Source organism: Cricetulus griseus, chromosome 7, assembly GCF_003668045.3.
Source record: "Cricetulus griseus strain 17A/GY chromosome 7, alternate assembly CriGri-PICRH-1.0, whole genome shotgun sequence".
Classification (NCBI taxonomy): Eukaryota; Metazoa; Chordata; class Mammalia; order Rodentia; family Cricetidae; genus Cricetulus; species Cricetulus griseus.
Window position 1 is genome coordinate 18,270,430 of NC_048600.1, and position 72,089 is coordinate 18,342,518.

The window sequence follows — 72,089 nt, forward strand, 5'->3', positions numbered from 1 at the left end:
CTGAGTAGTACTCCATTGTGTAACTGTACTGCATTTTCTTTATCCATTTTTCAGTTGAGGGGCATCTAGGTTGCTTCCAGGTTCTGGCTATTATAAACATATGTCCTTATTGTATGAATGTACATTCTTTGGGTATATGCCCAAGAAAAGAATTGCTGGATCTTGTGGTAGACTGATTCCCATTTTCCTGAGAAACCTCCATATTGATTTCCAAAGTGGTTTTATGTAACAATAAATCTTCCCGCCAAGCCTCCCAAGCCCCTCTGCCACGTGGGTGCCTGAAATAACACAGAGTCTTATATTATGTACAATGCTGCTGGCCAATGACTAAGATTTCTTATTTGCTAGTTCTGTCTTAAGTATAACCCATAACTATTAATCTATATATTTTACAAAGACTTATCAGACGACAGCAAAAGGTGTCTTCTGTTGCCGGGATCACATGGTGGCTCCAGAGAAGAGAGCAGGAGGAAGAGGAAGAGAGCAATTTCCTGCTTGTCCCTCCTTATATCTGAGTCTGCCTGCCATGTCACTTCCTGCCAGGATAACAAGATTTCTTTTTACCACCTGTGTTCTGCTGTCATGTTAGGGACCCAAAATAACACACAGAGTCTTATATAAGGTACAATGCTGCTGGCCAATGACTAGGATTTCTTATCTGCTAGCTCAGTCTTAATTATCAACCATAATCATTAATCTATATATTTTATAAGACTTACCTTATTGAGGACACTGGCCATATGCATCCACTCTTGCCAGTGATCACATGGCAGCTCTGTCCCTTTCCTACATTTCCCAGAATCCTCCTTCTCTTCTAGTCCCACTAACTTGCTCCCCTATGGCTAACAGTGATTTATTTATCAACCAATAAGACAAACATATATGCAGAAGGACATCCCCCATCAGTTGTACAAGTTTGCACTCCATCTAGAAATGGAGGAGTGTTCCTTTTTCTCCAGCATAGACCATCATTGGTGTTTTTTATTTTAGCCATTCTGATTGGAGTAAGATGGTATCTCAGAGTGGTTTTGAGTTGCATTTCCCTGATGGCTAAGGATGTCGAGCACTTTCTTAAGTGTCTTTCAGCCATTTTAGATTCCTCTGTTGAGAATTCTCTATTTAGTTCTGCATCCCACATTTTAATCTCATTGTTTGGTGTTTTGGTAGCTAGTTTCTTGAGTTCATTTATATTTTGGATATCAGTCCTCTGTCAGATGTGCAATTGGTGAAGAATTTTTCCCATTCTGTGGAATGTCATTTTGTCTTGCTGACTGTGTCCTTTGCCTTACAGAAGCTTCTCAGTTTCAGGAAGTCTCATTTATTAATTATCAATCTCAGTATCTGTGCTACTGGTATTATTTTCAGGAAGTGGTCTCCTGTACCAATTCATTCAAAGGTATCTCCCACTTTCTCTTCTAAGAGGTTTAGTGTGGATGGATTTAAGTTGAGGTCTTTGATCCATTTGGACTTAAGTTTTGTGCATGGGGATAGATACGGATCTATCTGCAGTCTTCTATATGCCAGCATCCAGTTATGCCAGCACCATTTGTTGAAGATGCTTTCTTTTTTTCCATTGTATAATTTTAGCTTCTTTGTCAAAAATCAAGTGTTCATAGGTGTGTAGGTTAATATGAGGGTTTTCAATTTGATTCCATTGGTCTGCCTGTCTACTTTTGTGCTAATACCAAGCTGTTTTCTACTTTTGTGCTAATACCAAGATCTGTAATAGATCTTGAAGTCAGGGATAGTGATGCCTCCAAAAGTTCCTTTATTGTACAGGGATGTTTTGGCTATACTGGATTTTTTGTTTTTCCATATAAACTTGAGTATTGTTCTTTCAAGGTCTGTGGATTTTGATGAAGAGGGCATTAAATCTGTAGATTTGTTTTGGCAAGATTGCCATTTTTGCTATGTTAATCCTACCTATCCAAGAGCATGAGAGATCTTTTCATTTTCTGGTATCTTCTTTAATTTATTTGTCTTAAGACTCAAGGTTCTTACTGTACAGGTCTTTCACTTGTTAGGTTAGCATTATCCCAAGATATTTTATGTTGTTAGTTCCTATTGTAAAGGGTAATATTTCTCTGATTTCTTTCTGATTGCATTTATCATCTGTATAAGTTGGACTACTGATTTTTTTGAGTTGATTTTGTATCCTGCCACTTTGCTGAAGGTGTTTATCAGCTGTAGGAGTTCTCTGGTAGAGTTTTTCGGGTCACTTATGTAGACTATCATATCATCTGCAAATAGTGAAAGTTTGACTTCTTCCTTTCCAATTTGTATTCCCTTGATCTCCTTTTGTTGTCTTATTGCTCTAGCTAGAACTTCAAGTACAATATTGAAGAGATATGGAGAGAGTGGGCAGCCTTGTCTTGTTCCTGTTTTTAGAGGAATTTCATTGAGTTTCTCTCCATTTAGCTTGATGTTGGCTGTTGGTTTTCTGTATATTGTTTTTTATCATGTTTAGGTATGTTCCTTTTATTCCTGTTCTCTCCAAGATATTTATCATGAAGGGATGTTAGATTTTGTCAAGGGCTTTTTCAGAATCTACTGAGATGAACATATGGTTTTCCTTTTTCAGTTTTTTATATGGTGGATTACATTGATGAATTTTCCTATGTTGAACCATCCTTGCATCCCTGGGATGAAGTCTACTTGATCATGGTGGATGATTTTTCTGATGTATTCTTGGATTTGATTTGTCAGTATTTTGTTGAGTATTTTTGCATCAACGTTCATGATGGATATTGGTCTGTAGTTCTCTTTTTTTAGTTGTGTCTTTGTGTGGTTTGTGTATCAAGGTAATTGTAGCCTCATAAATAGAGTCTGGCAATGTCCCTTCTGCTTCTATTGTATGGAACAATTTCAGGAGTACTGGTATTAGATCTTGTGTGTATTCCTGGTAATATTCTGCACTGAAGCCATCTGGTCCTGGGCTTTTTTTGGTTGGGAGACTTTTGAGGACTGCTTCTATCTCATTAAGGGCTATAAGTCTAATTAAATTGCATATCTGTTCTTGATTTGATTTTGGTAAGTGGTATTTATCCAGAAAATGGTTATATCCCCTGTTTAATTTCTTATTTTGTTAATTAGCATGCTGTGTCTCTGCCTTTTGGTTAGTTTGGATAGAGGTTTTTCTATCTTGTTGATTTTTTTTCAAAGAACCAACTCTTTGTTTCATTGATTCTTTGTAATGTTTTCCTAGTTTCTACTTTATTGATTTCAGCCCTCAATTTGATTATTTCCTGGCAGATTATATCCTCTGGGGTGTGTTTCCTTCTTTTTGTTCTAGAGCTTTCAGTTGTGCTGTCAATTCTCTAGTGTGATTATTCTCCAGTTCCTTTATGTGGGCACTCAGTGCTATGGACTTTCCTCTCAAAACTTCAGCAGTGCATTTTGATAGATGCATTGGTAGATAGGTAGGTATACAGTTACATAGAGAATATAGCGGAGAATGATGTAGACTTTAGAACCTTAAAATGACCAAATGTGATTAAAATGTCTTTAAAAGGGAAATGACTCAACAACCCCCTACAATTTTAGCCTTTAAAGAAGGTGATATCCACTTGTCAGGAATTTCAAAGAATTTGTACAAAACATTCCAAAACTGGGACCAGAGGTCAGGAAAGGTCAATTCTAAACTGTTCTTTGCGAAAGGAAACCTCAACTTGGAAGTTTTTGGAAATGGTTCACTACACAGACCACCCACTAGTTATTCCCAAAATCCAGGTGGCAGTGATTGCCCATGGGGGTGAACTGTGGGGTGGATGTGGTGGTGGCTTCTTTAGCAGCAGCTTCAGCACAGCAGGCCTTACCACTTGCCCTGGCCTATCCTCAGGGGAACCCAAACTGAGGGAAGGGAGGTTCTTAGGGTGAAGAACTCAAAAAGGTGCCATGCCACAGCTTGCTGCAGCCTGTTGTAATACACTCTGCCTCTCAGGACTTTGAGGATGTCTCTAATCAAGAGGCTGCTGGCTGCCCTTCAGTGATGGAGAGATAGCACATCAATATAGGGCTTGCCACCCAAACATGAGGACTCAAATTCAAACCCCAGACCCACATCTTATAATTTTAAAAAAGCCAGGCTTTCAGGAACATGATCCTAATCCCAGCGCTGGGCAGGCAGACACTTGGGGATCTCTGGGTAGTCTGCCTACCTTAATAGACAAGTCATAGGCCAAAGAGAGACAGTGTCTCAAAATCAAGCCGAATAGGCCCTGAGGAGTGATGCCTAAGGTTGATTTCTCCTCTACCTGAATATGAACTCACCTTCACACACATCTGAACATAAGCACATGCTTGTACATGTGCCCTAACACACACATACATACACACACACACACACACACACACACACACACACACACACACACACACACACACACACACACACCTCCTTAATTAAAGTAAATAAGAAGATTGTGATTCAAATTGTTTTTTCTTATGAGAAGTTTTGTATAAATTCCAATAATGACTCATGTGCAATTTTTGCAACCCAGAATCTATGCATCAGTAAGAGAATGAACAATTTTTAAAAGCAGTCCATATGAAAAAATTTTGTAGTTTGAAAGTAAATGACCACTCTAAAGGAATTAAAACAAATACATTTTTATGAGGCATATTTGCAGCAAAAGGGCATCATTAAATCTTAATTTAGTGTTCTCATGCATCTAGAAGTAAGAAATTAATGGAAGCAGACATTAAAATATGCCATAAATTTATAACAATCGAAAGTTATGGTATGAGAACCAAATAAAATAGATATGGGAAATGAATGTAAGAAATATCCCAGATTCTCTCCATGTATATTAAGAAAAGCTGAACTTGGTTATAATATATTAAAAACCCATAAACAAGATCTTTAAAAATCCACTGTTTTTTTAAATTGTTAAAATGTAAACAAAGATAAATACCAAAAGGAAAACCAAGAAAACAAATTTCACCTGGGAAAAAAAGAGTAAATATTCTTACATGAAAAGATGGCTCATCAATCTCATGTTTGTAGGTGAGGTCTGTCATAGTGGGGAAGTCACAGGTGCACAAGTGGCTCTTGGCTATGGTGACAGGAGAATGAGGAAGCTAGCTGGTCACACTATGTGTCTAGTCAGGAAGGAGGGAGAGGGGGTAAATGCTGCCCAGCTTTCTTCTTTTGATTTAATCCAGGACTGCAGCCTAAAGGATGTTCCCACTCACACTTGGCACAGATCTTCCCTCTTTGGTTAAACTTCTCTGGAAATTCCCTCGAAGGCAAGCTCAGACGAATGTCTCCCAGGTGATTCTAAAGCCTGTCAAGTTGACAAGGGAGGCTAACCATTGCAGCTGGGTACCCTCTGTGGATTTTCATCTGTGTGAGTTAGAGCTCACTCCACTCTGAAAATCCAAAGTCTCTGGCTTGTCTTGTCTTTGCCATTTACAGAGATCAGGGATGGTTTCTAGGGAGAAATAACTTCCAGGGTGAAGCCTGACAAAGAGTAAATAGATTCTCTCTCTCTCTTCCTCCTTTTCTCTCCCTCCTTCTCTCTCCCTCCTTCTGTCTCTGTCTCTGTCTCTGTCTCTGTCTCTGTCTCTGTCTCTCTCTCTGAAGGAGACAAGATGGGGAAAAGCAAATGGGTTCAGATAACTTAAGAACATTCCAAACAAAAAAGATTCTCTAGAGTCATGCTGGGGGCAGGGGGAGGGGAGGAACTGGCACAATGTCTTGAACAGGGCACTTGAAGAGATGGCAATGTGGTTAAATAAGTTAGCAAATGAAAAGAGAATCGGAGTAAAATTAAAATTCATGGAGGAAATGTGGTCCTCTAATTCTAGAAATGTTAGAGCTGGAGGCTTAGAACAAATGCCCCAGAACCAAAGCCTAGAACCGTGAGGACAGAGGGTGAAACCTATTGAACCTGCAAGCACAAGAATGACAGAAGAACTGGTGAAAGAACACTGAGAAGAAAATATTTAGAGCCAAATCTAAGAGAAAGCTGAAATGTAAATGATAAAAAAGCAAAGAAAGTAAAGAGTATACTTAAGAGGGCACTTAAAATTGCAATATGAGAGAATACAAATAGGGAACAAGAAAACAAAGTGGTGCTGAAAACTAAAATCAAAACTCCATGAATATATATAAAAGCAGATAACTTAAATCAATATACCAAAGGCTCATTATATAGAATAAGGTATAAAACAAAAATCTATACAGCTACAAATATATTCTCAACAAATGTACATTTTAATTTTGGGCAAGCTAAGACTTGTATAACATACTAATTTACTTCATTGATTCTTAATACACAATAAATTATTCCTAATTTTAAACATGGTTAGCTACATACTAATGTGCATTGCCATATAAAATATTTTAGCATGGGGATTGGGATAATAACTCAGTTTGTAAAGTGTCTACCTAACAATCATGAGGACCTGAGTTTGTTTCTCCAGAACCCATCTGAAAAAAAAATGGCAGGCACAGTGGCTCATGCTTACAAACCCAGAACTGGAAATGGGAGGCTGAAGGATGCTGAGGCTCACAGGCCAGCCAGTTTACACTAGTTAGTAAACTACGAGCCAATGAGAGACCCTGCATCCAATGAAGTAAACCAGGACCCTGGGGATTGACACATGAGGTTGTCCTCTGGCTTCTAAACACACATGCACAATGCACACACACTGATATGTGTGAAAGGATATACATATATGTGTGTGTCTATCTGTCTTTCGGCCTGTCTGCCTGTGTGTATGTGTTTGTGTATGTATATGTATGTGTATGTATGTATATGAAGCTGGTACCTGTAGAGAGTGACAAATGGAACTGCTAATTACATCAACCCTTGTGGTGATTGAGTATGAAATAATCAGTGACATATGAAGTGATCACTGAGATTTGGAAGCCCCTTGAAGAAGGTGGAGAGTTCAAGCATTATAAGTAACTGCTACTTACTTCATCAGACAGCTTAGATGATGGCAATCTCAAAACTCTGCATTCTCACCTCAGAGCAAATCCAGAAAATCAGTACTGGCAAGGAGAGCTAAAATCCTCATTCAGAAGCTATGACAGGACCACAGGGCGGATGCAGCTAACTGGGAAAATAAATTTTTATCTTGCAAATTTCTTGTTATACCACTCAGGAATGATGACTTCACAACTTTATGGGGTCTCTGCTGTGATAGGCAGAGCAATGATTAGGTCTGTCCCCTATAACAGAAACAGAGATAAGTGTGTAGTTTTAAATGACCCAAATTCTTCTACTACTTAAAGCCACTGAGGGTTCCTTGCCAAAAGCATCCCATTCCCTCTGGATTTACCAAGCTGTTTTTAATTTGCTTGAAGAACAAGATTCTTTAGGACCTTTTCTATAGCTGATATTCTGCTATAGAAAGAACATACATGTCTCCTCAAACTGCTTCGGATTGCCCTTTGGTTGGTTGGTTGGTTGGTTGGTTGGTTGGTTGGTTGGTTGGTTTTGTTTTAGAGACAGGGTCCCACTATGTGGTCCTGGCTGTCCTGGAACTCACTACTTATGCCAGGACAGTCTCCGAGGTCCACTGCCTCTTCCTCTAAGAGCTGGGATTAAAGGTACAGGGTATCTGACTTATTTGGACATTATTTAAGATAATGAAAGGGAATAATATCTGAAAATGGGTTCTGAGAATACTAGGCTGATAAAAGATTGACAATTTCAAATTAAGACAAATGTATCACTGAGTTAACTTGCAAAGATCTGGGATTTGATCAAGCTTAAGCAGTTGAGCATAGCTCTAAATTTTTGTTTATCTGGTTAACTAAATCCCATTCTCAATATGACTATATCTAAACTGAAATGTCAGAAATGCCCTCAGTATTACATGTAGAAGGATATCTTACAATAAGGAGACAGCAGTGCTGGGATTTCATTTCCTGTGATTGCCTGGTGACCCATTTTTCTGTGTCCTGAGAAGAAACCTACTAATCAAATAACTTAGACTCAGTGCCTTTGCATTAGCTTGGAGACTATCCCCTGTAGAACAGGAATTCAGAGATGCCACAAGTGGTATAGGGACACGATTCTGATTGGTATCATCAGATCTCAGGATGCTCTAAACTTGTGGATGCAGTGAACTGATAAAGGGAAAGAAAACACAGTTAGTTCTAGAGTAGTCTTCAGGATGTTCTATGTAGCAGCAACATCCAGGGCCAGATAACTGATGAAAAGCCTGGGCCCAGTTAGCATCCTCTTAAAATTGGACATGATTAGAATCATTCAAAAATTCTGGGTCTGATGAAAAGAACAGCTGTGAGCCTTTCTCATCATTTCCACATCTGTTTTAGTTCTTAGGCCTATGACCCCCTAAATAAAAAGGTTAGCCACCTGGAATATATTCCATAGTTCTCTATCCATTTTTCTGGAAGAGGACAGGTCACCATTAAAGCATAGAGAAATGCCAAAATCCTTGGGAGATTTTGCACATTGGCTTTGAGTAAATGTTAACCCAGACCATTGCTGTTGTTGGTTCAAGATAAACAGAGAGAAGACCAAAGTTAATTCAGTGTGCAGAGGGCCCATCCCATCTTCGTTTTTTTTTTTTTTTCATGTCCTTAGCACATAAGTTGAATAGATACACTACATAAGCAGAAGACTCCAGACTCTTACAAGAAAAGCCTCTTGTGGAAGGTGGAACCTTCTGGAATGTCACCTAAGTGGTACATGTAAGGGAACATCAACTAGATCTAACAGGCAATGGATACCACTACACCACATTCTTAGAGGCTACTGACCTCAGAGGTCCTAACATTATCCCACATAACTTCAGGGTAGATTTGAGAAAGCACCCACCTAATCCACTGGTTATGCAGATCAAGTATCTGGTCTTACTGTGACCTCTTTAGTTACATAAATCAACCCAACTCCTAGTATATGACATGCAGCCACTAATCTGCAAATGCCTTTTCTACCATCCACCGGAAAAAAAGCAATATTCAGCCTAGCTTAAAATCTCTCAACAGTAACAACTGCAACTTACAGTATTTTCCTCGGGGAATGTCAAATCTCAGGCTCTGTAAAATAACTTGTCTGCTTAAACCTTGATTGTCACCCATACATAAAAAAATAAAACGTGATGCTGGTGTGTTTTACTGACAGAACCATACAATCGCATGGACGCAATGTGTGACAAGTCACATATGTAAAAAATAACGAGATGAACTCCATGAAAATGTTGGGCTCTGAAATCTTAGCCATTGAGTCTCCAGTCATCATCTGAGGCATTTTGAGAAACTCCCTACCCTACAATGCAGAGGGTAAGTTACAATACCATTCGTCTTCACTACCAAGAAATGAAGATAAGAGTTGGTGAACTTACATGGACTATTGTAATAACATACACTATATTTCTCACTGCCACCTGCCTCTCTGTCCATATCTGTATCCCCTGAAGAGCTCCCAGTGGCCACCTCACTGGGGAAGAATTTTTTGCCACAGTGCCACTGTAACCAAACTGACAGAAGCAATATATTCTAGAGAAACACATTAGCTCTCAAACTATCAAGACAATGGACTCTGAGAAGCTAGAATTTCCCCAGGAATCATATGCTTGGAGGAAAGCCTGATGCAGCTAGAGACTCTTATTCCCACAAATTTTCTCTCTTCAAAGAAAATTAGTCTTACAGAAGCAATGATGGTCAGTGCTAAGTGAATCGCACCTTGACCAGAACTGCTTAGATGTGCACAACCATGGCCCTCTGTATAAGTTGTAATCTCAGTTCAGGACCCTGAGGATGGACTGGTAGAGGTCATTAGATCTTCTTATCTATTTTTTCCAATGCATAAACATTAAATAAATCATTCCCTGCTTTTTATTATTAATCTGACTTCATTAAACGACTTCTTGGGGTCAGGTATCCAAACCTGGATTTGGGTGGGGGGGTACAGAATGTGACAACAAGTTTGGCAAAATTTCTGTACAACTCAAGAGGCTCTGCAGAGAACATGCACATATGATGCTCCTCACTAAGAAGGTTTAAAAAAAAACTATGTGGGTGATCAGGATTTCCAAATACATATTAGACACAAAGCAGGAAAAGAGTTGTATCTATCTCCAAGCCAAGACTGGACAGATTTACATTACATGTCGCATGTGATGATCATGAGATGTCACCTATATAAAACAGTCTCACAATATTAATGTGGGAGACAGAATGCAATCTGTGAGTGATAGTATAATTTCCCAGTTAACGTCTTGATAATTAATGAACAAAATGGCCATAGTGGCAAGGACAGAGACTTGTGTGTCCAGCAATGTGTTTCACCCCACCAAGCATAATCTCATTTCTGAGGAATAGACTTGTGATAGAGACTGGCCTGAACATCCAAGGAGGTACCATATCCCTGGGCATCAGCAACCAGGTGGCAGGTTACAGTTTTGTTTCCCATAATGAAGACCAGTAACTCGTCTTTCCCCAAGGGACATTTTCCCTACATTTTGAATTTGTTTTCTGTCTTCCATTCTTTTGACATCAACTCTGTCATCAAAGTATTTACCAAAGTTGTCATTATATTTCACAATCATCGTATCTAATAATTTTGAAGGTGAATTAGGTAAAAGTAGCTGCTATTGTCCATGGGATGCATTGGTCTTAAAATATGACTCTTTATTCACATGCAACTATTTCTAAGAAATGGTAAACTGGGCATGAGGGTACACACCTTTAATCCCAGCACTTTGGAGGCAGAGGCAGGTGTATCTCTGTCAGTTTGAGGCCAGTCTGGTCTACAGAGTGAGTTCCATGACAGCCAGGGATACAGGGTGAAACCCAGTCTCAAATGAAAGAGGAAGAGTCGGGAGGTGTTCATAAATCTTCACCCTTTTCTTTTACCAGAATGAAATTCCTGGGGAAATTCCAATCCTACATGATGCACCATCTCTTGATGGTCTGATAATCACAGTACAGGGTGACAGTACTTCCTTAGAATATATTCATTGCTGTTGGGACCTTTATATACCCATTGTTTATTCCTTGCTCTTTCATAAATACAGTTATAAATTTAACATTATTTCTATGCCCTGTTCAGTTCTCTGTTGTTTTTGTGTTGAATGTGTGGAATAAAAGTTAAATTTACATTTTACTCCATAAATTAGACTGTTAAAGACCGGGGACAACCAGGAAAGAAATAGATATTACTCATATAGAATAAGTTGGAAAACCTTGGCTTGCCCCATTTGAGCATATTAGGAACATTGTTCACTTTCGTATTAAATGATTGCTGTTAGTTAAGAATTTGAATTTTTAGGTCTGATATGTGTTTGGATGTAAACTATGAGTGTGTAGTGAGCAATGAACAGAAGTTGATGTATACACACACACACACACACACACACACACACACACACACACACACACACACACAAACACACATATTTCCAATCAGAAGAGAGCAGTGTGTAGAAACTGGAGCTAGAGGCTTCCACTGGGGACTGGCATTAGCAGTATCGTGTTGTGGCATATCCAGTAGAGAAGACATCTCTGATGTGAATGTTAGGCAATAGAAAGTCTTTATTAGTAGGAAGGTGGCTACACTGGTTGTTCTGGATCCCAGTGTAGCACTGAGCCTTTCTCAAGGTTAGTTTTAAGCACAAAAACTATGTTCTGAGTTGGCATACTTCAATTAACAAGAATAGTTAGCCAGAAGCAGAACTACAGAAGCTAAGACAAGATTAGAACATTTTCATACTTCCCCAGAAGTATATAGACTTTGGTGGGTTAGACATTTGCTTTAGTTTCTGGTGGGCAGTGTTGTCTATGTGCTGAGTTTTATAGCCTAAATGGCACTTGCATCATGGAGTCAGTTGTGCTAAGGTCTGGGGATCTGTTGGACCAGGAGGAGTAACCATACAGTTTCATTGTGTACAATAGGAGTAGGGTTTATCATTGATAGACCCCCCTCTTTCTGAATCAGAAGTGGCATTGGTAAGGAATAATGACTAACAATACTTTGATCTAGGGTTTCCTTGAGATGGAATCAATGGTGGCAGTTTCCTAATCAAGAAAGCTATTCAATATGATTTATGATATTTCCACCAGTTACCCAATGACCTTTATAATTAAGTCCTTTGTTGATTGACTTCTGTCCAATCCACTTTCTGTGGGTTTCAAACAGACACCAGTTCAACCAGGGTTCTTAGACAGAAATAGATGGTGACACTAAGGATCTTTGAAACCTTATCAAAAGTCTCTATAAAGGGCTAAAGGGACTAGAAACAGCAACAACATAATCCATTAGGATTGAAAGAGTAAGAAGGCAGAAACATTCCTGCATTCTAGAGATATTAGCTAGAGAAGAAAGCATATGTAGACATATATAGAGGAGACACAGCCAGCCCACAGCAAGTGGGTAGTAAAGGACTATAAACCAAATTGCCAATTTCATCCCCTCTATAGCCTTCACTTTCTGCCAGTGAATCTCACTGACCAAACCCAAGAAAAGTCCAGTGGTTACAACAGATACTAATATTGGTCATGAAGTCATCCTCTAAGAAATGGACCACTTTGGAGAGAGTGAAGACTGCATTTGTATGAATAAATACAAAATACTTCACATATTCTGACAGATAAATCCTCTCATTAGCCATTTTTATTTCATTTCTAACTTTATTTAGCAATGGTTGGTAAAGTGAAGGCACTAAGATTGGTCCTGTCATGGTGGCTCATGGCTTTAATCCCAGTACTTGGAAGGTAGAAGCAGTTGAATCTCTATGAATTAAAGGTCAGTCTGGTCTGCATAGTTAGTTCCAGATCAGCCAGGGTTACATAGTAAGACCCTGTCTCTAAAATATATAAGATACTAAGATTTACCACTAGTGTGTTACTTTTCTTGGAAAGAAATGAACAAATGTCTATTCATCCAAGACCAAGCACTGACAAAGGGCAAAGTCCTTCCCTCATAGAAAATGCATTATGAAGTCTCATCATTAGCATCTATGCACTCTAATACCTCCTAAGATCATGTTCAACAAGACAGCAGCACTGAGTAATGGCTGGAACCCCACATGAGGTTCCTATGACTCTCCCAAACTCCATCTATTAGAGAGTGTTATAGTCCCACAGGCATAAACACGAACCTAGCTATCACTGGACCATTTCGCTTATTCATTGCCACAACTATAGGTCAAGATTATCTCTGCCTTACAATGGCTAATTATGTGGTGGTTACATAATGTTCAAAAAAAAAAGCTATACTACAACAGCCATATTATTGATAATATCACAAAATTGCATCATTGATTACTTAACTAAGAGGCAAAAAAGGATTATGAAGAGCATGCAAGAATATTTAAGGTTAGGGAGGACTTCATGAGACTTCCAGTTTGGCAATAATCCCTGTGTTTTGTGAGTGTAAGTATAGGAAAAGAGGAATCTCTAAATCATATTTATTGAAATCTGCAGTACTCAAAAGCAAAATGTGGATTATCTTCAACTATTCCTTACCTCTCCTATCTCATATATTGAGCCTCATGACTCTGTCTCAAAAGCACAGCCTGAACACAGGAGCCTTACCCCATGTGAAACATACTAGTACAATCATTAGTCATATGTTCACTTAAATGAAAACTAAAAAGGTGCCAGACATTCCAGTTATTCACAAACTACCGCTTGTATTGACTCTCCTAGTTCAAGTTACCATTACCCCAAATAACACTTTTCTTTTTTCATCTTCCCAATGGTCCCCTTCAGGGTTAAGTCCCATGGGAGTGAAAGCTGATTATGTGACATATGGATGTTCTCTAGCTGAAGTATGATAGTTGTCAAATAATAGGCATTCAATAAATCCCTACTAAATGAGTCGATGAATCATGAAGCATTCCTCAATCTGGTACTTACTAAACCCACTAAAAGTCATTTAATTTATATGTTGTTGCTTGGATCATGTTTGATGTGGGTATTTATGGGGAAATAGGAACCGTTAGGATAGGAACTGTTTCTTCATGTTCAGGGCTGGGTTAATTTTATTGCTGTTCAAAAGGAATTATTCCAACTAAAGTTTATCCATAGCTACAATTTAATATTGAATATAAAAATGTCCAATCACATTTGGCGAAGTTAAAATAATAAAACTGCCCTCACTGTTTTACTGTTTCCTCCAACTGAGCATTTGGGTGGTGAGCATTAAAATGCCAGAATTTTGTTTGTTTCTTAAATCAGGGTCTCACTCCATGGCCTAGGATAGCCTGGAAAGGAATCATACAACACAGGTTGCCCGCAATTCACAACCACCCTGCCTCCTCTTCCTGAGAGCTTGCATGATACTCATGTGCCACCAATATGCATGAGTCAATATGCACTGGCTCAAATGCAAGAGTTTGAAGCTGTAGATATGGCTCACCTATTAACAGTGCTTGTTGCTCTTCCAGAGGATACAGGCTCAGTTCTCTCACCACCCATATTGGACAATTCACATCTTCATTTAACTCAAGCTCCCTGGGATTAATTTCTTTTTACCTTTTTCTGACACCTTTACACATACATATACATACACACACACACACACACACTCACTCTCTCTCTCTCTCTCTCTCTCTCTCTCTCTCTCTCTCTCTCTCTCTCACACACACACACACACACACAAAAAAAAAAGAATAAAAAATTTTCAATACAAGAACTTAAGCCAGACGGTGGAGGCACACACCTTTGTTCCTAGCTCTCTGGGAGATTGAGGCCAGCCTGGTCTACAGAGTGAATTGTAAAATAGCCAGGACTGTTTCACAGAGAAACCCTGTCTCAAAAAACAAAAGAAAGCAACAACAACAAAAAGAATTTAAGAATCAAATTTGTTACCTAATGTCTGTCATATGTCATAAAAGAAAAATGAATAATGCTATCTGCTTTTACTAAATCAAAAGCTCGCTAATTGCCCTAAAAGTAGTAACACATATGACACTAATGACCCTAGGAGAAAAAAAATAGGATCCTCAACTTGAAGAAACTCAAATTCTATGCAGAAATAAAGATTAATAAAGCCATTGTTACATTAATATTCTATTATTACACACACTAGAATGCATTGGGCAACAGTGAACAACATGGAAGGTGGTGATCTCATATGTTTGCATCAACTATTGCCTTCAGAGCCATCTTAGTTTGTATAAATGGATTCTATGGTGTCCACAGAGTGACATCATCTGCTGGCACACTTCTCAGAATGTATCTTGAGAGCTAAGCATCACATACTCATAAATATGATGCCAGTTTAAAATGACAGCACAAAGAAATGCCTGGGAAATAAGAGATGCCATTGCTTTTCCCCAAAAGAATTCGGGATAACTTCAAAGGTTACACTTGAGCTGACCCTCAGATCCAGTGTGTCAACAGGGGCAACTTGGCTGGTATCTCACTAGCTAACAAGCCTGCCTATTGCCCTGCACTAAATGCTGTCTTTGATAGGCTTTAGTTGGGAAGAGAAAACATGACCGGGTCATCATTGTTTTAGGTAAATTAGCTCAACAAGATTGTAAAAGGCCAATTAGACAGCAAAGAGAGCAGAGGCAGAAGTCTGGTTAAAAGGTTATTGCTATTTAGAGGTGGGAAGAGAGAAGACCAGGACAGGAATTGTCGACTTTTCTGTGAGCTGACAGTAAAACAAAAGGCAAATTTTTCTTCTGCTATTCTAGCTGAACAGAATACAGGCCATGAATTAGTCCCCTCCTAAAATACTGACATAAGACACTATTTTTTAAACCACCTATATAGAAGTAAGGTGAATTACAGTCATTGAGGAAAAGTAGAAAAACATCATTTCAATTCTCTTGATTGGGGTCTTTTGTGTTTCAGGCAGGCAGGAATTATTTTGCTAAAAAGTTCAGTAACAAATATAAGTTGATTTATTTAGGTGCTTCATATGTGACATGAGATACATGAAAAATTATTCCAGATACGAAGATGATAGCATTATGATATCAGCCAGCATTTCCATTTGGGAGGGAAATCATAGAATCTGACTATATAGTGGGTTAGGTGACCCCTACAAGTCTCTTACTGTGCATACATAACACTTCAGAGTCCTCGAACTCTAAGGCCGCCTTGTCTGTCTATTCCATTGAGACAGGGATATATACTTATTTACACCTATTTCCATGATTTATTTTCCCTTTGTACTCATCCTTGCTTGGCCCTATGCCTTACTATTATAAATACCTTGACTTTTAAAACCCCATCACTCAATGATATTCACACAGTCTGGTTTTGTTCAACAGCCTGTGCCCCTCTGACCTTCCTTCATCAGAAAGCTAGATGTTTGAATACACATGCATCTGGATGCTTGATATTCTCAGTGTTATCAGAGTCTTCGTCCTTCATTTCTTCTTTATTCTGGGACCAGAAAAATCTTTCTGAATATAGATGATATTTTTAATGAGTAAACGTTGTTAGAAACACACAGAATGGGGAGGAAAGACAAAACATTTTGCTTTAAGCATTTATTCTTGGGGTTAGTTTTTGAGCAGTCAGCTGCATCACCTAAACTCAGTATTGGGTCTCCATCTGGTGGCCAAAAATTTTGCTTTTACATTCTGAAGGAACTCAAGAGTTTTCACCACATTTTTCTGAGGGTGAATTACAAAGATTAAAGACATGAGAAATACACAAATTTAGAAGATCCTGTTTATGTAAACATTAAATACAAATTTCTGTAAAAATACAATCCAATTTTCATGCAGAAAATAAAATCAGCAATAAGGTAAGACCTTTGGTTGCAGCTAAAAAACTGTGTGCTGTTTGACATATATATTAACAAATTTCTGGCTGGGGAGATGGCCCAGAGGTTCGGAGTACTGGCTGCTGCTCTTTTAAAGGACCTCGGTTCAGTTCTCAGCACCCACATGGTGGTTCACAACCATCTGTAACTCCAGTTCCAGAGGATCTCACATTTTCTGGCTTCCATGGGCACTGCACATACAGGCAAAACAAACATACATATAAAATAAAAATATTAAAAAAATAACTCTCCAGCCAGGCGTTGGTGGCGCACACCTTTAATCCCAGCACTCGGGAGGCAGAGGCAGGTGGATCTCTGCCTGGTCTCCAGAGCAAGTGGCAGGATAGGCTCCAAAGCTACACAGAGAAACCCTGTCTCAAAAAACCAAAAAAAAAAAATCCTAAATGGAAGAGCTGCAACAAAGAATCTAAGCAAGTATTTTCCTTTCAAAGGGTTTAAATTCTAGTTGAATAAAAATAAAAGGCCAAAGAGGTAGTGAGAGGACAAAATGTGGGGAAGCCTTAGAGAACTCACAAGGATCATGGAATTCATTCTAAATGTAGGTCATTAGAGTTTTGGGTGCTATCATATTTTGGTTGTGATAGGTCTATTAACGATTGGCATGTATAGAGCAGATAAAAACAAATACATACTATAAAGTACCTATAGCATAAATATTTATGGAGAAAAGACTGTACCACTCTGGATCATGGTCACAGTGGGCCTCTCAACAATTAGACCATATTAAAAGAGTGATGGATGCTCAAAACTAGCTACTTAACAGGTTCACTCTCAAGGTATCCAAGCACAAGGAAGTGACTGACAGCTGTCAATCAAAGGGTCAAAGTGCCCCAATTACTTAACAGCTTAGCTTATTTGAAGGAGAAATAAACATTGAAGGAGACTTTAAATAACTTGTCCTTCCATTATTGTTCTTAACAATATTAAGTGCTGGTTAACTCTTAGTCAAATACTCCTAGGGAGGGTGGAATCTCTCTGATCAGGTGGAGAAAAGAACAACAGGAAATCAGGGAGAAGATGAAGACAAAGAAGTATCGAGAGCACAGAACATGGGGGAGATATAGAGAACACATAAGAGTTATTGAATTTATTCCAAACATTGAAGTAAGTCATTAGAGTTTTAGACATGGTCCTATTTTGGCTTTGGTAGGTTTATTTGTGATTGCCATGCATAGATCATGTCGGATGTGGCATGGGGAAGGGGAGCAAAACAAGTAGCAGACAGCCCAATAAGATGTCTGTTGCAATAATCTATATGAGAAGCTGGGTGATTTAGTCTCTGATAGTAGTGGCATAGAGGGCAAAATTTAGGGAGGTCATTTTATAGGTTAAGCCAATAGGAATTTCTATTATGTATAAGAAGAAGAACAAAGCAACTAAGAGTTATAAAATTTTTGACCAGGTACATGTAAAGGCAAATACTGAGGTTGAAGAATATTGGGAGAGAACAATTTGGTGCAGTGGGGTGCAGGGAGACAACAACAAAGGAATTTAACCTGGTACCCCAGTGACTTACCTATTAGACATCTATGTAAGAATGTCAAAAATATAACAAAATGTAAAGGTCCTCTCTTCAAATGGAATAAAAGAAATGGAGATACAAACTCTAAACCACTGCTCCGTAACTTACATTGTTGATCAATGGGAAAATGTGCAGGCCTTCCTCAATATAACCCACCAGAATAAATCAAATACACATCAAAGTGAGGGCAGAACAGCAGTGTTGTGGACTGACGTCATAATGAAGAGGTTCCGGGTTTATATCTATATATGGTCACATAATTCAGTCACCATGGTGCATGAAGAAAGCTAAGGTTCAGTCACTGCAAAGCCTTTTTCAGACCAAATGATAAGCAAGTGAATAAACCAAAAGCACCCAAAAAGGAGCCATATTCTCTATTAGCTACTTTTCTCATTGCTATATCCAAATACTTCATGGTTTTCAAATACAGTTCACCATAGTGCAGCAAACACAACCACAAGAGGGGTTCACAGCTATGCTGGGAGAGCTAATTACATCTGAGTAGATGAGGAGGACAAATAGGATAGGAAGTGGGACTGGCCTACACAACTCACATCCTAAACCTTGCTCGACCTGCACAGAAACCTATTTCCCCCAGCTAGAGCCTACCTTCCTAAAGATTATACAGCTAGAAGCCAAGTGTTCAAACACAGGAGCCTATAAATAACAGTCTACTCTCAAACTGTTTACACTGTGTGAGAAAGAGTGGGGTATCAGGAGTAGAGTCAGTGGGGACAACCACATGACATGGGAAGTGACAGGGGTAAGTATGAGGGTGGGTAGAGACATGACCTGAGAGCCAGAGTAAGAGTAAAGCAAAACAAAACTTTATTTCATAAAATCAACATGATTTAATAATGATATTTCTTAAACATTAACTGATAATATTTACACTGCAGCTATATAAAATAGTCAACAAAAAATACTCCAGACAAGAGGTGTTCGAATGACTTGTCAATGAATATGTGTTGAATTGACAGTATTTGTTGTTCTAGTTGGATGCCATCATTGCTGTAGTGTGGACTCATATACTCATAATGTCCCCAGTTAATAGCACATAATAAGTGCTACTCTATGATACACTGCGATGATTTCATCTTAGGAAATAAGATCAAATCAGACTGATCCAATTGTAAGTCAAGCTTGCTGAGTGAAGAATGTCAGAGATGCTGTTGCCAATGGCAGGTGGTGTACATACAAAGCAGCACATTTCTTAACCTTCTGAGGCTTATGTCAGCTATTAAAGACTGAAGAATAAAACGTTTCTGCTCTGAAAAAATGAAAAGATAATCTGATATATTAATGAATCATACTGCAGTCCTGAAAAACTAGGGTGAGTGAGGGAATTAATGTTTGTGGCATGCACAATTAATGTTTGTGACATGAACAGTTAACTTTCAAATTTATTAGTCTTAACATAATGAATGGACATGCTCAACCTTCAGTGTAGGTTGGTAACAACACTGTACAGGGAAGAAAGTTTTTACAAGTGGGAAAAATAACATTCAGCATTATCTGAGAGGGCCTGTAATCATGAATTCAGTCTGGAAGACAAGAACAGAGGAGTCAGTCTGTTTTCTGCATTCTTCATTCGGGCAGTTGGACACTTGCATGCAAACTTACTGGCCCAAGCTCTCCAGATAAAAGCTTTCCATATTTCTTGCACAGCTGCCCAAAATGCCCAAGTAAGCTCAGTTTCACAATAAAAATTCACAAATGCATGAAACAAACAAAAAATGCAACCAGAAAGTGGTGTGAGCCTTTTATCCAACTACTCAGAATGCAGAAGCAGGCAGATCTTTGCATTCCAATGCCAGCCTCGTCTCCAAAGTAAGTTCCAAGACTGCTAGGGTTACACAGAGAAACCCTGTCTTGAAACACACCCTCCCCCAAAGCAATTAAATAAGACTAAGTAATTACTGTGAATACTCATCAATTTGTACCTACATAGCAAGAGAAGAAAACCTCAGAGGATACTCACAGTAAAATTACCAAAGTCGAGCCATGTCAGTGGATGTCAATAAAAGGGATCTTTTCCACCATGACAAAGTAAACTGGTATGCTCACTGAAAGGGCCATTTGCCGGCGTGTAGATAATGAAGCATGCTTATGTGCTGTAGTAGTCTTACAATCCCACTCAAACACACACTAGAGATTCTTAAGGACATATGCGTGACAAAAATTTCAAACCATGAGCTACCAAGCAAAAGGTTTAACTACTCATGTCCAACTTAAGGAAGCATCCAATAGGACTTCAGGCATCACAGTGCTGTTTTATATGTATATGCTGTGAGCTGATTAACACTGTTGACCTTATGAACATTGCCCATTACAACAAATGAAGTGAGAATGTTTGAGACCATCTGCAGATCCCAAGTATAGATTGACCACAGTCACAAGTGAACTGCATCTTCAGCACATGTTGCTTGAATAACTGAAGCTTTGCATCTTTGATCAATTACTATCCCATGTCATCATCCTCAAACCCTAATGACCACAATTCTCCTCCCTGTTCTATGGGTTTAACTGTTGCAGGTAACACAGGAGAAAACATTAACTCTTTGTCCATTTAGCTTATTTCACTTTAGCATACTGTTCTCCTGGTTCATTCAAGTCCTAATCACTTTGTTTATGTTTGAAGAACGCTCTTTGTATATGTGACATTGTCTTGTTTGTTCATTCATCAAAAGGTATTTAGTACTTTTCTGTTGCTGTGATAAAACATGATGGCCATGGCTTTTCCCCTAGCCTGAGGGAGCAGTCCCAATGGCCCAGACAAAGCATTTCAGCTGTCACCCAGACCCATATCCTGGGCTTTGGGTTGGTCCATCCTAGCATCTGCATCATCTATGACCTGCTGGGATGGGTGAAGAGACTGATCCTGCAGAACAATAACTGCAGCATCTCCAAGACTCAGGGCAACAGCAGGATCTAAGAGAAGAGTATCAGTGAGGGTCCAAGGATGTTGGTTGCCAGAGGTCTTGAACCAGACCAATGGATCATTACAATGAACATTTTGCATATTGGACAAAAGGGTATACTAAGTGACACGCCATCGCTTCTGATTCCACTAGGATGAATGAAGGGGTATTGGGAAAGATGGAGGAGCAAGGTGGGGTTTTTGTTGCCTATTTAAATTAATTTGGGGAGCATGCTGCTGGAGTGAGGAGCAGATATGGAGGGACTGGGGAGTGAGCAGGATTAGGGTGCATGATGTGAAATTCCCAAAGAATCATTAAAGAATTATGTTTATAAAAGAGAGAAAGAAGCATGGCCATGGTGAATTATGGAAGAAACTGATAAATTTGTCTGCTAATTCCAGAGGGGCCATAATGGGATGAGAAAGCATGGAATCAGTCTCAAGAAGCTGAGAATTCACATCTGCAACCACAAAGCAGAGCAAGCACACAGGAAGTAGGACAAGGATATAAATTCTCAAAGCCCACACCCAGTGACATACTTCATCTAGCAAGGTGTCACCTCACAAAAGTTCCATGGCCTGTCCAAACAGTAGCAAGGACTCAAATACCTGAACCTATAGGAGGCATTTCTCATTCAAACAACCACAAGGCATTTCCCATGCTTCAATATCTTGGCTTTAATGTGTACCCCTCCTCAAAGTGCTGATTTCGATCATGACACCAGAATTTCACTTTCTCTACATCTTCACTGACAATTGTTACTTTTGTCATAAACATTTCTAATGACTATGCAAAAAAGTTATGAGGTGGTCTTGTTATCAAATCTATAGATGAATGCAATCTATACCAAAATTCCAATGACATTCTTCATAAAAACAGAAAATAATCCTAATGTACATATGGAAGTACAGAAGCCCAGAAACAACTAAACTGGATATGGTGGCACACATGTATATTCTCAGAACTTGTTAGGTAGAGACTGGCCAGCCTCATGGAAACAAGCTTGAGCCCCACCTGAGCAACAAAATGAAACCCTGTCTCAAGAAAAAAAACTAAGAATAAAATTAAAACATCATGGCCAAAGTAATCCTGAGTAAAGAACAATGTTGGGACCTTAAATTATACTACAGAGCCATAGTAACAAAAACAGCATGATATTCATGCAGACATTTATACCAATGGGCTAGAATAGAGGACCCAGAAATAAACTCACACAACGACAGCTCCCTGATTCTCAAAAAAACGAGCTAAAAACATACTTTAGAGAAGAGATGGCCTATTAATAAATGGAGTAAGAAAACTGGATGCCCATAGTTGGGATATGTCAAGGACAAAAGCTATTGTCCTTTCTCATCCTATATAGAAATCAATTCAAAATGGATCAAAGGACTTAAAGTAGACCTGAAACTTTTAAGTTCTTATGAGAGAGACAAGAAGAATCCTCCAGATAGAGGAATAAGCAATATGAATAGGACCCCATTAGCTTAGGAAAAAATACCAAGAATTGACAAATGGGACTGCTTCAAATGAAAAGGGTTCTTCACAGCACAGAAAATAGTAAATGAAGTGAAGAGAAAAAGCCTACAGAATGAGGAAAAAAATCCTCACCAGCCCTGCATCTGATAATGGATTACTACTGATACTGAAACTCAAAAAATTAAATACAGATGGAAAAAAACTATAATAAATAAATAGGCAAGTGAACTGAACAGATGTAATTTGAAATATATACAAAATGGCCTCACAGTCACTAGCAAAATTATACAAAGACACCACCTATGTATTGTTCATGTACAATAGACACATAATGATGCATCATAGAGCTGTTACTTCCAGAACACCAAAATTAGGCATAATCATAAAAAGGAATGAACAAATTATAGTATACACATTATATTCTTATGCAACATAGAAAATGAAAATTAATAGTCCATGACTATGTTCATCAAAGTGTATGAACCTTGAAACTGTAATAGTGACCAAATAAGTCAGAAGAATACATAAAGGAGCTTCCATTTTGCAAGGATACGTAAGTGTCAAATAGAAATTCCAGAAATAGATTGTAGAATATATGACATTTAATTCATTGTGATGTTTGATTCTACAGAAGAGGGGTGGATTGTTTAGTAAAATCACAGCAAAAATTTTCTGTTGCTCATCCTGGGGGAAAAAAAAAGGTTTCATTGCTAACTAATACCAGAGCTAAAAAAAAAAAAAAAAAAAAAAAAAAAAAAAAAAAAAAAAAAAAAATTACAGCTGAAAATAAGTAGCCTGGATTGTTTAGGGCTGATTCTTGTGTTCACTCAATCTAGAGAAGCTAAATAAAGTATAAAATATGTTTTTGTGGTGCTATTGGAAGGTAACAAAAGCAAGGGAAAGAGTAAGAGTAGAGGCAACATCTGACAAAGTAGAAAGGACAGGTTTCTAATGATTCACATGGCTTTATCAAGAGGGGACAGTCAGAGAAAATTGCTGTGACTAAAAATCTGACAAACTGAGCACATTGCACGCAATCTCTCAGAGCAAGTACACAATGGAATTCTGTATCCTCCCAATAGAGTTCCCATGAAAACATGCATCTGGGCCTGCGTGTGAGGGCATTTCAAGAGGTCCTATAGAGACCTAAGCACCACCCTTTAGGAGGAAGAATGGACCAACATCAAGTCATGTCAGTTCAGGATTTGATGACGGCAGTCTGCTGTTTAGCAAAAACAAAAGTATTTCACCCAAGAGAAGATGACATCTCTCCTGAACAGTGTTCTGTAGTCAATCAAAGTGAACAATATAATGCTTGGTGGAAAATCAACAGAACAAAACAAACAGTTAAGAATGTATTGAATTAGACAGAGCTATAGGAAAATATGTAGTCTGCCACAGAGAGTATCAAAGGATTAGAAATAGAGAAAACTGTTAGAGATATGTGACAGTCAAAACCTTTGGCAGGATGGTAGCTGGGACCTCAGACAGAAGAGATGGGGAAGGGATATGATATTCAAATATTTCATGTCTAAAGATTTTTTAAATTGACTTCAAAATACATAGTTAAGTATCACAAAACCATAAACAGAGGCATATTACAAACACATTTTTGAAAGGAAGATGAAGTCTTAAGAAAAAAAACAAGGGAGGGGGAAGGCTAATTATTTTTAAGAGAAAACCAGTAAGGTTTAAAGCTGAATTATCAACAACTATCAAATGGAAGTCTGACTACAACAAGATGTCCTTAAACTTCTAAAGTTCACCACTATGGTGGCTGATCTTCTAAAGTGGATGGAGAGTTCCCATGAAAACATGCATCTGGGCCTGCGTGTGAGGGCATTTCAAGAAAGGTTGAATTAAGTAAGTCAGACTCACACTAAATGTGGGTTATGCCATTCCATGGGATCCTAAACTGAACTAGAGAGAGGAAACGAGCTGAGTGTCAGTCAGCTCTCCTCCATCACACCTTTCCTGATATGATAGACCAAAACTAAGAACATGCTAAAAAATATACTCCTCTTGCTGGGTTTAAAGGCGTGAGCCACCAATGCCCAGCTCCTCTTGTTTTCGCATGTGTTTGGTTGAAGTAATGAGGTAATGATAAAATATAATAATAATAATAATAATAATAATAATAATAATAATATATACTATTAGTAATATAATAACTAAGAGATAAATGGTGTAAATCTATTATCAAAGTGAGGCATTATACATTGCTCAATATCTGATATAAATATCAGAATGATGAACATTTAGAAAGAATATAAAATACCTGGTTAAAAAAATAACTCAAAGGACCATTTTGGAACACTACACCTACCAACCATAGTCTTTTCAAGTATGCACAGAAATTAACAAATTAGTTGTGTGTAGCTCACTGAGCAAGCTTCAGCAAATTTAAAAGAATTTATCTTTATTCAGGGAAATTCTGTCATATCAATGAAAAAGAAACTTGGAAATGTTCAAAATCTTGAAAAGCAACTGCTTGTTTTGTTTTTGGTTTTTGTTGTTGGTTGTTTTTTATGAATTGTGGTTCATATTAGTTTGCTTTCAATTGCTGTGATACAACACTGTGGACCAAAAGAAATGCAGAGAGAAGGATTTACTTGGATTACAAGTCCCAGTTATATTTCATCATGAAGGGCAGTGAGGGCAGGATCTCTAGACAGGAACCTAAAGGCAGAAACTGAAGCAAAAGCCAAGGAGGAATGTCTGGCTGGCTCAGCTTGCTTTCTTACATATCTCAGGCCCACCTGCCCAGGAACGGCAGCTGTCCAAAGTGAGCTGGGACCTTCTACAACAACCATTAATCAAAAATGCCCCAGGACATGTTTATAGGCCAGTCTGATGGGGGAGCACCTTCTCATTTGAGATTCTATTTTCCCAAATCTTGTATCAAGTTGACAAAAAGCTAATCAGCATGTGATTTAAAGACTGTAAATTTAAAATGTCAAAATGGATACTGAAAACAAAGCATGGAAACATCCTGAAAAGCTGGGGAAAGAAAAGCAAATTAAGGCCAAAGAAATTCAAAGGGAAGAAATAAAAAGAAATGCACTCATCCGTTGGGCACCCGGAGCCTTGTGCCTAGTGTCACTCTCAAATAAGAGGAGCCAGCTCCACCACACATGGCAGATTTCAGACCTAGAGCAGCTCTTAGTGCCAGAGGGGAAAAGACGTGTTTCAAGGCAATCCATGACAGGGCACTGCCAAAGAGACAAGTGTATAAAATGTAAGAGCTTCCAATGGCCTGATATAGAATGATCTGAGTCATAACATAGCCCTGGTATGTATCAGGTTAATCTCTATGGATCCATACTGACATAAAGGAAGGATTGCATAGAAAAAAAAGGGAGAGATTCTCTGAAAAGAAGCTTGCTAATTTGTGTGAATAATCCCCTCAGAGGGGAGCATGATTTCCACCCATTATATGTAGCTCTGATGAAGTGTCAACAAGGCTACATCAGGCTGGAGAACAAGAAGTGTTTACAGTTATGATGTCATACTAATAATAAACACCCTTGATGTCACATGGTGAAAAAGGGGGTTTCCCTTTACATTCTTCCTCTCTAGCATCCATATCCAATATGACTCCAGAACAATTGACAATAAATCTGAAATTTTCCAATAAGTCAATAAGAAAATATGTACCTCATAGGAAATGTAACTCTCAAACTAATGGAGATCAATAAACATATAACATTTGACTTAGTTGCAGAAAGATGAAAATTACAACCACCACTGTATAACATTATACTATTGATCACAATAGCTAAGTTGAAAAAAAAATGGTGAGAATGCGATTTCCAGCACTCTAATAGCACTAGTGGAAGTGTAAAAGGGTAAACCACTTAGGAAAATCTGGAGTTTACTAAAACTCAGTAATGACTGACCTGTCTACTCTCTATGAACCGTTACTTCTCAAGTTCATATTCTGCTAGAAGAGTAATGAAGAGTAATGCACAAGAATGTCCATAGCTTGATACGGCTGTGGACTGGGAGCCCAAGCATCCCTCAACAGTGTTAATACTGGGAATCAGGTCTCTGGATGGAATATCAAGAAGCAGGGAAAGGGAATGGGCTGCTCCCACAGGTAGATAAACTATCAATGAAGAATGGTGGTTGTCAGGAGTTGGAGTGGGGAGAGATATTGGAAAAGGTGAAAGGAGAGGTTTAGATAGGAAAACTAGTAAGTTCTGGAAATGCTCTGCACAATATGATGACAGTTAATCAACATGTCCCTTACCTTGCACAGCACCTTTTACTCTTTGTGCTGTCGATGTTGAAGACAAGCTGTCTTAACAAATTCAAGTACATATTATGACTTAACTGTCATCATATTGTGCAGAGCACTTCTAGAACTTATTAGAATCCATATCACATAGTACATCTTATGATTTACAATTTTGTCACCTTTCCTTAGTAATGCTGGGAAAACATTTTAATTACCAGTAAAATGAGGTTTAACTGGAACAAGGGAATCTCCCAGAAATTCACAAAGATGACCCCAGCCAAGACTTCTAGCAAAAGGGGATACATAGCCTCAACTGGCCACCTCCAGTGACAAGGCAAGACTAACAGCCACAAGTCTTCAACCTACAGTCTGGCCTATGGAATATGCTAGGATGAAGGTGATACAGAGATTGTGGGAGTGCCTAATCAATGACTGGTCCAGCCTAACATCTCTGCCATGAGAGTGAGCCCACTCCTGACACTGTGGAGCACCAGGACCTAGAGCCTAGATGGCCCAGAGACCTAGGATAGAACCAAATATGGATAGAGAAAGAAAACTGTCAGTGTCATGATGCTATACTCAAAGGTTGCTGCATAGCTCAATAGTCATCAGAGAGGCTTCATCCAGCAACTGGTGGAAACAGATGCAGAAACCCATAGTCAAACATTATGCTGAGCTAGGGGAATCCTACTGAAAAGGGAGGAGAATTGTAGGAGCCAGAGGGGTCAATGATACAAGAAAACCCACAGAATCTACTAACCTGGGCTCACAGGACCTCACAAAGACTAAACCAACAACCAGGAAGCCTGCATGGAATTGACCTGATCCCTCTGCATATATGTTACAGTTGTGTAGTTTGCTTCTCTTGTGGGACTCCTAACTCTTTTGCTGGCTTTTGGGTCCCTGTTTCTCATAATGGGTTGCATCGTAGAACCTTAATAGGAGAGTAGGTACCTAGTCTTACTGCACCTTGATATTCCATGATTTGTTGCTATCCATGGGATTCTGAATAGAAATGGAGGTCTGGATGATGGGGCAGGGAGGAAGGTGGGGAGGGACTGGGATGATAAGAGGGAGGAGAAACTATGGTCCAGATGTAAAATAAGTAAATACTTTGAAAAAATGGTTATATAAAACATATTAGCCAGCACAGTGGCACATACCTATAAGGCCAGCACTTGTAGGTAGCCAGCCAGATTTATATAAGAAAAACTTGTAAATAAATAAATATTGTATAAATTAACTTACACCAAGGTTTATCACCACTGAGTTGAACTACTTTATTTAGCCTTAAGGTTCAGGAGGCAAAATAGGAGGAGGGAGAGGAGAAGAGAAGATGGAGGAGGCGAGGAAAAGAGGGAGAAGGGGTAGAAGAGGGGGAAGGGAAGAGGGTGGCAATTACCATGGACATCACAGTAGCTTCTAATCATCAGGAACTGCAGCAAGAGCAGTCAGGAGCAGCAGGATTCATTCTGAGTAGCCAGTTGGTGAGGACTCAGGTGGGTTCTTTTTTTAATAACCATTTAATAATACACTCTTGCTGTGCACATTATACTTTAGTTTTTTAAGTTTATTGAAAAAATTCATCTGAATCAAGATTTTGATGTAAAACAAAGAGGGGGAACCTGGAAGACTACAATCCATGTAATTCCCCCATAAGAAAGACTTTAATTACACATGAAAATCCAGGGTCACAATATTAAAAATGGATACGATTGATTACAGGATCATCTGAACCTTTATTATGAACTTTGCTACAAAATAGCTGCACACTGGATGGTGAATATCATACAAAATGCAAGGATCAGAAAACCTGAACAATAATAAATTCGGAGTAAAAAATATTAAAAAATAAAAAAACACCCACAAAAGAAGTTGTTAAAATTCTCCAGCAATCAGGAAACTCAAAATAGTCATTTTATACCTCTCATCTAGGCAAGAATATTTGTGATTTAAAAATCAAATATTGATGTTGGAAGTGGGGGATATGCTAATCCACTTCCGCACAATGATCAACTCATGATGTATACATCCATCACATTGCTCATCTTAGAGATCTACACTTGTTAACTTCCCTCAATCAAGCTGGAACAAAACATTAGTGTTACAAAGGAAATGGGATTGCATATCTACCTGTAGACAGTTCAGCTGTGCTTGAAGGGAATGTGCTAACATCTATTAAAATGGGTATGTTCTTTTTCCCCAGCAATTTCTCTGACAAGAAGTTATCCTGGAGAGATGAATTACCCTACATAAGGGAACATTTGCATAGATGTGTTCTTCAGCTGTATTCAGTGTGGCAAAGAGCTAAACAATAGATGTCTCTCAGTAGAAAAAGTGCTGAAAACAAAATTAAAACGCATGCATAATGTTAAATACCATAACTACTAATATGTTATTTATCTTAGAAAGACTTCTAGGGGATATACTAAAATGCAGAAAAATGTATTTTTCTAAAACACAGTAAAATATGCACATTATCCTTATTTATTTATAGAGCCTCTTTACTCATGGAATTAGCTACATGTACATGGAATAAATCTAAGATGTTATCATAACCTACCTAAGAAACTAAGAAAAGGAGGTGGGACCGAAGCAAATGAAGGAAAATAAAACCCTGCATTCCAGAATGAATGGTAGATGGTCGTATTTACTCATTTATATCAAATTACATCTCTACAATTCACATCCTCAAAAGTATGATTAGCCTCACTTTAGACATACCATGTCTTTTAATTTAAAATTAAAAATGTGTAAAAAATTAAGGAAATACAGCTGTGGAGAGGCTCGGCAGTTCAGAGTATTTGCTGCTCTTTCTGGGAACTTGAGTTCAGCTCCCAGCACTTAGAGCTGCATGGATCTCCAGCACCAAGGGATCTAATTCCCTCTCTTCCGACCTCTATGGGCACCCACACATACACACAAAAATATAAAATAGGTTTACAAATAGAGAGCTAAATGAAATTTTGACATGTAGATTCAAATACCACTAGATGTCAGCAAAATCCCCCCAGAATTATAGACTTTTCTTACCAACTCTGTGGAAGTTTGCACTTTTATCCACAAGCTCTATCTTAGAGCCTATGTAGCTCATATGATATTCACAATATATGTATGGAATATTAGGAGACAGATTAATTTCCATAAAGACAGACTGTAGGTTTTATTAACAGGCAAAGTATCAGCACAGCTGTAATAATTCTGTATTTACTGAGGTACCTATAGTTTTTGTACATTATTTAGCACATGAAACAATCATTTCAAAGGTAACCATGCTTCAATTAAATCAAGATGCATTTATCTCATACATTGTGTGTAAAATATAGAGGCAAATTGAAACAATCACATTTATTGAGTTTTTTTTTTTTAACTGGGTTGAAGAACACAATGCCAATCAAATAAAACACCACAAATAAAACCAGTGAAAACACAATGGGAAATCAGCTATCTGGAGCTTAGACACCAGACTTACTATCTCAAAATTAAACAGTGAAGTAGGACAACCACCACGAAGTTAAAACTTATATTTTATTCATTACCAGGTCTCTTCATAATACTGTGAGAACAGAGCTTATGAATCATGAGGGGTTTACCAGTCACCCACTTGGTTAAGTAACTACCCCCAAAGAGTCATCTCTGAAAGTTCAATACTGTATCTTGAAAATGAGCAGAATGGAGTTGATGTATATCACAATATTCTCAAAACCTCAACAAAGGCAACTCAACTGCCTGAGATTGGTACTGTTGACCAAAGTCCTTGTACCCATGTGACTTGGGTTTTCCAGAGTTTGACTATGTCAGGTAGTTGTGTTTCTCCAGGAAATAAACCAAAAGTTGTATCACTTATGACCCAAGTTTGTCAGGTCACAAGAAGGTATTATTTTTAAACCACCCCAAATCCAAGGGAAAGGAAACAACATTCTACCTTTTGATAGAGAATGGACAGATCACAATGGATAAATAAGATAGGGAAGACTGGAAATCCTTGGAAGACACAATCTGCTTACTGAGCAAACATCCACATCCTTTTAACAGGCCATATTACACTCAGTCCCAAAGGTGTCTGTGGTCTCATTTAAGTCTGACATTAGGATAAAGTCTTGGCTTGCATCACTTACCTAAGCCTATCCCAGCATGGTGGCAATTACTTGTAATCCTAGCATTCAGGAGGTAGAAGCAGGAAGATTGAGATTGAGGATCAAACTTTTGTGACCAACCTAGTCCACATAGAGGTTCAAGGCCAGCATGAACTGTCTAGATAAGATACTGGCCCAAAAATAAATAAATAATTTAATTAACTAAAATAATCAAGAATAAATAATAAGTCAGTTCCAGGTGAAGATTGGGCTTTCTGGTGTTCAAGCACATTTCTTCTGAGGACCTACAAAATAAAGTAGTAGGTTAGCCTCACAATCATTCAACACCCATTGTGAGGCAAGCACAAAGTAACTCTTGCAGACATTCACATTCTAAAGACAGACATTGGGAATGCACACAGACAGACATGGCTGCTCCTGGATTAAACCTTAGTGTACTTCCAGGGAACTGTTCCCCCAGGGCTCTTGGCTCCACTTAATAACCTCTTGGTTTCATCTTCCACACCATCCTTCCTGTCCCATTTCCATCACAGTGGTGTTCTCCACCTATTTCCTCAACAGAGGCTTTTATTTTGAAATCGTTTCTAAAACTTGCCACAATGTATTCCAAAGCTTTGTGAATTTCCTGTGGATGGAGTATCAGTCCACTCCAAGTTCCCACAGGTAAAGCTCTCAAGTCCTTATTTGCTGTAGGCTCACTCTTGAGAGCCAGCCCTTTCGTCTGGCAGAGTTACACTGAGACTGAGACAGTTTGTAACAAACAAACAAACAAACATCAACAATAGAAGGACTGTGTAAAGCCAGGTAAGAAATTTCTAAGGTCTTGGGAAAGAGCATTATAAACACACCCAAATTCCATCTCTACCTAAGGAGCCTTAGGGTAAATATTCAGAACAGAAAATTTTTGTCATCTTGAAGTATGGGTTTCACATAGTCATCTATGGCTTTGTAAATAAATAAATAAATAAATAAATAAATAAATAAATACTAGGCTTCATTTTCTCATTCTGTATTTCATCATAAGAAAACACGTATAATTCACCACTCAGAAATATCTTTAATCTTGCTGCTTAATTCATTTGTGCACTCTCAATTTTCCATTTTATGATAGCAGCAATTTTGATGCATTTATTTTACAGCATATAATGAAGATGCCCTATCCTATTCTCGACTCCCTTAGAGCCCTGTGTATCAGCCTTCTTGAGACTGATACAGTCTCTTCTCTCCAAGGTCCTTCACATTCCTGCCCACTGTTCAGGGAAAATTCAAGGCAACATCCCAATCCTGGCACACAAACCAGTTATCATTTCCACCTAAGATCTTCTTCCAAAACATAATTGGTAAAAATAACAGTCAGATTATGCTCACACCTTCTGTAAAGCAGACATTCAGACAGGACACAGCAGTGTGGGCTTTTCTTAGCTCCACAATGTCTGAGCTTTGTCTAGGGAGACCGAAATAGTCATAAGTAGGATATATAATAGTGTCTTACACCTGCCCTCTCCACGTGGAATGTGTTATCCACAGTGGGTGACCTCAGAGCAGTTAAGACTTAGAGTGCTTAATGTTAAACTCAGAGGATTCAGTATTCATCAAGTTCCTAGTGAACAAGAAAGAGGTGTGAGCCAGCTCACAAGTCTTGTGTGAACCTTTGTGTGACCCAGCTCACAAGTCTTATCCCATCACTGAAGGCAAGTAACCATATACCCCCCACTCAAGATAAAACAGATGTATTCTACATAGTAGTGGATCTTCATAAGCCATTGAGTCTCTGAGTTCCATCTGGTATGTCTGTGAGACAGAACTACTTTCATAATAATAGTAAGATGCCACCTGCATCTTTCATTCTTATTTTCATCAGCATTGTGACATGTTCAGGAACCATGTGGTGTGTGATGCAGAAACAGACTGAACTTATAAGGAGGTGTGGGAAGCAAGCTACAATCTAAATCCAGGCCTAAATGAGACTTTCAAAATTTTATAGTGCCACTTTATCACAATTTTTAAATATTTTAATTTATTTTTATTACTTTTATTTGTGTATATGTAGGCAGTGTGGGTGTAAGTATGCGTACTGAGCACATTTTGTCTACAGAGGCCATGGAGCTAGAGTTATAGGTGTTTGGGAGCCTCTGGAGGAGCAATACATGCTCTTCACCACTGAGCCATCTCTTCAGCCCCATTTTTTACATGATTATCCATTAATGTTAATCCTGTTATAATTAGATTATTATTTATATCTTTTACTATGCAAGTTAACAAATATTTTTATTTAAATTAGAAACAAGCTTCATTTACATGCCAATCCCATTTCCCTCACCCTCCACTCCTCCCCTGCCCCCCACCAATCCCCATCCCATCCCCTTTCTGCTCCCTAGGAAGTGTGAGGCCTTCTATGAGGGATCTTTAAAGTCTGTCATATCATTTGAAGCAGTGGCTAGATACCCCCATGTGTCTAGACTGAGAGAGTTTCCCTGTATGTGGAATGGGTTCCCAAAGTCCATTCATGTACTAGGAATAAATACTGATCCACTACCAGAGGCCCCATAGATTAACCAGACCTCCAAACTGACAACCTAGTTCAGGGGGTCTGGAACAGTTCTGTTCCAGGTATCAGTCTGGGGTCCATAAGCAACCCTTGTTCAGGGCAGCTGTTTCTGTGGGTTTCTCCAGCCTGGTCTTGACCCCTTTGCTCATCATTCCTCCCTCTCTGCAGCTGGGTTCCAGAGTTCAGCTCAGTGTTTAGCCGTGGGTGTCTGCTTCTGCTTCCATCAGCTACTGGATGAAGGCTCTAGGATGGCATATGAGGTAGTCATCAATCTCGTTATCAGAGAAGGGCTTTTAAGGTAGCCTCTCAACTATTGCTTAGATTGTTATTTGGGGTCAACTTTGTAGATCTTTGGACATTTCCCTAGTGCCTGATTTCTCTTTAAACCTATAAGGCTCCCTGCAAGTTAACAAATATTTTAAATGTTGGGTTTTATTCTCTACCATAGTAAACATGGATATAACACATGCAAATAAAAGTTTCTTTTGGTCCCCACTAATATTTAAGATTATAAAGGGAACGAGATTGAAGTCAGGTCACGATGGCAGGAACAGGGTGGCATGTGGCACTAAAATCCAACTAAAATTCTGTGTTTGGAACAATGAATTTTAGTCTACTTCCTAACTCAGCTCCCAGACTGTGTGGCCTACCAGTCTGTATTGTCCTGGAAAGGACTAAGAGCTATTAGCTTGGGAAGCTGACTGCTCAAAGAAGATTCACCAAGGCTAAACGCTCTGACTCTTCAAGGTCTTCATTCAGAAGTTCCTAAATGAAGGACTTCCAGTCACCTTTTAAGTCCCTTCACTAGTAAATGTGAGTGTCCAAAGACATAATTGAGGAAAATTTGGAACATTAAAACACAGAATAGAATCACTAGTACAAAGAGACTCAACACTAAGGAAAACATTTTACATCAGTAAAACAAGACCTAGGTCCACAGAAAACAAGACACTTCATTAGACAATTATGTGGCATCCCTGAGTCCAAGGGGTGGAGTCTGCATATTTTTGGTAGTGTATAATCTAAGAACAAAGCAGGTCCTAGATGACTGAAGGCAAAGCCTCTCATATGATTGGATTTCTTTTGCCACAATGTCACACCCATCATCTTTCTTAAACACTGCATACTCTCGGTTTATAGGGTGGTGTAAACCTTTTATCCTATTCTGAGGAACTGCCACACATCAAGTTACATCAAATGGACAGGAGACTTCTATAAACTTGCTCAGGCGGTTTGCAAGGTGTGAACAGATGGTGTCCCACATTAAAATCAGGATGCCCACAATGCCCTCTCTCATGAAGAAATGTGCTCAGGATGTGGTTCCCACACTCACACCATCAGCATCTCCTAGGCATTGATGAAAATAACTTAGGCCTACTCCAGGGTATCTACTCCAGAGACTCTGGCAATATGACCCAGAGATCTGCTTAGCTACATATAGTTGCCTTGTGATGCATAGGAAAATCTGAAAGTCTCTCCCAAAAATAAACCTGAAACTGTGAGAGAAAGGAATGCAAACTTATTTAGCATAGGTGAGCTGCTATTTCTGTATGTCCTGCAGAAGAAATAACGAAACAAGGCCATCCTTTAACATGCACCTATGTGAGAAGTTTCCCTGCACAGAAGAAATAACACTACAAGGCCATCCTTTCACATTCATTCCTGTGAGAAGATTTCCTGTACCTACCAGTTTTGTCTGGCTCTGGAACAGCTAAAGCAAGATAGCAGTTACATACAGTCCTATGTACCATTTGTTGCCAAACTGATGCATAAGTGATCTGAGGTTCCATCTCCCTCTACTGAAAAACAAAACAGAAGCATGTGTTATAATCTCGAAATATGAAGGATCTTACTGAGAATTACTCAGGATTTATGTGTGCTACCACAACTAGGATTTCTGTACTTGAAAAATTCCTAAAGTAGCTGGCAACAAGGTGCTCCAGAGCTGAGAGAAGAAAATGGCAACTTCAGCGACTGCTTGGACCACAGAATGAGTCTGAGGCCACCATGGTTCCCTTGAGATGATGCCTCAAAACAAACAAAACAGCAAAAAGAGGGGTATGCCTCAGGGGCAGAGTTACTGGCCTGAATGTGCAAAGCCCCAGGATCAATCTCTCATAGTGGGAAAAAAATACAAAACAAAAAGGTGTGCTGAAAAGTCACAAATTGAAAAAAAAGAAAAAATAGACAAGTTACACAGCTTCATTAATGCACCAACTAAAAACATCTTACCATAATCACTTAATAGATCTCCATGTATACATTCTTCTCCTTTTACTATATTCTATATAGTTAGAACTAAAAATGGCTAATTATCACAATTCCATCTTCAAAACAGAATCTTTATCATGAAGGTGTTCATGATAGTAATAGTAAAACTCTGTACACTTTTAAATGATTTCTTTTAATGGATGTGTATGTGCCTGTGGATGTACACATATGTGCAGGTACTCACAGAGACCAGACGAGGGTGCCAGATCCCCTGGAGCTGGAGTTACAGGCAGCTGTGAGCTGTGATCCAAACTCTGATCCTCTAGAAGAGAAACAAGTGCTCTTAACGGTTGAGCCATCTCTCTAGGCCCTGGATTAGTTAATAATCAAAAACTGGAAGACTGAGACTTTCAATCAAAGGAGATATGGAAAGTCATTCTATCCTAGGCCAAGACAGGTGGTAGTGGCACAATTAAGAGGTGACCCCTTTTTGCAGAGGTTCAGTAGCAAAATCAAACCTGTGCTATGCCACTGGTTTTTAGTTTCCTTTGAAAACTATAACCACATCAAGAAGATAAATTTTACTTGTAGTGCACAAAATTATGTTTTCTAATATTTGTCTGAACAGTATGATTTTTTCCTTGAATGACCTTCAATATTTGGGTTTAGTTTGGGGAAGAATAATTTAATGTTTGGTTCATCTAGTGCCTGTGACTCACTGTGTGCTAAGAGCACTAGGAGATGAGGAGGAAGACGAACATCCAGTTCTTTGAAAAAACTCTTATGGAGAAAAAACAAAGAAGGCTAAAAATACAGACAGCTGGAAGGTCAGTGGAAGATGTCATATGCAAAGCAACATGAGCGGTCTTGCTACCAAGAGTATTTTTTAAAAGTCTTCCTGAACCTCTCAGTAGCAAATAGATGACCCTGACTAAACTTAATGGGTCAGGAAACAAGTCAATTCATGAAAGTAGAAAAGGGATTGGGGGAGGGAATTTGACATCCATGGCAGGGAAATACATGTATGAAGTCATCAGACAGCAAACTTAAGTGTCTTCTTGAAGTTTAACTGCATTTCTTCTTTGCCTTCACAGCACTAAGGACTGATTCTGAGACCCCTGTGTGCTGGACCTCATGTATGCTTGGCCACTGGTGTCAAACTCACAATGCAACTAAGAATGACCTTGAACTCCTGATCCTCCTGCATCCATCTCCTAAGTGCTGAGACCATGCTTGTACACCACCACACTGCACTAACTTGGTCTCTTTTTACGAAGACAAGGTCTCAATAAGTTGCAAGGATGATATCGAACCTGTGATCCTCTTGCCTCAGCTTCCCAAATAGCAGACATTACAGACCTGTGGCTCCTGGTACCATATCTAAGTGCTTAAATTATGAACAAAAAGCAGTCAGAAACTCAAACAGGGCAGGAACGTGGAGGCAGGAGCTGATGCAGAGGCCATGGAAAACTGCCACTTATTGGCTTGCTCATCATGGCTTCCTCACCTGCTTTCTTATAGATCTTAGGACTGCTGTTCCAGGGGTGGCACCACCCACAATGGCCTGGGACCTCCCAATTCATCCACCAATTAAGAGAATGCATTACAGGCTTACCTTTGCGTATAACCCCTGAGCTTAGGGAGTCATTTTCTCAATTGAGGTTCCCTCTTCTCTTATGACTTTAGCTTGTGTCAAGTTGACATAAAACTAGGCAGCACAGCTGTGTATCCTCAGAAGCTACCAGAATCATAAGCATGATAGCTAAATGCTATTATGTCTTGAGAAACCCATGCCTAACCTGGGTGTATGTGTTCTGCTATATTTTGGCCTGCTCTGTTTATTTAGTTTTTCAGATATGTCCTTATTATATTTTCCTGATTGGCCAGGAACTCACCATGTAGACCAAGATGGCCTCAAACTTACAGCTAGCTCCCTGCCTCTGCCTTCTAAGTGCTGGGACTACAGGCATGTGCCACCACACTCTGCTCCAACTATGCTTTTCCAGCGCTCCATTTCTCTCTTAACATCCATGCTTAAATCTATGTTAAACCCGTTCTAATAGACCCCAGCATTGCTTCAAAACAACAACAGAAATGAATAAAGCGACTTGCAATTTAAATAGTTACAGTTTGGATATCCAGTTGAACTTCAATACTAGCTTCTACCACAGTGTTGTTGTAAATATTCAGTTAGAGAATAGATACAACTCTTACCACAGTATCTGGAATATGGCAATGCCTCCACTGCCCCCACAATGATATATACCTGCTATTATAGCACAAAATTTAAAGGTTAAAAGAAAAAATCCAGTTTTACAGTACTTACTAACTGTGACAATTCTAAATGTGAATTTAAATAAGTTACAACAGTGCATCAGTAAAAACAAGATATCCCCACTCACTGAAAGAGTATAATCTGTGATGATGTGAGTTATAATTTGGGATATGGGGTAGGCATTATTTTGAAGTCTGAACAAACAGTCATCAAAAAGAGACATCATCACCTATAAAACCCACAGTAAATAATCCATAGAGAAAATTAATATAATGCAAATGAGAAAAATAAGACAATAGTACATAAAATAGTGAAATCTGAATAATACTTTAGAGTTTGTTTTATGTCTAAATGGCTTAAGAGAAAATACACTTCAGTAAGTTTGTTCAATAAATTTTAACTGGCTTAACAATATGCTAGAAATACACTCAAAAGTACCTTGATATGTAATTTATCTGTTACAAAATAATGTGCATGTTAGAAAATGGATTCTTCAAAGAGGAGCATAGGAAGATTTGTCAATCTGAACTCCAACAACCTCTGGGTGTTTATGAAACTCTGTACAGCATTTGTAAAATGTCATGCATATATACATGCTTGTGGTGGTTAAAATCACTATTTTATGAAAAGCTAATAAATTCACCATTCAGAAATGGTAAAGATGGAAAAAAATACTTTATAGCCCAAGTTATCATGTTTGTTAGTTTGGACAGGATTTTTCTATGCAGCGTTAGCTGGCCTGCAACTCACAATGCAGCTGGGCTAACCTCAGGTGACCCTTTTGCCTCTGCCTATTAAGTTTGTGGGTTGTAGCCACAACACACCATGACAAGCTCTATCCAGATTCTCTGGTAATTTTTTTTCTGTAGTATGTTATTTCCATTCTGGACAAATAGTCCACTAAAACAAAGAACCAAAATGAGAAACTTCTTTGAAAACAGTGACTTACTTTTCAAGTGTTCTGCTGTAATTTTTTCATTAACACTGACTGCATTTGAGTCCATTGTGTGACTCTTTTCCTGGACTCCCACAGTTGATAAAATGTTTTTAAAGCAGCCTGTGTTGTTTCCCAAACGATCAGGTAGTCCCCCAGACAAAGCTGCTATGCATATCTCAAACAGAATAGTACTTGGGAAGTTAAGTTTCCCAATAATGACTTTTCTTCTCTGTTTTAAATTTCCAGAATGTAATTTTTCACTAACACAGCTTTTCTTTAAGAGGCGCCTAGAAACATTTCTCTTCTTTGAAGGCTTCTTCTTCTGTAGCTTTTGTTTTACCGTACTATAATTAAAACTTTCTTTTTTGTGCCAGTGTTTGTCCAACAGTGGGCAGATGGGTTGGCTCTGTAGTTTAGATCCAGTGGCAGTAATTCCATGGGGACCAGCGGAATCCTTAGGATGCACGGCAAGACCAGACACTACTAACATATCTGCTACACTGTCGTTCTTGTAAATGACATCCACTTCCGATACTGCTGCAGAGCCATACTCCCTAAACTGAAAAACTAAGCCTGATTTGCATAGGAAATCTTGAAAAAACTGCCTGGCTTCATTATTCCACAATTTCCCTGAAGCAGGCAAGACGCCATACAGGCTGCATGGATAGCTCAGCCTTGGCAAACTCATAATTTTCTCAGGTACAGATTTAAGATTTGTGGCTTCTGAGTGAGGTATATGAACAGAAAGTCCATAGTCAATCAAAACAAGATGTAAAGATTGATCTGAAACTTCAGAAATTTCTGCTCTGTTCCACTGACCTTCCAACTCATTTTTGAATAGGCAACTGGAACCAGGAATCATGCGCTCTGGGGGCAAGACTTGCAAGGGCTCCGGTATGTCAGAAAGCAAGGTAAAGAGGTACTTCATTATATCAAAGAAATCCTCTAATTGCACACAGAAGTCTGAGGGGTCGCTGACAGCAGTGGCGATGCCGCAATACCGCCTACCATTTTGGAGTGGTGCCCAAACAAAAGGCCGGGTTACACATGGTGACAGAAGAATCTGGGGCTCCAGACTGAGAACAGTACCTGAAGATGGCCATTTGTTTTCTTCCACCAGAGATGTAGACACATTTAAATACCTCCAAAGCAACACACCATTGGCCAACATTTCCACTTCCCAAGCGTAGTCTAAATATTTCAGAGAAATGATGCTCATTTGCAAATGAGGAAATACACACACAATGAACTCAAGGGTAGTCTTCTTGGAATGTCTAAACCAAATCCGTTTTTGAGCCATGCCTTGTCTTGAAATATTTCTGATCTGTCTACTAAATACCTTGGTATTATCTACAGGCACTGCTTCATGTTGTCCATGATTTACTAAAAAGCCAAGGACTTTCTCATCCACCCACTGCTCTTCCGTTTGGGATTGGTACCTCTTGAAATTTCTTCTAGATACTGACAAGAATTCTAACCCCCTTTTAATAATATCCATTGATAAAAAAGAGGAATAATCTTCTTTAGGAATTAATCGTGCTAAATCTGATGTTTTCTGATTTTTTGGTAACTTCACATGAAATCCCCCAGTCTCTGAAATGTAAATCATTTTGGATTTTTCAAACTGCCCATGCCTTACCAGTTCAGAAGGAATTTCAACTAGCTGTTGGGAGAGTGGTTTGAAGATCACCAAACCTTCATATGAATTTACTCTTCCTGCCTTCCAGTGGCTGTTTTCACAAAGACTAACTTTGAGAGCGATGACCCGAGGCGTCTGCAATGTCCCCTCCTGTAGTTTAGGACATGGCGACCAGCTCAGCAATTTCTTGATGACACATTTATTACCACAAGTTATATTGACTTCCCATTTCCCGTTGTGCATCTTCAAAAATTCGCAAGAAATTATTCTATTGATTACTCCCAAGGAAAAATATTCTGCAATTTTGCTTTTGCACATTTCAATGGGCCCATTCCATTTTATCCTATGGAGAAAAGAATAAATTCCCAGCTGGGGCATAGTTAAGAGTTCCCTGCTAATTGAATAAACTTTAGAGCCATTTACTATGGCGGTATTACCATGATCAAAAACTTCCACTTCAAAGGGTCCTTTAGGCAACACTTCCTTAGTACTGTCTGTGGACACGGCATGGTTATTAGAGTATTCTACATGATCTCTCACCAGAAGGCTCAGGGAGTTCTGCTTTTTCTGGCCATTTGTTCTCTCATTTAGAACATCCGTGAGTCCTATGGCTTCATTTCCATTCCCAGCAAGTGGAAAATTGGCTAGATGGTGGCTAATGGGTGCAGACCCTTTAACCTGGCTACTCAAGTCAATGTGGGCTTGAGGAACCTTTGTGACTGGAGGTCTATGAAGGATGCATCGAGTTTGGGAAGATGCCTGATTTAAGTCTTTGGTAACTAACTTTGATGCTGTCTCTTGTGATTTGGAGCCCATGCCACTTTCTTCAGGAATGTGTCCAGACCCCAGAATGAGTTTTCCATTTTTATGTTTAAGCCCATACTTAAAGGGCCTCTTCACTTTGCTTTTTGGCGTGGGTTCAACTCCGTAACAAATGGATGGTTTCAAACTCCTGGCATACATGCTTTCTGGGCGCATCAATTGATCTGTTTTCTTTGCAGAATGTTTTGGTAGGCTAGTTTTATTTATTGCTTTGCAGCAACGGTTGCTTTCTGGGTTTTCTTTCGAAGGTGCAGTGAGTGCCTGATTTAACTTAGGATTCTTTTCCACACACCATGCTTGCTCAGAGTGTTTTTCTCCATAAATACTAAGTAGCAATTTTATTGTCTGATTTATATGTTGATACCCATCATATAAGTCTATACCAAGCTGCCCATCTGATTCCCTGGACAGTATCACTGCTTTTAAGGGCTTCCCTAGGAAACTGTCTTCAAACCACCTATTGATTTCTCCTGGAATATCTATATCTCTAAGATCTGACAGAAAACATTGAATTGCTTGCATAGGTGTAAACAGCAGTTCCGGAAACTGATCAGAAATGGCACAAACCATATTTTCTTCTACAAACTGCTCATTCCCATAGTCCACAAAATAAACGCAAGGGTCAGATGATGACTCTGTTGGCTTCACCAAGGCTCTGTATGAGAGCCCATCCTCTATGTATTTAGAAATGCACAGTCTCATTCTGTTCCAGTCATACTTTGCACACATTTTGAGGCTAATCATCTCTGTGATTCTTGTCTCCAACATCTCTAAATCTTTACTGTTTCTACAAAGCTGACAATAGAACTTTTTGGGACTATACACATGAGAGATATACACATCTTCTTCACTTCCAATCTTTATATCAAATGAAGAGTAATAGTAACTGTAAAGACTAACTGAAAATGGGAGTGGCCTTGATAATACACTGTAGTGGGTGGAGCCACGACGAAGGAGAAATTCATTTGCACTGGTAAGTGATGATTGTAAATCCACTAAATTACACAAGCATTTAGGGTGTATAAGAACTAAGGCATACACAATACAAGTTAGTAACCCTCCACGTGAAGAAATGAAATATCCAAAGTCTCTGGAGGCTTCTTCTGTCCAGTCTAATATTTTACATGTAATGGGCTCAACTAAATAGTTGAGACAGCATCTGAAAGCTTGAGCTTCTAAAGCAAGAAAATGTGGGTTGATGGCACAAAGATCTTTAATGAAAACTCGCTCTTGATTGCCATAGTCAACAAATACTAGTTCTACTTCTTGGTCTGATGCTTGAGTCAAGATGGCAGCCCTGTACCACTTCCCATCTCTAGAATGCTTAGCCACACAAGCTACCTTCCCAGTCTGATATGGTTCTGGATGGATGCTATAATAATCTTGAATTTGTTCCATCAGTAATTTCAAATCTCCTGACTTACACAGAAGTTGGCATGAAAAGTCACCTGGACCATGGCAATAAGAACAGTTGACTTCAAGAAGTTTTCCTGGCTTAAATACATATTCCTTATAAGGCTGTGATGAGCTTTGTTCAAAACAAAAGTTGAAAGAAATTTTCAGATCCAGGACCCTATGTAAAGATGAGAGGTTTTCTTTCAGTTTATCAGAATGAGACTTTTCAGGCTTAGGTCTTTTGACAGGGGCAGAGGCCAGAACATTTTTATTATGAAGTGTATCTTCATATTTTAACTTTAACATTGAACAGTCTCCTACAGATTTGGGGAAATCTTCCAATGCTACCTCTGTAGATTCTGCATACCCAGCTTGTAGCATCAGAGAGGCAACATCCATATTTTCAGGGGTTTCAATATTCTGAATACTCACTATGTACTTGTCATCTTTTTTTGCTCTAACTTGAAGCAAAATTGCTTTGTTCAGAACGATTTTTTTAAAATAATCTGTTGCTGCCTGTACCCATAAATCTGTGACAGGAGATATATGTGCCAGTGAACAGTGCATGGCTAAGGGAGGCAAATCACAAAATTCTGGAAGCAAAATTTTTGCATCAAAAAATGGTATGGAGTCAGTACTTCCATAATCCAGAAGGTAAACATTAATCCAATAATCATTCATTGCAGTGATGATGGCTCGGTAGAAACATCTGTCCTTGCTATATCTGGCACAACAGAACAGTCCAGGTTCAGGGTTTCTCAGAGTTAGTTCATCATTTTCAGATGCATTGTAAAATTTATTTATAGTTTTCATTATGTCTTCAAATTTGTTCTGATGCTTACTAATGCGTACCCAGAAATTTGATGGGTTCAATACATTCACTACAAATGCGATGTGGGTAGATTCTATCTCCATTTTTACAGTTTTAATAGGAAACCCTGCTTTTAAGTCATCTTTTTCATTTAGTCCACCCACTGACTGTTCAGTATATCCAATAAAACCTTCAGATGCAAGGCTGCCTGTATCAGAAGTGCCTGTCTCACTCAAGGAATTGGTAATGTTTGATTCAAATGCAGGACAAAGTATTTGTGTTCCCAGTGTCCTCAGAAGACACATGGAATTAACTGCAGATTCTTGAGACTGTAAAGTCACATAATATAGACGTTCATCCTCGCTGAACCAGTCAATATGGGCATACACTACGTGTCCTAACAGGGCTTGCTTAAATATAGTCAGTTGTTGTCTTCTTACTTCTGGGTCTGGACAATGTAAGTACGTCAGAGAACATGGGAATGAAAACAGTGGTGCAAAAATAAAATCCTGTTTCAGTTTCTTCACGTGAATCGAGGGTATAGACTCACTGCTGCCATAATCCATGAACCAAATTTTCACTTGATTATCAGGCAAGAGTTTCTGGAGAATTCCTCTTTGCCACCGTCCATTTGTCCCTTTAGCAACACACAGGAGTCCAAAATTATCACAAGTAGGGCTGGTTTCTTGTCCTACTGTGTTGTAATGCAAATTCATACACTCTGTCAAGTCTTCTAGCTCTGGAATCCGCGTAAGTAGTTGGCAATAAAATTTGCCAGGGCTCAGTGCAGATGACACTTTGACGCTGTCCAAACTTCCTACTGATAAAGATGGCTGGAAATTATCTAGGATATATTGAACATCAAGCGAAGTACTCTTACTACTTAATGATGAGTCCAGTCTTTTATGGTGCAGTAAGTCTGGCATTGGCTGGGGGAGTTCTTTTAATATTTCCACAATAAGACGAAAAGTATCCCTATCAATAAATCTTCCTAATTGTAATTCAAGAACCTCAGAAATCACTTTGGGTGCCTCGAGAAGAATCATTTGAAGAGGCAAAACTGTTTGCATGTTGACTTTCAGCCGTATTCCTACCAGTGACTTGAAATAATGCAAAGCCTTTGGTGACCATTTCTCTCCAACTGGGAGTATGTTGGCAAAAATGCCAAATATGACTCTGGGAGGGAGTTCAAACAACTTTTCACAAGCAGAGGCTACCCGAGTACCATCCACTCTCAGCTCTTCTCCCCGATCAATGAGCAACACTGTGTAGAGTTCGTTCGTCTTCCCCACAACCCTTCCTCTCTGCCATTCTCCAGTCACTTTTTCCTCCACCAGACAAAACTCGTTGACGCCCACGGTATTCTTCACTTTGGGGATATACTGTATTTCCCTCTGCAATATGTGATAGTCAAACTGACACTCACTATTATTTTTGCCTTGAAATTTCACAAGAACATCCTTGGAAAGACACTCAATATGTAAAACTGTCAGATCCACATCTAAAAATGTTGGTAATAAAGATGTAGAATCCATTTTTCTAAAAAAAGAATAAGTGCAAATTAGCTTCTAATAAATGGCTATAAATATTACATGAAATGAGTCATATAAAGTTGGTAAGTATATATAAAGCATCAAGATAATTCCATATTTGCTTTTACATTATTTGGGGGTAATTGAAACATACATGACATAGTATGTGGATAGAGCTCAGAGGACAACCCATGGACATCAAACTCAGATCATCAGGCCTGGTGGCATGTGCCCCTATTCACTCAGTCATCTCACCAGCCCTCGTTTTTTTAGTCATATCAAACATGTTGGCAAAATCTGTATGCACTAGGCAAAATGGTGTCGGCATAAACAAGATGTTGCTGAGATAAACACTATTTACACATCAGAAAATTTCACTACCATAACAAGACAGGATAGTGTAGATAATTATTGGAATACAAAGAGATAATCCTTACTTTCCAGAAAACTTACAAAACTTCTACTAGAGAGTAGATGTGGTATAATGGAAAAGGTAAATCAGACTCACTAGTGACCTCATTTTCCTGGGAAAAAAACAACCTTCCTATGGGGCTTCTAATAACCAACAATTCAAAGAGATGAAAGAAGAAAAGAGGGGCAGATGGAAGTCAATGAGGAGACAGTTTGCACTCTTTCTCTAGTGTTAACTTGTGGTACTCAGACCCCACCAAAACCATTACACAGTCCCAAGGTTATTCAATGATTGGCAGGCAATTCGCTGAGGTTTAAATGCCACTAAAGTAGAATAATCCTGGGAAGACAGTGAAGCCTGGCTATACCTAACCCTCGAAAACCTAGCCACAAAAAAGAAAAAAAAAATGTTGAGCCATGAGAAATAACCACTTCTATTTTGATCTCCAGATTTATAGGATTCTAAAAATGATAAAATAAATATGCAGAAGTTTAAAGTACTCTCAGTGCTATAGTTTGAATTTAAAGTGTACCCCCAATATGGTACATGTGCTGGATATTATTACACTATTATTATCACAGCTTGTTTCTCAACTGGTGGGACAAGTTGATTGATAGCCCATCCTTCCAGTATCCCACCACCTTTACTTGGTATCCAAAAAGGGACCCAGCAGAACTCCTTTGTCAAATCTAAATATCTTGTGAATAGTATTAGCCAATCCAAGCCCAAAGACACAAGTAGTATGAACACATTTCTAAAACACCAGAGGTCTATTCCTCCAGACCATTATCCCTTCAGACATTCCAAGTACTCTTACAAACCTGCTTTACACCAGTGGGAAAAAAAAATCTAAGCCTGGTTTACCCATGGCTCTCATCTAAAGCCAGTAACATGCCAAAATAGATTGCTGAAGAATTACACCCAAACCTGGTAGGGAGTTTCCCTAAGAAATCAATGGAAATCTTAACAGTAGACAAACATGGTTTTATTACATCTGCTTTATATGAATAAAAAGTTGTTTAAGTTGAAGATATGTGCAGATCCATGGGCAATAGCTAATGGTGTCCAGAGGGCAACAGGAAGATGTATCACAAAGAGGTGCAAATAAGTGATTTGCAGATGAATTCTCAACAAACACCCACACTGTGGAAGACATTCTTCATAGTGTAAACACAATCTGTGCTATGGATGTCCATCAGCCTCCTACACCTGCCTCCCCAAAGCTTGCTCAGTGGGACCATGAAGCAAGTTCCTGTGTTGTGGACAAAAGTCATACCTTCCTGCATCTACTGACCAACTAAAACAAAGAACACATTCAGGAAAAAATAAGGTAGGATCTCAAAAGCAAATTGATTATTTTATACAATGAACAGCTGTGTCATTTCCAGATCTGACCCTTACTCTGTGTTAGAGGGACATCACTTACTATGGTGTTGGAAGTGCACTAAGGTAAACACAACTCAGACATCAGGTTTCACTTGGACCTCAAGTAGTGGTGTGAAATCTGACAAACTTGTTTTTGCTTCTAATCAAACTCTAAATCTATGAAATGAGATTTAATTAAGTTAGGGCTTTTTCAGCAGAAAGTCATTAAAGATAAAAACATTAAAACATCTATAAAATGTATTCATTGGTATTCTAATAATCTCAAGTTTATAAAATTTAATTGTAAAATCATCAAATAAGAATACAATCATTCTAATGAACACACATTCACATAATGTGTCTTATTATTGCATCCCAAACCACAATATTGAAAATATCAAGTTTATACATTTCTAATTGCACATCTGCTTCTACAGTCATGTGTCAAGCAATACAGGAAAATGCAAATAAAACATATGAGGGAGTCTAACTTAGATAGTCCATGAGTTCATCACATGGACTTGTGTCCTCTACTTTAAAACTTAGTATACATTTCATATTCTGGTTTTGTAAAGTTAATTTCCTCTACATTTTTTAATTTCATTCAAATTCAAGGCTCAAAATCTTGAAGTGATTTTATACTAAAATTTATAGTATCACAGTTCCTTTAGGGTTTGAGAAAAATGTTATATGCACTGTGTGTGTGTGTGTGTGTGTGTGTGTGTGTGTGTGTGTGTGTGTGTTATCAAAGCAGAAGCAGGGATTATTTGGGAGGGAAGGAAGCCATCAAGAATGAACTAAATCGATGGCAGAGAACTGTAAAGGAGGATAAAAAACAACAAAGTATATTCCTAAATATGTATAAAATTGTTGCAACAAAATATAATTTGTACACTAAATAAAAGTTATTTTTAATTAATATAGAGTTCTTCCTATACTAAATTTCCCTAAATCTATAGGATACGTTATAGATGATGTCACTCATTTGAGTTTGCCTGCTATGGATTAGTATCAAGTTAAATCTTCCAGTAGGGCCAAATGAACACATAACTGAGCCATATTTCTAATCATTAGTACTATAGTTGCTTTAAACAAAAGGGATATGGATTTGTTTTGGTTTTCACTTTCTTAACTTCATTGAGATAAAATTTATATATCATAAAATTGGCCATTTTCAAGACAGTAACCCGAGATTCAGTACATTCCTGGTATTATGCAATCACTGCTTCTAGCTAGTTCCCATACTTCTTGTCACCCCAAAGAATACCACATACCCTTTAGGCAATATCTCCCATTATATACCATATTCCTGGAAACTCCCAATTTTCTATACATATAGGTTCTTTTCCCCTGGATACTTCATCTCTGTGGAATCTTGCAATACGTGGCATTTCATGACAGGCTTCTTTCATTCAGCATAATGTTTCAGAGATTACATGTGCTGTTGTAGCAAGTATTGGGACATGTTTTTTCCTATTTTTAACCTGATGTTATTCCTTTCTGTGTATATGCAAGGTGTGGTTTTCTTTTTTAATATTTATATTATTATTTGGCAGTAATAGAACTTGAAGTCATGTGAGGCAAGTGCTCTCACACACAGCTACAGTCTCCACTCCATTATTTTAGTTTTGTGACTTAGCATACAAAAATGATGTCATTCTGCTTTTTCTAGTTTATCCCCTTCTTTCTTCTTCTCCCTCCCCCAGGCCTCCTGATCCTCTCCAGCCCCTCCAGTTTCCTTCTTCCCCTCGGATAATCCCCTCTGCTACTGTCACATCAGGATTCCTTTTCCTCTCATTTTAACCTCTCCCCAACATCTTCCTTCCCTCTTGAGATAGATCACCTTTCTAGTTTCATGACCTACACACACATACACACAGAGGTGGGGTGTGCATGGCATTTTTCCCTCATGGGTTTCATAGTGTTTCTTTACTGTATGCTTTTGACATTTGACTAGAGTATGTCATGGACACATTCTCTGCCCATGTCTATCTTGAGTTTCTAAGTACCTCATGTGTTTGGATGCCTGTTTCTTGAGACCTGGAGAATTTTCTGCCATAATTTCACTGAATAGATTCTGTTTGCCTTTAGTGTAGACCTCAGTTCCTCCTTCTATTCCATGGATTCTCGGTTCAATCTCTTGATTATATCACAATTTGGGGATATTGTGCTCATTGTCATTTGTTTTATTTGTTTTCCTTACTGATGTCTGAATATAATATTTCAGTGACCTTGTCATCCACTCTCAGCCATTCTGCTTGGTTAAGGTTACCAGTGATGGTCCCCACTGTACGATTACTTGATTCGCTGAGGTTTATGATTTCCATGCAATCCTTTAGGGTTTTTTTTTTTTCTCAGTGCCTTTGCCAACATTTCTGCTCATATTGGTGAATTTCTCATTCGTGTTCAGATGTTTTCTTCAATGCAGTTAATTTTTCTCTCCAGGCCCCATATTGGATCCATCTGTTTGTTTGTATCCTCTTTGTATTGTTGACCATTTTTGTCAGAAACCTTTCAAACTCTTCATCTGGTATTTTAGCATGTTTCAATGTCTTTTAGTTGCACAGTTGAAGACTTAATGATCTTTTAGAGGAGACGTGTTCTACTACTGCCTTTTACTGCTTCTTGTGTGTCTTTGTAGGAATGTGTACAACTGCTGGTTTGGGAGTCTCCAGTCTTCCTTGGATATGATCCCACTGAGCATGATGCTCCAGAAAGCTCTGTCTCCAGTAACATTCAGCAAAGAGAAGATAAACTTTGGAAACTGCCTCTGCTTCTCACCCCGCCCCACAAGAATCCACATGACCGGGCTGTTTGGCTTCCCTCCTTCCCTCCACTGTGCTGTGCATCTTTCTCTGGACATTTGCAGGTATCTCGTTACTTACTTCGTTTATTTCTGAAGCTCCTCTCTCTTTGGATTATAGAATAGATCTTCTTATTCTAAATCTCTCTCCAGTCCACACAAAAGCAGCTTCTAGCCCACCATCTTAACCCTTCAGGAATGAAATTACTTTGAGCTTAATATGTAGTCAATATAAAAGTATTAATTCTTGGTTTCTTTTTTTAAACGTGAGTCTTCAAATCATATTATTTTACACATATGTCTCCATTCAGACCAAGAACAGTTCGAGCACTTGTAGGATGTGTGTACCTAGAGGTCCCGGGGTCTATATTCTGAAGAGTGTAGGCTAAAACCTATTCCCATTTTGTTTTTCCTGAGCTTAATTAAAAAGCTTAATGGAACAGTCCTTCACAGTTACAATACTTTAAATATTTAAAAGCTTTTCAGTACATTAGTTTAACTGATTTTAACAATACATTTTTCATACCTAAGGCCACAAAATTTAAGGTTGAGAAGTTCAGAAGCACCAGCCCAAGTTTCTAATGGTGCTCCCACTGTATTATCACCCCTAGTTTTTCCTACTACTATGTTACATTAACCATATAATTATCAGAAAAAAATGAAAAGAAGAATAAGGTTTCAAATACAAGGCAAACCAAAGCAAATAGGACCAGCTTATCAATTCTTCCTTTTTCAAAAAAAAAAAAAAATGCAGGCTAAATCTGGTGAAATTCTGGCCAAGAACATGGCAAAGTCATCCTGTAGTAAATTAGTCAGTTTCAAAGTGGGTATCTACAAACTGTATTCCTTCCTCTAGATTTCTGCAAATAGCTGAGTTGATTTCTAACTTCTGGTTTTAAATTTAGTAGAAAAAAAAAAAGCAACGTGCAGTATTTTTAATCTATGTGTTTACAAATTAGGACTTAATTTTTCTAGTATATTTTAAACTGGCATAGAAACACCACCTAGAGTGAATTCTTTCCCCCAACAAAACATTTTGCAATGTCTGAAGATACATTTGGTTGGTGCTACTGGGGTAAAGGGGACAGTGCTACTGGCATCTAGTGAGTAGAGGCCACTAGGGGTGCTAAATATCCAAGATCAGAATTTCCATTATAAAAAACTATCGGCCAGGCATTAATCCCAGACTTGGGAGACAGAGGTAGGTGGAGCTCTGTGATTCTAAGACCAGCCTAATCTACAGAATGAGTTACAGGACAGCCATTAATACACAGAGAAACCCTGTTTTGAAAAAAAATGAAACAAACACACAAATAAATAACAGCAAAAAACTTATCTAGCCCCCAAAATCATAATGCAGGCTTTGAAAAACTGCATATTTTTCCATAAATTTACTAGGCAAAACATGTGAAGAAGATCTGAACATAGAAGACATGGAAGAGAGGGAAGATAGTCTTTGATATGCATAAAAAGTTAATAAGCATTGTTTGTAAGCAGTTACTTACCATGTGAAAAAGAAAAGCAAATGGAGGAACATGCCATACTCTGCTACCTAAAAACCCACTGGTTTGTCTTGAAACTGAACTTTCAAACATGAATGAGTTCATAAGATGTTGTATCAATTTGTATGAAAACACTGGTCTATCCACTAATACAGGACTAGTATATCCAAGAGCACCAGGATCAAATTAATTAACAATGCCAGCAACCTCACCAGAAAAGTTATCAAATCATGTCAGGACACTAATTTTCTACTTTTCTAATTTTTGCCTTAGAACTTGAGTTTTATCACTGACAAATGCTGTCTGTTGTTTTCCTTGAAGTGACAAGCTTGCTTCACATTGAAAAATACCCAAAGGTAAATAAGGAAACCTTGTCAGGTTGTTTTATGCAAAAGAAATGGAGGGAAAAGCAAATTCTGTTTTCAACTCACACCAATCATCACATGCCAACATCACTGTAAAGGCCTTTATAAATACCTTCCATCCAATCACATGAGATTATCTATTAAATATATAATATAGTATATATTACTATATATATATATATATATATATATATATATATCTTTAAAGGTCAACCTGTAGTACCATCACGAGTGCTCAATAAAAGGCACTGTTTATATATAATTAGCACCATTTTTACCTCTAGTATTTGGTAGTGAAAAGTACAATAACTATCCATAGACCTCAGTATCCCTTACTCAGTCAACATAAGCAGCCAGTAACTTCACTCACTGTTGCTTCTGTATCTCTGTGCCAGGACTAGCACCATGGAAAGTACCAGGGTAACTAGTGAGGCAATGATACAGTCAATAAAAAGCCCTGGAAAACTGTTTTACTTGTGGATAAGAAGTGAAGTTGGAACAGGAGAGATGGCTGAGCATTTAGAGAACACTTTTCTATTCTTCCAGGGGATTTGCGTTCAGTTCCCAGAACCCACACTTGGTACTCCACCACTTCTAATTCCATCTCCAGGGGATTGGACACCCTCTTCTGGCCTTTGTGGGAATTTACACTCACATGCACATATCTGAAGGTGGGTGATAATGAGTTCACTAGACCCAAGATAAACGATAAATGGGTGTTTTATTGGGGAACAACTTACACAGATAATAATAAAGAACCTCTGAAACCTTTCTCTGCCCTTCGGATCCAATCCACAATGCAAGAAAGAGCCCCCACCTCACCTGTCCTCTTTCCAGTTCCAGCCACATGGGAAGCCACACCCAAAGGGATGTGGCCACTAACACAAACACCCTGGCAAGGCTAGATGCCTCTAGACAGATCTGCACACATACATAATTAATTTTTAAACAGTAAAATGAGTCTTTAATAATGAGATTGGACTTATAGCTCATAAAACATTCAAAAGTTAATTCAAGAACCTGCCTACAACACTTAGACAAAAAAATTCCTTAGAATAAATGTGCATGACTTAAATAATTAAGCCACAACGTGGTTCTTAAGTGTAATTCTGAAAGTCTAAATAACAAGGAAAAAACAGATAATTTGGAAGATCATAAATAACAAATGTCTGTTCCATAAAGAAAACTATAAGAAGGTTTAAGAACTGTATAATGGGGCAGAATCTTCTGCTTACAAAGAACTACTTAGGAGACAGTATTTGCAAATATCCAATAAGGAACTCGATTCACAATATAAATGAATATCTCCTAAACCAAACAACAGAAAGATACGTGATACAGTTCTAAAATGGACAAAATTTAACCAGATATGATCAAAACAGGATATGCAAAAGTAAGCAATTGAAAAGTCATTAGATAGTACTAGTTACTAAGGAAATGGTAATTAAAACGTAGTGAGACACCTCTTGTAGATCCGTTAGGATGGCTATAGTCAAATAGATGGAGAATCACAAGGGAGTATGGATGTGGGGAAACTGGAGCCCTCCTATATTGCTGACAAAATTGAAAAGTAACACAGCCAATTTGGGAAATTTTTAACAGCCTTTCATTACATCTAGACACAGCACCAAGAAAAACCAAAACCATATATACACACAAAAACATGCCCACAAATGTTTGTGGAAACATTATATACTATCTTAAAGTAAAAAGCTACCCTGAAGCCTATTGTGTTGAGTGGATTAATGCAATGATTTTTGTCCTTTAAAACTGTTAAAACCTTTAAGAAGGAGGAGGCCTCAGAAGTGAAACAAAAATGACACATAAAGTTCCATATGTTGAACTGGAAAGATGACTCACCAATTCAGGACACTGACTGGTCTTGCAAAGGACCTGAGTTTGGTTCCCAGCACCTAAGAGGTGGCTCACAACAAATTAAAAAGAATGTCACAGGGATTACAAATTTGCCTCGAAAGCATAATGTTTGCCTCAACTCAAAAAATAAAAATTGTAACTAGAAATCAATTTTAAAGGATATTAACAATTGGACAGGCACACAAAAAGAAAAAGACCCTCACTTCCTAGCACAGCAAACCCATTGCACAGAGATTGGGGGTTTGCCTCAGAGATATAGCATTTGCCTAGCAAGTACAGGTCCTGGGCTAGACCCGCAACTCAAAAAATTAAAATTATAAATATAATTAAATTTTTACAAGGATGCTAAAACAATTGGATAGCCATGTGCAAAGAAAAAAAAAGTCCTCATTTGCTGAAAAAAAAGCAAATCTATGGTAGAATGAAAGAAATCAGGAAATATAAAACAGTAGATCTGCAAGCAACTTGAAGTGATTGATGAGCATAAAAATAATGTTTCAAAGGTTTATTTTAATGTAAATAAAGCTTGGATGTGAAAGCTTCCCCAGTTGGAGCAGCCCTGGTAGTATAAAAGACTGGCTGGATAATGAAGGTCTATCCTTATGGTCAGTTGAGAAGAGCATCTCATAAAGCACTTAAAGGATCAATATTTGCTGCACTGGATAGCATTCTACCTACCAAGTTGGTTTCAGATATCCGTAGGTACGAGTACAAACACATACGGCTGCTGATGCTTTTTAAAGGAAGCATTATTTTGTCAAAAATAATGAAGGAATGCCAAATAAACGGGAAGCTAAATTAAGAGCTACACAAGGAAACCAAAAGTTAGGCAGATGAGGAAGTAGTGAAGTCTCTAGAAGAAAAGAATAGATGCTTGCTGAAATCCGGGGTGACTTAGATGACCAGACCTGTAACTAAAGTATATATAAATCCTTTGCTCAAATCACAGTGGCTTAAAATGCATAGGTGTTACCAGAGGAACCAAAGATGATATGTTCTTTGCTCCAAGCAAAGTCAGAAACACAAATTATAGTAAGCCACAGTTAAAGAACAAAGAAGGGACCTAGAAAGAGCTAGAAAGACAGATAAAAAAATGAAACATTGAAAAATGTATGGGATCCACTGGAATCCCTAAACAAATGAAAATCAAAAGATCTAGAATTCAAAGAAAATGGGAGAGAAAAAAAAAGGTACCTATCGTGCCTGCTAAAGAGTGTGCAGGGTCAGGACAAGTAACTATTCATTATGATGAAGCCATCTGCAGCAGGGACAATGGGAGGAACAAACAGAGAGAGGCAAGGAAAAGGTCTGCCTTCATCCAAACAACAGGAGACAGAAACGCAATGGGGCTCCATCTTAGATTTTCATCTTCTCTTTCTTCTCAGACAGGTTTAAAAAGAAAGCTAAAGTAGGACCACTTCACCGTCTCTCTGTGAAAAGAAAGGGTTGTGTCTTCTTTGTGCTGTTCTCCAAAGGACAAAACATTTTAAAGTATGTGTCTGCCCATTTTTCAGATGGTACAAGTATGAAAAGGGAAGCTCTTCATAATCGCCTTTGTAAAGTAGGAACATATCAACACAAATGTATCAAGTGTATACTGCGTAAGAATTAAAAAGAGCTAGAAAAGTGGCCATTTGCAGGATCCTTAGCTGTGGAGTAAATGTAAATCAGAACTATCTTTCAACTCTATCTCAATTCAGTCAAAATGGCAATTATCAGGAAAGACTAAATAAATGATACTGTAGAACTCACAGGGTGGGAGTGGGGAACTCATACACACCACTTCAGAGAAGGTAAATTATTACAGCCACTGTGGACATTTACCACAGCTTCTTAACTAAAGGGCAGCATGTGACCCAGCTGCACTGCTCCTGGTGTGTGTCTGCGCAAAGGAATCTAAGTCAGTATTCCATATGGATATTTGCACATTCACAGTTATTGTTCCATTATTCATAACAACCAAGATGTGGAATCAGCCTACGGGTCCATCAACACACAAATGGGCAAGGGAAGTCTGGTGCACATACATACTGGAGTTTTATTCAGCCATAAAGAAAATGAAATTGTGTTACATGGAGGAAAATGGATAGAACTGGAAATTATTATGTTAAGTGAAATATACCAGACACAGAAAACCATTGGATATTTTCTTTCATGTATACCATCTAAATTTAAAAAACAAGAAAGAAGAAAAGGACTATTTGACAAGGAATCAGAGCAATGACAGAAAAGAAGAAGGAGGTGATAGAACGGTGGCTATGACCAAGTTATGTGCTATTCGTGGAGGAAAATGTCATAACTAAACCTATCATTTTATACAATAATTATATGATGATAAGAAGTTAGAAAAAGAATTAAAGTCTTCATAGCCATTAAAATGAAGACTAAAAACCAATTTTCAATAGTCAAGAGTACAAAATAAAAATTAATAATACAATAAAATTGACAAAACTTTTAGCAGTCCTTACATTACAAAGGATATACAAGGCTGGTGTAGGTTGCTTGCTTAGCATGCAGAAAACCCTGGGTTCAAGCCCAATTAAAGCATAAACCAAACTAGGTAGCACATCTCTACCTAGTAATTCTAACATCTGGAAGATGAGGGAAGAAGGTTCAGAAGAAAGGCCAATCTTGGCCCATAGCAAACTCAAGGCCAGCATAGGATACAGAAAAGCCTGCTTCAAAAAAGATACTGTGTGTGTGTGTGTGTGTGTTTCATTATATATGTTTCAATGTTCATTTCTGTAGATAGATGTATACTAAATCCCAACAAAGGAATACCCCCCCACCCTGGAGAAGGGTTGTAATTAAAGCATAGCCATACCAAGCATGGGTGAACTATGGAACGGTGACTGGAAATATCATTGACAGTGCATAGTCATAAAATGTTGTAACCATGCAGAGTTTGATACTTTTATTTTCAAAACTTAGATACAGTAGTTCCTTTGGCTCAGCCAGTTCACTCCTACATCGAAAAAAAATATTCGCAGGGACAAAACATGTAAGGAGACTGTGGTATATTTGTAAAAGCCAAAAATGTGATTAATACAAATGTCAAAAGTGAGAATAATACAGATGTCATTCAAAACAGCAGGAGAAGCACACTGCAGAGGAATAGTTGGCATCCTATGCTTTGCAATAATGAAAAGGCAATGTTATGTATACCACAGCACAAACGAGTCAGAAAATATGCAGAATGAAAACAGCAGGGAGAAAACACACACATGTATATAAAATTCTAAAAAAAAAAAAAAAAAATGCAAACTGCCCTGGGAAAAAGTTCCCAGTGGTTGCCTAGCAGAAGGGCTGTGGGATGGTGTCTCATCAAAGGAAACCCAAACTAGGGGATATGTTTATTATTCTGTTGATTACAGTGTTTTTATGGGTGTGCACATGTTTTCAAGTGTCATCAAATTTTACACTTCAAGTATGTGCAGCTTGCCGTGGCTCAGTTACAAAACGTGGGGACCTGAATGTTTATTAATGGTGGGCTATCAGAAAATGACATCTTTTTTCCCAATTACTAAATATATATATTGAACATATTTTTACTGACTGATGGAGAGAATTTAAAAATCTCATTTTGTTTAGAAAAAAATTGCCATGTCAACGTACACAGAACAGTAAAATATTAGGGGTATCCATTTGAATGCAGAGAAAGAAGGGTGTACAGGGTAGCATTAAGCACTAAACTAATGGAAAAGCAGAAAGCAGTCTCTCTCACTTGACTCCCTGGGTTAGCAGACATGCTGCAAAGGGCTTGCTCGTTAGTTTTTAACTCCAAAAGTGAGTGGTCAGGGAGAAAACATTTTTGGAATGTGTATGAGTTACAATTAAGTAACAAAAAACTTAAAATGGTACGTTATACACTCATTTCTCCCTGTGTCTTTGATTGCTGGGTGGTAGGTCCCAGAAAGAGGCTGCGCAACCACCCACCGTTGGAGCCGGAAGGGTGAGGATCTACAAGAGTCTCGGGAGACCTCAGGTCTGTGGAAGGCCGTTGCCCCGGAAGCTAAAAGCCACTGGAGGTCAGGGCAGAAAAAGAGGAGGTGGCAAGACACAGAGGCTAGAACAGGCTGGCCATAAGTAGAGTTTGAGCTTACCAACAACCTCAGCACAGGCCAGGCCCCTATTCTGGGAACATTGCCCACCGCCAGGGACCAAGATGGCAGCGATCTCTTGGCCTCCTCGTGCCCTTGGTGACCCCAAGATGCCCAGTTGCTGAACCTGAGACCACGCCCACAGAAGGAAGCTGGTCAGCTGCACGAGGGAGTTGGCCTCTCACCAGCTGCATGCACAGTGGAGGCTGCAGGCTGCAGATTCTCAGATGAGTCACTTCGGCTCCAAATGGGCATCCTACACCCTTCTGTCTCAGAGGGTGGCCAAGAGTGAACTGGGAGTTCATAGAGTCTGGGCATAGTTTGTATGGGTGTGACACACTGTGTGATGGAAGAGGGTTTCACTCTGGTTCTCTGTTTGCCCAAGAGTTGATTAAGAAGAAAGACCCAGTTTGTGACTGTTATTGATAGAAACCTGTAAGTCCCCGTGAATGTTCAGATTAGTGAAAAGAGCAGCTACTATCAATTTATCCACTTCTCTAGGTTTTCAATTTTAATCAGAATAGTTTTAATAACACCATTATTCTAAAATTTATATTTGTGACTATTTCCAACATAATTCTGTGTTTTGATTGCATCATTTCCTTTTTATTGACAAGGTTTTTTGTTTGTTTGTTTTTAAATCTCCTTGGATCAAGCTTTTTGTTTTCCATTTCACATTCTCTTAGCTATATCATTTCCTTTTTCATTTCTTTGAATCTGTTCAATAGTTTATTCTTCTCTTCTTCAATAGAATTTTTGTCATCTTCATTTAAAATTATTTTCTTTCTCAAAAATGCACTTAACAAATTTCCTTTTAGACACTGTTTAAGTTATACAGTTTTAAGTTTTAATGCAGATTTCTTTATTAGTCACAGTTCAAAATATTCTGGTTTCTATTAGGGTTTATTTTGTTGTTTTCACTCAGTTGGTACTTACATTGGTGTCGTGGTTTAAATGAGTAGCCTCATAGGCTTGTATATTTGAATACTTGGTCCCTGGTTGGTGAAACTGGGAAGGATTCGGAGGTGTGGTCTTGTTGGAGAATGTGTGTCATTGGAGGTAATTCTTGGAGGTTTTGAAACACTGGTAGAAATCCCAATGTTCTCTTTCTCTACCTTAAGGAAAATTAAAAGCTTTCTTTTACAGGATGGCTTGTTTATGGTGTTTTGTCACAGCCACAAGAAACTAACTAAGTCACTGGGAGCATCATTTTCCATCTGTCCATCTATTACCTTTCTTTGATACATGATGGATAATATGCAACTCTAATGTCTTTTGTTGTTAACTCATTGCTCATCTACTCAGTCTGAGAAGCTTTTAGGATGAACTTGTGCTCATGACACTGACAGTGCTGATTTTTTTATCCCTCTTTCCCATTTAGTTTTATACTCCATTGAGCTGTTATTTCTTGGGATGCTCTCATTAGCATCATTAATGCTTTCTCTCAGAATGATTCCAATCTTAATTTTTCTACTGTTCTCTACCCCACTACTCACATCATAATCTAATATCTTTATACTCATCATAAATAATACAAAGGACCAGTAGATATCCTACTCTATCACTCATTCCTTACTTGAGACCTGCTGGTGGGATTCTCTGGGAAGATCAGCACAAAGCATCCCCAACACATCACTAGAAGGTCAGAATCTAGGGATTGAGTCCTTTGAATTATTCTGTACCCCCTTGGGTGTGGCACTTCACTCAGACTCAGAAATCTTGTTGGCAAAAACAACATTTACACTGACATTTGAAGTTGAGTTCAAGGCTGGACCAGGCCAGAAACACTTGTTCATATTGATGCTTCCCTTACATTCCCTCATTCACAGTTCAAAAAAATCAAAATATGTTTCTGCCATCTCTGTGTACTATTGTTCATTTCCCTGAAATATAATTTTCCCCCAAGCACCTAATGGGAAGCCATTCAAAACATTAGCATTAGCAAAAATTTTTCTGACCCCTTTGTGTCTTGCCCTGTATTGTTTGTACTCTGTGAGAGGCAAATGTAGCATTAGAAATAGCATAGCCTGGTGCATGCTGAGTTGTTGATAGACATGCTATACATTCAAGCAAGAGGAAAGTCACCCAATTTAGCAAGAAAAAAATACACAGTGCAATTAAATTTGAATGTCAGGTAAGTAGCCAATAATTTAGTATAAATATACTATTAAAACACTGAGAGATATTTTCCTGAGATCCAAATTTAACTGAGAATTCTTGTTTTACCTGGCAACCCTAGAAAAAGTAAGGATACTATTTTCATCCATTTCTTTGACATTTTCTTAAAGCAGATACCGTGTGCCTGGGGGATAACTGTTATAGAAAACATAAGAATGTAGGTAAAAGTTTCAGTGCAGAAGTTCTTGAACAACTGGAAGACTTTGTAGAGACGAACATTATAAAATAAAAGTGTATAAACACATTGTAAAAACAAGATCTAATTATTGAAGTGTCTACATGTTAAAAGTTCACTAATTGTATGTTGCAGATGGATTTTCTATAGAGTGTGTATATCATATAGCACTAAAATAAAGAAAAAAGTTTGGAAAAAGCATGTTGAAGACAATAGTGTATGTTCTGAATATATCCATTAAATAAAGCACTTTAAGTAAAAAGTTGATACATGCCTAATTTTTAGGAGGATTTTTGTCAAGCTTCTCAGAAATTCAGAAAGTAGATGTCTCTACATCTGAGTAGAAAATTATTTTTCAAGGCAAATAGTCTAATTTTAGTACTTAGAAAAAGACTCAAGTATCAAGACAATCTATCAATCACTAGAGATAAAAGAATTTAGGAACCACTAAACTAGAGCATGCTTTCTCGTAGTAATCTCACCAGTGTCTCTTACCTGTGATAATACGTAAATACAGATTTATTGATCTTATTATTTGACAATAACAGCAGCAGGACTAATGGAAACAATACCAAACATATTGTTTATCATCTATGAATCTAAGTGAGTGATTTAATGTGAAAATGCATTCATGTGAAGATTGTATTTGCAGTTCTGGGAGTTCTGGTTTACCCAGGAACAGAGCAGGGATGGAACTCTGGCAAACAGCTGTGAATGGACAGCTTGGTTAAGGCAACAGGTGTCCTTTGATTTTGTAGGCTCTCCCCACTTTCTTTTCCTCCTTTTTCCCCGGGAAGTCATGTTTTACAAAAGTAAAAATAAATATAAGCCTGATAAACTAAACCTAAGACACAGAGTGTGTAATGGCTGTTACAAGTGTGATGATTTTCTTGACACACATTTTTTTTTGGTAGTGGGCAACTTCCTTGTCTCTGTACTCACTGAGAAACAAGCAAGCAATCCATCTCTTCTCAGAGCCAGCCACTGAAGAAGCATTAATTTTATTTTGTTGTTTGTCAGCTTAAGAAATCATCTAAATGCTCCATACCAAACATGCCATACACTTTGGTATTTCCTCTACTTCTCATGTTCTAACAGCATCAAGTCAAGTCCATTTTTTTATGTTTCTTCTACCAACCTTCTAGAATGTTAGTCCTAACTCTATTGACTGATGGTATGTTTTTAAAAGTCAGCAGAAAGATTGTAAGATCTAGAGGCAGTTGGTAACTGCAAAGAAATAGTGCTTCTCAGACACAATAGGGTCAGTGATCAAATGAACTCACAGTAGTTGTGACAGCATGCACAAAATCTGCACAAGCTCAGGCCAGACAAAACCCCATCATGGAAAGAGAAGGTGGGTACCAATTCACACACTTAGATGACGATCTATTGGCAATTGATAGCTGCTGGGAAATATGGAGAATCAATTTAAGTGTGTGGTCCCTCATAGATCAACCACACTCCTTTAGATGCCCACACACCTGAAGTGTAGGAACAACAGAAATTAGATGTTCATTTTTTCTAAAGAGATGAGTACAGAAGATTTAGTGATTAGGGGACAGTAGTTGGATATGAGCAAAATACAAAATTGTACAAATTTTTCAAATAATAGCAATAAAAAGAAAGTCTCTTCAGGGAATGTGTCTAGTCTTATTATAACTTGATATACCATGTTTGGTTGATGTCCCTAGGAGGGCTGCCCTTTTCTGAAGGAAAGTAGGAGGAATGAATGTGGAGGAAAGAGGATATAAGCAAAAGGGACTGGGAAGTGAGGAGGGAGGAGAATGTGTGGTCAGAATGTAATATGTTAGAGAAGAAATGAAAAAGAAAAAAGTCTGTTTTTCTCAGACATCATGGAAGAGGGGTCAGAAAGAATATAAGAGAGACAAAGTGAGGAGGAGTAATCTGGAATACAGTCTTCTGGGAATGTCATAGCTGTGGCATACAGGGACTTACTGAAGCTGTGATTACCTGTACAAGGTCTATAAAAGATCAAGCCAATTAAAATTCCAGCCTGAATAGGGAAGGGGTCACCTTGTCCCCAGATGAGAAGGTATTGGCAGTTGATAGCTGTTGGGGTAGGGAGAATAACATTTTTCCAGGGAATATACACCCATTGGCAGATTGCCCAGGCCCCATTGGATGGTCCCACATCTATGGGCATGAAGGCAATATTAATTGGATTCAATAAAATTGCTCTAAAATAAAAGAATGATGAAGTTGAGAGGGAGCCATGTTGGAGGAACCCAAGGAGAGTTGGAATGGGGAAGGGAGTTGGATATGATCAAGATACATTGTATGTACATACATGGGAGTTTTTCAAAGGATAAATTAAAGGTACTATTTTGCACCTGTTTTTCTGTCTTGCCACCAGAAGGCAGCATTGACTTTGTTAACAATGATTTTACTGTATTGGGCAGAGTCGCCTTGCTACTTCTTAAAGGGAGAGGGCCTTTCTACTTATGATGATGCTATATCTCATCACTTCCATTTCAGTGAGGCTGTGCGGAAGCATGGACCCTTCTACACCTGTGGCAGTGGCAGTGTTTCCTTAGTACAGTTTAAAAACAAGATAATCTCTGAAGCCAACATGTTGTCACATCATTTGCTCTAGCATCCCCCTTTCTGGTGCCCACTCTTCTCCCACCCTCATCGATTTCTCTTAAAGAAATAATTCAAATTGTAACCAATGAGTCAGCAATCAATCTGTACAATGTAGCTATAACATTAAGAGACACACAGCATAAATCTCAACAAAAAATATTTCTATCATGCAATAAATTATCCCAGGGATGCTGAAAATGTAGTTGCTGGTAGGGGAAATGTTCCCCAAATGTCAAATAGCTATCACCAGATGTGGCCCAGGTGGCAACTTTATGAGGTACATGGAAGGACAGCATTTGTTTCCTTTTCATTATGTCTCTTCACAAAGTACTGTACTGACTCAGAGTGTCGTCCTCCTTGGACAGACTTGATCCAGATCCTCAGATCCTTGTCTCCACTGTGCTCTATGAGCTCCTGTCCTAGTCCCTCTCTAAGGTTTGGCTTTATCCTTCCATCACAGCTCTGCCCCATTTCCTATTCTTACAACTCTCCCTCATTCAATAGTAAGCACTCCCTCTGGGGGCAAGGCAGTGGTAAAGCTGGCTCCACCCCTTTATCTTCAACTCCCACCTTTGCCCTTTCCCCTCAGCTCCAGTCTATCTTTCTATCCCGTCATTTTCTAGCATAAATATGCAACAAAAGTCTCCCTAAATTATTTCAAACCCTCGTGGTCTCCAAAGCTTGGTCTCTTGCCTTCCTGATCATCCTCTAAGCACCATAGTGTCCATGCCCAGGCCAAGTACAGTGGATTAGCATGTGCATTTACTTCTTGAGACCTAAAAATATTCTCATTTTTTATGATGGCCCTTTTATGTTCCTCTCCTTGTTCAGATTTTCTTCTCTCATGACCCTTCTCATTCCTAACTGATGTTCCTTTGTCATTGGGTTGGTTTTACAAGCAAGGCTTCCTCAAAATGTCTTGTTTTGACAGTTAAGAAACAGTCTTAAATGCCATATAGATATATTTCTACCTCATCGATTGGGCAAAAAAAAAAAAAAATGTGACCATAATGGTCACAGACAGATGGCAGGCCAGCCTCTTTTTAGAAATATATAGGAAGTGAAGTGATTTAATTCATGCATCCAGGTGAATTTGTCAAGTGGAAATTAAAGAGTAGTTAATGTTTCTAGAGTATCTATGTTTTAGAGTTGTGGGAAAACTGAAGGAAATAAGATAAAATACGTGTAAACATGTTTAAAAATTCATTTGAATTAATTCAATTTGAAAGTCATTGTGATCTGTGTAGAGAAGAATTCTTTTAGAAGTTGGAAATTGAACTGTAATAAATAATATATATTGTTGGCCCATTTGCACTATAGCTTTAGCCTCTCTCAAAGGATTACAGAAGTACAAAAGTGGCCATTAATATGTGACCTGTATAGTGATGGAGTACAAAAACTTAAAAGATGCCCTTGAAGTAGCCAGGCAAAGGCAACACATTTACAAAGGCAGGCAGCATTTAGCATACTCTCCCGACCCATTCATGATTACAAAGCAGAACAGCTACTCTCACTCTATGTCCTCCAAAAATGTCAAGGTAAACTGGATGGAATATAAAACTTGAAGTACAGTGAGTAGCCAAAAACATACACATAAGCATCTAGCAAGACATGGAGAGCTTAGTATTATTGATACAAATCAATTTGGCAACAGACCATTACCTTATATCCTACAAGGAATTTGTTACCTTGTAACCACAACTGTCAAGGATTAAGTGGCCTTCATTGTGAGTTTCCACCATAGTACAGTACAAGGAAGGACTGTTGGCCTCTATACCAAGTGCCCTGAATAAGTAAACTTGTTAGGTTCTGTCTACTATTTATAGATTGTTTTGCATATCAGTAAAAACATGGTGTCTGTGTTAGCAACTCTTTACTAATAAGAATCAGTACTCCATGACCCTCTTAAACTCTTAGTTGTTTTACAAGTAATGTCTAAAATGAAAAGTCCCCAGCAAAATATCCCAATGGTACAATAGTGGTACTAATTTTTTTTTCAAGACAGGGTTTGTCTGTGTGGTTTTGGCTGTCTTAGAACTCACTTTGTAGACCAGGCTGGTCTCAAACTCACATACATTCACCTGCCTTTGCCTCCTGAGTGCTAGTATTAAAGTTGTGTGCCACCACTACCCAGCCTGTATCACTTTTATCTGGAAGGTAAGCAACAGCTGTCTAATTGTACTTACCATGCAGTTGACAGAGGGAATTCATGTCTGGTACTATAAACTAACCAACTACTCATAGCTGGAGAGGTCATAGACCCTAGAGAAAAATCTACTACAGCTAATTGCCTTAATCAATATAATTCCAAACTGTATCCTAAATACTTACCATTATACCCACAGACAAATGTATCTCTCATACTCATCAGAGAAAAGTCTTTTTGCAACAGATAGAGACTACTATAGAGATCCACCACAAGTGACCATGGGGTGCTCAACACCAGTTGACACACCTACAATACAACTTCTACACCTAAGACTTGGAAAATATCATGGAAGAGGGAACACAAAAAACTGTGAGATCCAGAAGAATATAGGGTCTGTTGTGAGATAGTCTCTTACTCACAAGGAGATGCTGAATGTTATCTAAAGGTATTGGTGGGTATGTGTTGTGTTGGATAGCAGTTCCCTCCAAATTGAAACATTTCCCCTAGGAGAGACAAGGATGGTTGTGAAGGAGGAAGGCTGAAATTTGCTAAGTGCCCTGATGGGGAATGTACTATGTATGTTTATCTTATTGACTGTTAAATAAAACACTGTTTGGCCAATGAGACAGGAAGTTAGTAGTCAAAGAGGATTCTGGGAAACGTAGTAGAGACGTGCTGATCCAGGCAGGAAGTGACATAGCAAGGAGACTCATATTTAAGCGAAGGAGAAACAGGAAGGGCCCTTTTTTCCCGTTTGCCTCCTCCAGTGGCAGGATGTGAGCCACCGGCAAGGAGGAACGCCAATAAGGCATCCGATAAGATGAGTCTTATAAAATATATAGATTTATGATAATTAAGACAGCTAACCAATGAGAATCCTAGTCATTGGCCAAGCAGCATTGTGCCTAATACAAGTTTCTGTGTATTCATTTGGGCCTAACTCGGGCTGGCGGCTGGCGTAAAGCTCACACGTGGCGGAGGGGCTCAGGTGGTTTTGGCAGAAAGATTTATCATAAAAGTGCCCTCCCCATAATTGCCCTCCATAATCTCATTGGTGGCACTATTAGGAGTTATGGCTTTGTTGGAATAGCCATAGCCTTGATGGAGGAAGTGTGTCACTGTGGGAGCTGGCTTTAAGGTTTCCTATGTTCAAGATACAGTCCAGTGTCTCAGTCAACTTCCTGTTGCCTGCTGATGTAGGACTCTCAGCTATTTCTCTGGCACCACATCTGCCTGCATGTGGCCATGCTCCATGTCATGGATGATGATGAATTGAACCTCTGAAACATTAAGCGAGCCATCCCACTTAAGTGTTTTCTTTGAGTTGCCATGGTCATATGTTTCTTCATAGAAATAAAAATCCCAAGACACCATCCAGCCCCACTCCACTCCACCCCCAGCTTTATAGAAGGAGTAAAATATTGGTAAAGAGGAAACTGACCAGCTGAGTGGCAGAGCAGAGATTCTGAGACCTGCTGAATTCCCTGCAACTTGTTCATGGAGTCGAAGGGATGCAGTTTTCCTGGGTTGTCATTGTTGTCAGGGTGGACTTGTTGGTGATGTAGTTGCTTTTGAGTCATCCCCTGCTCCTGTACATCACCCCTCACCCATACTCCAATTAGTAACCCCAATAAAAACTCATTGGCTCACCAGGCTGGACCTTGGTACAAATGTTACATTGGTTTCTCTCGAGATCCCTGTAAGAACAAATCTGTATAGGTTGCACCTCCCCCAGGAAAGTCTGTAATGTAGCAGTATCTATATAGATACTGTGTGTTATAGACATGTGTTTTTTAAATGAGTTACCATTTAAAATAATTTGAGATGCACTGTAAAGGAAACAATTACCAGAGTGAAGGACAGCCTGCCCATGGGAGAAAATCTTTGTTAGTTATGCATTTTACCGGGAATTAAAATCTAGAAAATATACAGAAGTAAAAAAAAAAAAAAAAAAAAAAAAAAAAAAAAAAAAAACTAAATACCAAAAATAATCCACACAACCCAACCAATAAGTGGACTAATGAAATAAACAGAGTTCATAAAAGAGGATGCACAAATGGCCAATGAACACATGAAAAATATCCACCCTTCTTAATCATCAAGGGATGGAAATTAAAACTACATTTCAGTTCCATCTCATGTCACCCAGAATGGCTATAATTAATAAAACAAACTGCAACAGATGATGGTAACAGTGAAGGAAAAAGACTCCTTACACACAGCCCTGAGGATGTAAATTAGTCCATCCACTATGGAATCAATATGGAAGTTCCACAGGAAAAAAAAAGCAAAAAACTGAATTTCCATATGACCTGGGGTACACTCAAGGGTACACACATGCCAAAACTAGCCTCCAGGATGACTGATTCCATAAGCAGAGAGGTAGCCACTCCTGCTGGCATGGTAGACCTGGCATAAAATAGGTCCAGGCAAGCATATAGAGTTTGATGAAAAAAAAATTAAAACTGCAGCTACTTTTGTAGACATTTCCCAGGTCTCTATCTGGAAGGACCTTTCCTCAAACTTCCAACTCCTCTGAGAGTATTTAGCTCTTTCCTTCCAGTTGCTTTCATTTTTGCCTCACTTCTGCCTCTGCACTATGGGACCTTTTAAGTGTCATAAGAGAATGACGTATTCCTTCATCATAATTCATTATGGAGCGCTATCAGTAAAGTGGAAGGAAAACCGTGTTCATTACAAAAGTAATCTACTTAAAATCTATTTAAATACTTCTAAAGTTCCATAGCATTATTTGGACTTTTGGATATGCAACTTAAAACCATTCAAAGTAAATTCTATTTACGTGTCCTGAGTTATCTGGTAGCAAATGAATGGACTTGCCAAATGTATGTCTTGTCATGCCACCTACAGGGCAAGTTCCTGTCTGCTCAGCTACTTTTTGTTAAACCCCAACGAACAAAGACAGCTGCCAAACATTTTCTAGGCCATTTGTTCTGTTTATAAACAGAAAGTGTACACTATTTAACAAGATGTAATCACTTGCAAACTAGATTTATGCAGAATGAAAGAAGTGAAAGAGAGAGGAGGGAAATTAATGCAAGTCTTAAGTGCTTAATGACCCCATTAATTGAGAGAGAAGTAATTGCAAAAATTAAACAGAAGGTGTAATGGCCTTGGAATCATTAGCTTATTCTGGGAGCACTGCTAATGTTTACCAGGTGATTTTGTTCTTAACTGAGAACTGAGACTGTCTAATTCAATAGTTCTTTAATCTGGTTGAGCCTAAGAGACACTTGAAAAAAAATACATAGAGCCCTAAAATCTGTTCATATTCCCTAGACCCTTCAAGGTGTGACCCATGTATGGACTTTTTTAAAATATGGCCAACTGATTCTTTCAATGTTGATGTTTTATATCTGGGAGTAGGGGAGGTCAGGAGGTATGTAGAGCACACTTGGAGGCCAGAGGACAAACTTGAATGTCATCCTCAAGAATACCATCTACCTCCCTTGTGACAGGTTCCCCCATTAGCCTGGAATGCACTGATTATGCTAGGCTGGTCTGTCTTGATAGTGAGCCCCAGTGAATCACTTATCTCTGCCTTCTCAGCACAGGGGTTACAAGCACACACCAGCATATCTAGCATGTTTACATGGATTCTGGTGCTTGAATTCGGTCCTCATGCTTGCAAAGTAAGCATTTTACCAACTGAGCTATCTATTACATCTTTTGATTAATGTTATCGTGTTTAGACATTATTGCTTATTCTGAGCATTACTGACTGTTGGGAATGGCCGATTATTGTGGAAAGTGTCCCAAGTGTCATATGATGTTTAGTGCCATCACTGGCCTCCACTCAGTAGCACTGAGTTATATGGAGTAAGATATACATATAATTTCTTTTGAGTTATATGAAGTAAGATGTCCTCAGGCAATGCCTTATTCCTCTTGGGGATAAAAATTACCAGCAGTTAAAACACAATTTCCATTTGAACAATGCTGTCTGAAAACACTCACTGAAGAAAAGGAGTGGATTTATCTGCACTGTCCTGTTCTGTCCTGTGCTGTCCTGCTCTGTCTTGTGCTGTTACCACAAAAACCATGTGACTGCTGAGCACTTGAAATGTGGCCAGCACTAAATTTTGTTTCATTTTATTTTCAATGAATTTAAGTTTAAAGTCATGTGTGACTAGTGGACATTATATTAGACAGAATAAATTTACCCCAGATCACCCTGTAAGCGATACAGCCCATGTGATTTCCCACTAAATGCTTCTGGGATCCATTATGTCAAACTAACATGTACGAATATGAAAATCTTCCTACCTTACCCTGCCTCAGAGAATAACCTTAGGATGCTGAGACCAAAGAGAGAGCTCCTTGCACTTTTGTTTTCTAATGGTTGCCTTGGAAACAGTTTTGTTAACCATCTTCAACATGCAAGTTGTCAGAATTGATACAGTCTGCCTAGGGAGTCCTGTGTCAGTCCCGGTAATAATCTCCTTTGAATGCCAGTCCTTAACAATTTCTTGAGAAAAGTTTTCACTGTGGTCTTGTTCACTTGTTTTTGTTTTTTTTTACATCAATTCTTACCAGATTAAACACATAGATAACATAATTCAGAATGACATTTCTTTTTTTCCCAAGAGAAACAAAAGCATATCCACACAAACACTCATATTCAAATGCTGATAGCAGTATTATTAATAGCCCAAAGGTGGAAATAACCCAGATTTTCTACTGGAAAACATATAAGCAAAATATGCTATAGATACATGGTATACAGTAGGAAATTACTTGGTAATTAAAAGAATAAACTACTGATATGCACCACAGGTCAGAAGAACATTAAAATGATGCCCAGAGAAAGACACTGGTCACAAAGACCATTTGATTCCATTTCCCTAAAGTGCCCAGAATAGAAAACTCCATAGAGCAGAAACTATATTAATGGTTGCCCAAGGCTGAGGTGAATGGAAAGGGAGAAGTGGTGAGGATAGCTACTAGATATAGGATTTCTCCTGGAGGTAATGGAGAGATTCTAAAGCTAAATGGTGGTGATAGTTGTATAATTCTGTGCCTGAGCTTAAAAATAAACTATGTACCTTATTTGTGTAAATTACAAGTTAAATGAATTATATCCAAACTAAGGTATTTGTCGGTAAGCTCCATCACATTAGTGCACCCAATAAGAAAATGTTTAAACATGCTAATTGGTGCACAATATATACTTTTAAGCTAGAATTAGTATGTGGACTCTGGGGAGGGTGTGGGGGATGTGGGCGGTGTGGGGAAGGACAGAAGTCAATACCAAGTGTCATCTTCAACTGTTCTCCACCTTATTAAAAAAAAAAGTCTGCCATCAAACTAATTGGCTAGAGTAACTACTCAACAAGCCCACCGCCACGTAGTGCTGGGATTAGAGGCATATACTACCATGCCTGGCTTGTACATAAACACTGAAGATCTAAGCTCATGTCTTCACACTTGTGCAGCCAGCATTTTTTACCTAGTAACCTATCCCCATCGCCCTGGAAGTGGATTTTGAAAACATTATTCTGAATTAGCAGATCTGCTATCCACTGTCTCCTTATTTACAGAAAAACTGACGTGGCTCTGACCTGTGTCCAAATACGGGCTGAGAACTCTTGGGGTCAGTCCTAATTCAACAAAAATAACGCACGAAGGGATGATGTTTACACCCTCCCAAATCTTCTTCCAGAATAATGATCACTACCTGAGAGAAAAGGTGTTTCCAACATGCAGCCTCATTCTGTTACAAGGCAAGCTGGTCAGATGTTGCCCTGGATATAGGGACCACCTTGATTCAGGGAGCATAAGCAACCTGGGAAGGGGTTAGAAGTTGTATGTGCTTGTAGGATGGTGAGCTCCCCCTACAGGCTCAGAACCCATTCTCTACTCCCCAGGGCACTCAAACAACTGGTCAGCTTCACAAGAAATAAATACATCTCTAGGATTTTAGGTGTAAAGTGAGGGCTTATATGGAGTCAGGCTTGCAGTACTTACCCAAAGTTCAGGACACCATCGAGTGTACAGAAAGGAGAAGGCAGGGGAAAATATTGAATGAAGTAAAATCTAGCGTCATGTAAACCAAAGAATGTATCAAAAGTCGTTATGGGCCAGGTGTAGTGACACAGGTCTTTAATCCCTGTACGGGTCTAGGTGGAAACAGAAGATTTGCAAGTTTGAGACTATCCTGCTTTACATAGTGTGTTTTAGGTCAGGCAGAGCTACACAGTGAGACCTTGACTTTAAAACAAACAAACAAACAAAAAAGGTAACTATGCTTTTATGAAAAAAAATGTCTCATGAAGTTAGAGTTTAAGAGGCTAAAAAGAAGTGATGTTAAATTGTCTGAGACAAGCAGAAGTTCCATTTAGACGGCAAGAAAGAACTGCCTTGTAAAAAAAAAAAAAAACAGGATGGAAAATGTCAATTCAGCAAGTTGCTCAGTGATATATGGGATTAAAACAGCAACACCCACCCCATCCTTGACAATAACTTCTGAAGGATTTCGAAAGCACGAGAAGAGAGGAGTTGGAAGGCTTCCAATGATGTGTCAGGAGCAGATGGAAATGTGAATTTCCCTGACTGGATCATTGCAGATTATACTAGACATGCATTGACTGGTCATACAAGTCTTACATGAGTGTGTAGAATTAAAAATGACAAAACTGAAGCACCAAGCTGCATCTAGGAGCCGTATTTCCAGCCCTTCTTCCATTCACCAGGATGCAGATGGATGCTGAGGGGATGGAAGAGAGCTAAGACATTTGAAACATCCCTGGGACAAGTGTGATTTATTTGGAAAGCCATCCTCATCTTTAGAAAAGCTGTGTTGACAGCACTCTAGCTTTCTTCGCTGTCTGATGGTGGTCCTGACTCCCCCTGGCTGCTTGCATTTGGAGCTCTGAGAGCATGTGCCCATCCATAGCCCTTCATCTCATATTTTTGAGGCTCCGTTTTTCGTGCTTTCCCACTGGACCGTGAACTTCCCAAGAGTGAAACTTACTGCCATTCATGTGACTTTAGCTTATCAAGAATGTCTTATCAAAGTGTATAGGAATGGGCAGGAATATTTTCCCATCTTGAGTAGATGGTGTTTCATTTTTCAAGTGCTCCGTAGGGCAATTGGCTCCTTCCCAGACAAAGCAGTTCAACGTTTAATACTGTACCTGAACTCTGCCTCAAGACCCTGTGGTATATTACTGAATTCCACTACTTTGGAGACTAATCTCTAAACCAGACTCCTCACATAAAATTACTCTGGTATTATTATATTGGTGGATATGGGTACCATTATATTGGCCTCCAGTGAGATGCTTTTCAGATGGTATTGTCATCATACAGTCAACCATATCCCTGCTAACTGGCACAATGGTGAGAGTAAACTATTATTCCAGCGATGTTTGTGTTAAATGTT

At 38.6% G+C, this 72,089-nt stretch overlaps 1 protein-coding gene across 1 annotated transcript; it reads right to left on the minus strand.

Annotated features, from left to right (window-relative positions):
• Positions 1–21,037: 21,037 nt before the first annotated feature.
• Tdrd15 (tudor domain containing 15) lies at positions 21,038–45,159 on the minus strand. Its single transcript, XM_027424388.2, has 2 exons — positions 38,970–45,159; positions 21,038–21,183 (listed from the first exon to the last, which is right to left on the minus strand). The coding sequence occupies exons 1-2, from the start codon at positions 45,157–45,159 to the stop codon at positions 21,038–21,040; spliced, it is 6,336 nt and encodes a 2,111-aa protein (XP_027280189.2).
• Positions 45,160–72,089: the final 26,930 nt, after the last annotated feature.

Excerpts from the sequence above, each read along its gene's own strand:
- Tdrd15 (XM_027424388.2), bottom strand. The coding sequence starts at position 45,159 with ATGGATTCTACATCTTTATTACCAACATTTTTAGATGTGGATCTGACA. Across the intron at positions 21,184-38,969 it reads TACAGCAGAACACTTGAAAA|ATCCTGCTGTTGCCCTGAGT; the intron begins GTAAGTCACTGT and ends CTCTTCTCTTAG.